The sequence below is a fragment of the Macaca mulatta genome, chromosome 8 (assembly GCF_049350105.2).
Source record: "Macaca mulatta isolate MMU2019108-1 chromosome 8, T2T-MMU8v2.0, whole genome shotgun sequence".
Lineage (NCBI taxonomy): Eukaryota > Metazoa > Chordata > Mammalia > Primates > Cercopithecidae > Macaca > Macaca mulatta.
The window spans coordinates 24,780,651-24,852,739 of NC_133413.1; the positions used below are offsets into that span (position 1 = coordinate 24,780,651).

The 72,089-nt window shown below is 45.0% G+C and overlaps 1 protein-coding gene and 1 pseudogene across 2 annotated transcripts in view; one reads left to right on the forward strand and one right to left on the reverse strand.

Moving 5' to 3' along the window:
• The first annotated feature begins 401 nt into the window (after nt 1-401).
• On the forward strand, nt 402-24,897 carry LOC100430035 (tumor necrosis factor receptor superfamily member 10D). The gene is given in 13 exon segments (XM_077942764.1): nt 402-428; nt 1,429-1,547; nt 3,918-3,944; nt 4,048-4,063; nt 4,161-4,284; nt 4,505-4,608; nt 4,842-5,039; nt 13,691-13,745; nt 13,748-13,795; nt 20,094-20,207; nt 20,945-21,074; nt 22,415-22,615; nt 23,231-24,897. Coding segments are annotated over 13 exon segments (1,182 nt in total). The 3' UTR covers nt 23,250-24,897.
• Nucleotides 24,898-67,174: 42,277 nt separating this feature from the next.
• The window catches only part of LOC106999707 (tumor necrosis factor receptor superfamily member 10D-like), a 24,911-nt pseudogene continuing 19,996 nt past the window's right edge, over nt 67,175-72,089 (reverse strand). The window contains exons 8-9 of the transcript XR_013396863.1: nt 67,882-67,958; nt 67,175-67,698 (exon numbers count right to left, since the gene is read on the reverse strand). The product of XR_013396863.1 is annotated as a tumor necrosis factor receptor superfamily member 10D-like (transcript). The remainder of the gene's footprint in view (nt 67,699-67,881; nt 67,959-72,089) is intronic.

The following is a 72,089-nucleotide window of genomic DNA, read 5'->3' on the forward strand; positions in this document are numbered from 1 at the left end:
CACGGAGCTCCCCCCTCCCAGATATCTGGATAATTGAGCTAAGAGACAATGTCATCTCCTTCTCAGTATTACTGTAATATAAGATTTCCCTCATTACATAAACCTTGTATTCATTCCTTTACTCTCAGCAACTCCTCCTCCTGGTTTTCATTTCTACTCAAACTTTTCTACTTTGGAAATAACTGTGATGAGTTGGCAGCAATACTAGTGTAACAAGCGTGTCCCCTCAGTGCACATCCATTCATACAGGGCAGGGTTACACAGGTGCAGAACTAGTGGGCTATTTTACCAATAGGCAATACATTAGTCCATTGTGTGTTGCTATAAAGGAATATCTGAGGCTGGGTCATCTGTAAAGAAAAGAGGTTTATTTGGCTCACGGTCCTGCAGGCTGCATGAGCATGGCACCTGCATCTGTGCAGCTTCTGGTGAGGGCCTCAGGGAGCTTCCAATCATGGAAGAAGGCAAAGGGGGAGCCAGCACATCACGTGGTGAGAGGGAGCAAGAGAGAGAGGTGAGAGGTCCCAGACTCCTTTAAACAACCAGCTCTCCAGTGAACTAACAGAGTGAGAACTCACTCATTACGGTGGAAAGGGCAGTGAGCCATTCGTGAGGTTCTTCCCCCATGACGCAAACACCTTCACCAGGCCCATACCAACCTCAGGGATCACGTTTCAATATGGCATTCGGAGGGGACACACATCCAAACTATATCAGGCTATGTAGCTGCATTTACTATTAGCCCCAATTTTGCAGGACTGGGGTCCCATCAGGTCCATAAGAAAATTGACAGAAAAGTCTAAACACACAGTCTGTTCCTGGCTTAGGAGTTGTCACTGCTTCCAGCATTTATAGTTGTAGCCCTGGCCCTGTGGCCAATGTACCAGGTGGCGGATGGGGAGAAGGGGAATGTTGAGGTTACACAGAGAAGAAACACAAAAATGACAGTCAGTCACTGGCCGGGCATGGTGGCTCACACCTGTAATCTTAGCACTTGTGGGAGGCCAAGGCAGGTAGATCACCTGAGGTCAGGAGTTTGAGACCACCCTGACCAACTTGTTGGAACCCCATCTCCGCTAAAAATATAAAAATTAGCTGGGCGTGATGGCGGGAGGCTAAGGCAGGGGAATCACTTGAACCTGGGAGGTGGAGTTTGCAGTGAGCCAAGATGGTGCCATTGCACTCCAGCCTGGGCAACAGAGCGAGACTGTGTCTCAAAAAAAAACCACCACCACCACCACCAACAACAACAACAAAATGCCAGTCATTATACTAGCACCCTCCCTACCCCCTCATCCCCAGATCCACTGGAAAAATGGAGGAAAGTCTGGTGGGGACACTCCTTTAGCCCACTCGTGTGGAGTAGCGGCACACACCGGTGAAGGCGTTGAAGCCAGCCCTTCATGCCTTTATCTCCCCCCATTTTAGACAATCAATGTTTCAGTTGACTGTTCCGCTTCCCTATCAAATTGTTACTCTAAGGAGGATATCTCGCTGCCCATTGCAAAACATTATGCGCTGAACGGCATGTTTCTTGGTCCAAGGAAGTGAGGCTTAGTGGTCCAAGCTAGAATAATACCTTATTTCAGTTCTTTTATATTAATAGCACTCTGGGCATTTGCAGCCTCCACCAGGTAAGCAAAAGACAATCCACAGTCAGTTTCTGTTCCCGTGGAGACTCACCTGTACCCCCCAGGACCCTGCCCTCAGTCTCACTTTCCAAGAATGTTCAGGGCCTCCCCATCAGGGAATCTGCCTCATAACCATAGGCAGTCTGTGTCTCTCCCGCTGGCAGACAGAACAGCGCTTATTGGCGTTATGCTCTGAGAGACAGCAAGAGAAATGTGTTTCGATTCAGCCCATCTCTGCATCGCTGTGGTTCCCCCATATCCACTCATTTTATTTAATGGCCTCTCATGACCACCTCAGGGGAGTACATGGTGGTATCTCTTGCTGATTGCAATGACTTTCCAATCCTGAGGCAGGGTCTACTGAGCAGTATGGATGTGTCCTACTTTAACGCACTCCTCAAGTCCCCCTAGAGATTGCCATAGGGTCGGGGCTCATATGGACATCCCTTCAATAGGCCAGTTTTCCATTACTCTTAGAAACAATGGAGAATGTAGAGACAAATATCCAAAATTAATACACTTTATTTGGAAAGCAAGAATTGCAATGCTTGGCATACACAAAGACCAACTTGTCTTGGGTATGTCTAAAGACCAAAAGAAGTTTAGAGGTTTTTTTTTAAAGGAGAAGTTCTGGCCGGGCGCGGGGGCTCACGCCTGTAATCCCAACACTTTGGGAGGCTGAGGCAAGTGGATCACGAGGTCAGGAGATCAAGACCATCCTGGCTAACACGGTGAAACCCCATCTCTACTAAAAATACAAAAAAATTAGCCAGGCGTGGTGGCAGGCGCCTGTAGCCCCAGCTACTTGGGAGGCTGAGGCAGGAGAATGGCATCAACCCAGGAGGCAGAGCTTGCAGTGAGCCGAGATCGTGCCACTCCACTCCAGCCTGGGCGACAGAGCGAGACTCCATCTCAAAAAAAAAAAAAAAAAGAGAAATACTAATACTGGTCTTAGAGCAGCAGCAGGTTGTGTCAATAGATATTAGATAGAACTACTAATAGTTTCAGGTTACGGCTACCAGGCTTACAGAAAATTGCAGTTTGGGGGTAATACAGTGATTTTTTTTTTCCCCATGACCTCTTGACTCTGTTTTACTTGACATTTAGAATGACCCAATTTGTGCGATCAACTTTCACATTCTCCTTCCCAACTCTATGACCAGGACGTTGACGACTGTCCATGAGCCAGAAAAAAATCCAAGTACAGGGGCTTTTGCTGCTGTTCAAATCTTCCATCAACACTAGGAAAACAGCATGCAATCCAACCCACCTAGCCGATTTGCCTTTGCCTTCCTCAATCAGAAGGGTGGCCTTCCAAATAGGATGTTGTCCATTCACCTAGGAACGACAGTCTATAAACTAAGTAGCTCTTGGTCAGTCAGTAAAGAGCTGTGTATAGGGAAGTGTCCAAGTGACCCTAGAATCCAGCAGCTCCTCATCCAGTTCTAGAGTCAGTCTGAGAGGAACAGAGGCTCCCTGCTCATGAGTGTCTCCTCTTTGCCTTCCTCAGGCACAGGATGCCATATAAACGATTTCCATTTTGTAATAGAACTCTTCTGGGACTGCCCTCCCCGTTACAGCTTTTCCAAGATCACTGAAGACATCACGAGTTTTTCAGGTTTCAAGATTATTTTATGTCCTTCAGTCACGGGGGAGCTTCAGTTAGTGTTCCATCGCAAGCTAGTAAGAGCCTCTCAAATGGAAACTTTATAGTCTAAAGGCCCAGTTCCCGGGAGGTGCTCACAGCCTTTTGCCATTAGCCCTAGTCAGTGTCCCACATAGGGCACAGAGAATGTGTCGTTACCTGCAGTCTGGTTTCTAGTCTACACTGTGTGGTCCACCCTCCAGGAGCAAGGGGCCTGAGGTGCGCTAAAGACTTTCCTGCAGGCTTTGGTGGCTCTATGTTAATGCTGTCAGTCTTCCTGAAGTCCCTGTCCTCTCACCTCCTGCCTGGATCTGCACCCAGCACACATTCCTGACCCCACGCATTTCTCAGTGCCTGGGACCTGGCACACATTTCTGACCCTAACTCAGTGCCTGGGGCCTGGCAGGTGCCCAGGGTGCTCCATCGCTCAAATCCAAGCCTGTGGAGAGGATGACATTTCATTCCCAGGTTTCTGATGAACAGAAAAAATCTTGTTTCTATAGTGCTATCCTCTTCTATCCACCATGTGAGGGGTCAGGAGCCAACTGACCCCAAGGGTCTAGGAGTCGTGCCATTGACCTGAGTGCCTAGGCTCACCAGCTGGCACCCTTCAATACCACACATTGGGTCTGTCCTCACAGCGGCAGTGTGCTTAACTGGATGGGGAGGTAAGTGGCCCAAGGTCAGACAGTTGGACCTGGGTAGACACTAGACTTGGGGACAGGCTTTGGAAGACACTCCCCTGGACCTCCTCTCTCCATGGGGCCTCAGTACTAGAGCCCTCAAGGTTGGTCAGGGAGTGTCTGTGTCTCGACCATGCAAAGGGTGCCAGGCTGTGGCTAGGGATGCCCCCGGGATTCCTCTCCCTCCTACCTGCTCCTCAGCCTCTGTATGTGCCTATCATGGCCCCTGTGTCCTTCATTCTGTCCACTCATATGTTCGCTGGGCCCCTCCTTGGTGCCAGGCACCCGCTACTGAGGGGTGCCAAGACCCTGCCAGAGAAGCTTGGTGCTGGGTCACAGCAGCAAAGGGACTGGAGGCAGTGGCATAAGTGTAGTGGTCAGTGAGGCCACTGTGGGAGGAGGGAGTGGGAGCGGAAGCTAAGAGTGGACTGAAGTGCTTAGGCCAGGAGGTAGTTCAGGGTTTAAGAAGAGGAGAGACAGGCTTCGCTGGGAGGGAGGAGGCTCAGGAGGGGCCTCCAGTACCTCCTCTGAACCTCACTACCCAGACTACAGCAGGGCAGTGGGCAGCGCCTCTGCTCCTTCCCCTTTTGCTGGCCACAGCCTGGACAGGACCCAGAATCAAACCACAGGCCCAGGGTCACCGCTGCCAGTAAGAACTAGTTCCTGTCCGTCCACGCAGCCACCCCCACAACTGGGGCCTTCCTGGAGGTGCTAGGGGAGGCCATGGCCCTTTTCTGAGTGCTTGGAAGTGACTCCTGGAAGTGACAAGTGACCACGCCTTTTTCCCGCGGGTATAAAAGCAGAGGCGCACTCCGATTCTGGCAGTGCAGCTGTGGGAACCTCTCCAGGCACACGAACCCTGTGAACGATTTCTGATCGATTTTGGGGCATTTGACCAGAGGTGCAGGGGATGAGGAGCGCTTCCTACCGCTAGGGGACTTTGGGGGCAGAGCGCCCCGGCCGCCTGAAGGCCGGGGCAAGGTGCGACCCAGGACCCAGGACGGCGTCGGGAACCAGACCGTGGCCCGGATCCCCAAGACCCTAAAGTTCGTCGTCGTCATCGTCGCGGTCCTGCCGCCGGTGAGTCCCCGCCGCGGTCCCTGGCAGGAGAAGAGCGCACCTGGAGAGGGGTATGGGAGACAGGGGAACACGATGGGGCAGGGAGACAGGGGAACACGGAGCGGGTGCCTGGCTCTGGTCACCTGCGGCCGGGCATGTCCAGGCAGGACGAACCCGTCTTCGGAGTCAGGGGAAGAACTGGGTCCCCGGGCCGGGCAGGAGGGAGCAGAGAGCGCGCTCTCCCTGGCTGTCCGGTGCCCGCGAATGGAGGGAAGTTGCAGAATGGAGAGAGGGAGGGAGTCAAGGTGGAAACTATGGAGTGAACCTCCGGAAGACACAGAGCGGTTGCCTCTCTCATTAATTAATTAGTTAGTTAATAGAATTAACCCCATGTTTACATTCTTAAACGTGTTCCTTGGAGACGGGTTTAACCAACAGCCAGTGAAAAAACTTTCCAACACTGTCTTTTACAATTTTCATTTCCTCTGCCCTGAAAGTGGAAGGAAGCAGTTAACGAACGTGCTTGCAGTTAGTATCTTGCACTGTCACCCGTGTGTCCCCTCTGCATCCCACAGGCAGGACCGGGGGCTCGCGCTTTCCTTCAGCGGTCCTGCCACTGGTGAGTCCTCGCCGCGGTGTAAAGTTCTCATTGTGAGTTGACTTTGTAAACTGAGATTGGTAGTAGTGTGAGCGCAAGGACATATGTATAAAATGTGCAGACTTCTAGGTCTCTTTCAGATTGATTGAGGTTTTTGCTAACAGCCCTTTTTAGGATTCCTTATATTATTTAAAAAAAAAAAAAATGCCAAAGCAAGATTACAGGAACTATGAGAGTTTGCATGTTGTCTTTCTACAAATTAATGCTAAATTTAGAAAAGCAGTAATATTTTGACCTCTCAAAAATTACACAACTGACTTTTAAAATAGTTTACAGTGGATGAACTTACCTGAGACAACTAAAAGAATGGCTGTGTCAGGACAGTGGCCCTGAAGAGAGAATGTGTGGATGACCAGTGTAGACAAGGCCAGCAACATGAATTTCACAGTTTTGGGAATGTGAACTCTATATGTCCCAAAGGAGACTTTGATCCTTCAGTCTTGCCTTAATTAAATGCATTTCAATGCACAATTGCTTTTTAAAATTTTGGAGCTAACACAAAGCACATTAAATGTTTTATGGCAGTACATTCAGATTGATCTTCTTTTAAACAAGGGTATTATATTTTACTGCATGGGTGAGCCACATTTTAATTCACTGTTGCTGCCTAGGGGCAGCTGGTTAGATCCCATCCTGACTTTGCCTTTGCTAATTCCAACAGCGTTGTACTAAATACCCTTGTATGTATCGTGTGTCCACGTATCTATGCGAACCAGCTTATTGGGCAACTCCTTACAAGTTGAATTCTACTTCTCTACTTCTCCTTCTGTGGGATAAATGACTTCAGAAGTTTCTTTAAATGTTCACAAATTTTCCTCCAAAGAAACCATTGAACCCAGCTTACGGTCACACGTAGTCCACAGATGTGCCTGTGCCCCTACACCCTTGCTACACTTAGCTTTCATTCGTTATTAGTCTAAGATGTAAAACATGACACATCACATTGCTATGTATTTTTGTTTCTTCATGGTATTAGGAATTTTCAAGGATACAGGAGTTTTTGGTACTGGGAGTAGATGACCAGGGGATCCAGATGAGACAGTAGGGGAGGGCGGCAGGGAGGACTGAATTCACAGCTGTGCACCTGGAAAACCATGGTCAGCTGGGGCTAGTCCCTGCCACCCACCATACCTGTGAATGGAGGTAAGGTCTCCGTCCTCAGGCTGTCAGGGTGACTTCAGATGAGCCTGGAGCTGAGCTCAGTTCCTGACACCAGGTCCTGACTCTGTCAGTGCTGGGCTGGTCCAGTCACCTGGCGTGCCAGGTCCTTCCACGCCATTCCTCTCTCTATCAAAGTAGGAATTGAGAAGTTCTGACGGCTCAGAATTCCGGACTCTCAGGATGTGAAGGACTCCTGAGATTGAAGGCTGTGAATGGCTGGGCCCTGCCTTGCTCCCCCTCTGGCTCTGTGTCTCTGGTGTGGCCCCAGCTCCTACCTGTAAAGTGAAGAGGAGATAAAAATCTTCAGCAACCCTGTGTAAACCTCAGAGGGCTGTGTTAGCAGGTGTGGGAGGACAGATCACATCCTCAGGGCTGGTGTCAGTCACTCTGGACTGGATCCCCGAGGCACCTGTCCTCCACCCAGCAGAGGGTGCACCTGCTCCTACTTGCACCTCGTTACTGGCTCCCTGAGCTTCTGGCAGAAGCTTCTAAAGACTAGGGTGGAGCACCATGGGGAGGGGCCATGGAAGAACAGAGGAGCCAGACCTCAAGTGAGGACAGCGATGACACTGCAGGACCACAGCCTGGTTTAACTGTCATGCTTGCAGTTGTCCTTCTGGTAGGCACATGGCCTGGGTTGCAGTTTGAAGAGTGAGCAGGAAATGTCTCTATCCAGGTGGCTGCAGACGGCTACTCACCCAGCCCCTACTGAGAGGCCACAGTTCCAGTTCTGGTCCCCTGTCCTGTATCCAGGAGTGGCAGGGCAGTGAGGCTCTAGCTTCTAGGTCAGGGATGGGGACAGTGGGGACAGTGCCATGCCCCACGCCTGTGCTGTTGGGCAGCTAGTGTCCTGCTCCCAGCCAGTGACTGCACATCTTCGTCTAATGGATTTTCCTAACAACCCGGGGAGATGAGGGTAGGTTGTTTTCCCTGTTTCACAAGTGGCAAAATGAGATGCAGGGCTAGAGTTCTCTGAGCAGCTGCTTCTCTGATCTCTGTCCTGCCCTTGGCCTCTGGGAGCTCCTGTGGGCCCTCAGCAGAGTCCGCAGGGCTCTTGGAGCCTGTCCTTCGGCCATGAGCTGAGGCCGCCACTGTGCTCACTTCATAGGCTTGGGGGGAAAGTGATTCATCCAGGAAGTAGACAGTGAGCTCTTTACTCTGGGAATACCAGTGCCTGGAGTCTGCTGAAGACAGGGAGGACAAATGAACCCCATGTGAATCCTGCTCCCCGGAGCCCACAGTGTGGTGGGAGAGGTGACACCAGGGATTATATAACTAATAGGAGGTAGCATGAGGGAGGCCTGAGATCTCACCACCCTTTGCTCCCCCTCCTCCAGAGAGACTGTGCTGGAGGGAAATCATGTCCTTGCAAGGCCATAGGATGTGGTATTGTTGGCCTGGAAGATGTGGTTTGATTATAGTCACCATTGAGGGTCATGGAGGGAAGCTAAGCTCTCCTTTAGACTTTATTTATTTATTTATTTATTCCCTGGCTGGGCCAGAGAATTAAATTGACATAAGACAGCTCCAGTGGAGACAAGCACACACATTTATTTAATGCAAGTTTTACCTGGCACGGAAGAACCAGTGAGAGTCAGTTACTTATTTACTGAATTAGACCAAGTAACTCGTGAAGAAGCAAGTAATTATGTGGGGAGCTAAAAAGATGATAGTGGATCCATTCTAACATGGTCTGCGCAGTACCCTCTTGGCCTCGACTTTTCATCCTTCAAAATAAGGAGATCGTCAGCCAGGCGCGGTGGCTCATGCCTGTAATCCCAACACTTTGGGAGTCCAAGGCAGGCAGATCACGAGGTCAGGAGATCAAGACCATCCTGGCTAACACGGTGAAACCCCGGTGAAACCCCGTCTCGACTGAAAATACAAAAAAAATTAGCAGAGTGTGGTGGTGGGCGCCTACAGTCCCAGTTACTGGGGAGGCTGAGGCAGGAGAATGGCAATAACCCAGGAGGCGAAGTTTGCAGTGAGCTGAGATCGCGCCACTCCACTCCAGCCTGGGAGACAGAGCGAGACTCCGTCTCAAAAAAAAAAAAAAAAAAGGAGATCGTCCTATGTTTTCCAGGGGACTTTCATCCCCTGCTTTTAGGAAACACAAAAGAGGTCAAAGGATCTTCTTGCACCTGTTGTTTTTCAGTAGCCTTTAATTCATAATAGTCAATGGACCAGGGTGGGCAGGGTGTGATGGCTCACACCTGTAGTCCTCCCAAGACAGGCAGATCACCTGAGCCCAGGAGTTCAAGACCAGCCAGGGCAACATAACAAAACCCTGTCTCTACAAACAAAACAAAACAAAACAAAAACAAAAACAAAAAACAGAAAAACACAGAAAATTATGTCATGTGAAAGAATCCACACAGAATGCTTACCATCTGATTCCATTTCTTATTACAATTCAATCTATTCTGACAAAAAACAGAGGAATTATTACTGGAGACATAGGAGCAAAGCAGAAGAGAGGATTACACTGAAGAATGAAGACATTCTGGGGGATGGTGGACATGACATTTTCTTATCATGGTGATAGTTTCTCAGTGTATATACACGTGTCAATTTACCAAACTGCATGCTTTAAAAATGTATACTTTGTGGCCGGGTTCGGTGACTCACGCCTGTAATCCCAGCACTTTGGGAGGCCGAGGGGGGTGGATCACGAGGTCAGGAGATCGAGACCATCCTGGCTAACATGGTGAAACCCCACCTCTACTAAAAAATACAAAAACATTAGCCGGGCGTGATGGCAGGCACCTGTAGTCCCGGCTACTCGGGAGGCTGAGGCAGGAGAATGGCGTGAACGCAGGAGGCGAAGCTTGCAGTGAGCCGAGATCCAGCCACTGCACTCCAGCCTGGGCCACAGAGCAAGACTCTGTCTCAAAAAAAAAAAAAAAAAAAAAAAAATTACACTTTGTTTCATATCCATTATACCTCAATAAATCTATTTTTAAAAACCTTCAACAGAATATAAACACTTGAGTGTATACTGTATTCCCTATAGCACTTGCACATAGATCATGGAACTATGTTGCATAAAAAGTCAGTATCCAATCAAAATGGAATTCTAAAAAGTAATTAACATTAAAATGTGCAAGGGAAAGAGGAGCAAAAAAATTAGACTAGACAATCGTAGCTTAAATGGTAAACTTATAGGTCTGTTTCAACTATATCAATTATTGCACTACCTGTAAATCCACTGAGCGCTACAGTGCAATGGTAGAAATGGTTGGAAGGGCAGAAAAAGCAAGCCTCAACTATATGTTGTCTATATGAGATGGGCCTTAAAAGGAAGACACAGATGCTGTCTGTTGAAAGTAAATAGATGGAAAAAGATACACCATGCAGAGTGTAAGGCCAAGAAAACTGCCGTGGCTATCTCAGTATCAGATGAAGCTGATTTTGTTAGCGGTGGACGAGATCCGAGTTACCCTACATTGAAGGCGGCGAATCCGTAGGGGTCCACAGCACCTTCAGCTCTTCCCCTCCTGAGAAGAAAGAATTGGAGTGAGGGGCGTGAGGCAGAAGGAGAGATGGAGGCAAGTTTCACAGCAGGAGTGAAAGTTCATTAAAAAGCTTTAGAACAGGAAGGTAAGGAAGGAAGGGAAAGAAAAGAAGGGAAGTACTTGGAAGATGGCCAAGCAGATGACTTGAGAAACAGCGCACAGCCGGCCCGCCTGAGTCAGGGTTTTATAGGTTGGCATACTTCTGGGATCTTGCCTTACTTCTCCCCACTCCTGAAATCTTATTGGGAAGCTGCTGATCAGTTTCAGGTGTTTTCTATGTATTAGGAGACTCTTTTTCTGGCATCGGCTGTAACCAGTTACTACTTTAGAGACACGGTTATCAACCACCTGATGGTCGCCTAACACTGCTGGTGTCAGAAGTGGGGAGCCCTCTCCTGCCCTGCTCATACCTGTCTAGCTACCTACTGTAACAATTTTAGGACACAGAATATTATGGGAGATCAAATATCTCCCATATTTGTATGGGACCTTTGTAGTTAAAAAGGTTAACTCTTCAAGGAGTGTAATAATAACAACAAGTTGTATATGCCTAGTAATACAGCTTCAAAACACATGACGCAAAAATAGAATTAAAAAGAGATTAAATCAGCTGTTTCTCTGCACTTGGTAGCACGATCAGATGAAAACGCCAGTAAAGTGGCAAGCGACCTGCACACTGTGAACCACCTTGATTTAACTGACATTTAAAGAGCAAGATGGAACATCCACTGAACACTCATTCCTTTCTATGATCATGATACTTTCACCAAGATAGACCACGTTCTGGGCTATAAAACACATGATATGATCTCTAAACTTAATGAAACTAAACTGGAAATCAGTAACAATATTCATACAGAATTCTAAAATTTTGAAATTGAACAACACACTTCTAAAAATCTGTGGTTCAGAGAAGAAATCAAAAGGGAAGGTAAGATATTTATTTCAAAGTAAATAATAATGACAATATAATACATCAAAACTGGTAGGAAATGGCTAACAGTGCTCAGGGTGAAATATACAGCTTTCAATGTTTCTATTAAAAAATTGGGGGCTGGGGAAGTGAGTTACAGAGGAAGGGCATGCAGTTCCTTTGTGGAGTGATAAAAATATTCTAAAATTGATTATAGTGATGATTGCATAGCTATGAGTATATTAAAAACTATTGAAATATAGACTTTAAATGGGTGAATTATATGAATCATCATAATTATTAACTATGGAAATTGTGTCTCACTAAAGCTGTCAAAAAAAGAAAAAACATGAAAATTATGGCCTGAGGAGCTACGTTAATCAATCATAAAATATAAGTGTAAATTTAAACCAAATAAAGTAACAGGAAGGAACATAAATTAAGGAAATAGAATACAAACCACAAAAAGAATTGACCAATTCTGTGTGTGGTGGCTTACGCCTGTAATCCCAGTACTTTGGGAGGCGCAGGCAGGCAGAACACTTGAGCTCAGGAGTTAGACCACTCTGGGCAACAAGGCGAAACCCTAGCTCTACAAAATATGCAAAAATTAGATAGGCATTGTGGCACACGCCTGTCTGTGGGGACTGAGGTGGCAGGACCACTGGAGCCCGGGAGGCAGAGGAGGCAAAGGTTGAAGTGAACCGAGATTACACCACTGCACTCCAACATGGAGGTCAGAGGGAGACCCTGTCTCCAAATAAATAAATAAATAAATAAATAAATAAATAAAAAGACAAAATGAAAAGTTGGTCTTCTGAAAGGATTTTAAAAAACACTCATAAACCCCTCATTAGATGAGAGGGAGTAAGAGTGTGAGAGCAGAGAAAGGAGACGCAGACATTGCCTGAACCTAGAGGGACTCCAGCCTGGGAAGGAAGGATTTGGGAAACATGGGTTAGCTTCACTGTCACCAACTACGGGACAGGCTTTGATGTGGAAGAAGGCTACGTTTTATCTTGTTTAGATGGAGGCAGTTGAATTGAGCCCAACATAAACAGCTTTCATTGTAATCATTTTGGTTTTGCTTAAATTAATTTCTTACTTTTAAACACTCACAACTTAAAGCAAAGTTACAAAAACTGTACAATAAAAACATTTGAAAAAATAGCTGTTGATGTGATGAAAGCTGTTATTGAATTAGTGTGTACTTTCTACAAACAAGGAAATTAACATCAACACGTTACCACTATCTAATACCCAGACTGTATTCCGATTTCTCCAGTTGTCTTCCAGTTGTCATTTATAACACAGAGATCACGGCCAGAATCCCTGAATTGCTGTTTCATCTTTTTTTGTCACTCTTTGATATTTAGTGGGAACAGCTTGTCAAGGTCCTTTGTAAAGCAGTAATTAATTACTTCATGTTTGATGCTATATCCTGACTTTCTGTAAGGTTATATATATTATAACCCTCGTTTGTAAAACTGAGTATGTTTATGTGTGTGTCTGTGTGTATTTGTGTGCGTGTGAAGGAGAGAGACAGAATTCACCTATTGGTCAATTAAACACTTGGTGAAACGAAATATGTTAAATGCTATTTCTGCATGAAGGGCTCATAAGTGTTTTTAAAAAATTCTTATAAAATCTTTTCTTTCCAACCACAATGGTGTGTGCCTGTTATCCACATTTCTTGGGAGACTGAGGCAGGAGGATCACTTCAGGCCAGGAGTTCGAGCCTATAGTAAGATATGATCACACCTGTGAATAGCCACTGCATTCCAGCCTGGGCAACATAGCAAGACTCTGTATCAAAAAAACAAAAATAACTCTTCTTGCTCACATTTTCTGGGATAAATGTATTTTATGTTTTAATATGAGAAAAGGATACAGAGGTGTTTTCCTTTGTCTTTTCATTTTGTTTTTTTTGTTTTTTTTTTTTTTGAGACGGAATCTCGCTCTGTCACCAGGCTGGAGTGCAATGGCGTGATCTCGGCTCACTGCAATCTCTGCCTCTCAGGGTCAAGCTATTCTTCTGCCTCAGCCTCCCGAATACCTAGAATTACAGGTGTGCACCACCATGCCCAGCTAATTTTTGTATTTTTAGTAGAGACAGGGTTTCACCGTGTTGGCCAGGATGGTCTCAATCTCTTGACCTCATGATCCACTCACCTTGGCCTCCCAAATTGCTGGGATTACAGGCGTGAGCCATCACACCTGCCCATTTTTTTTTTTTTAATAGAAAATAGCTGGCCCTAACAGGCCAAGGGATAAACATGGATATGAAAGAATGAAAGTTTGGAGCTGGAAAAAATGTTCAAGCGCTGATGGATTTTGTCACTTGGGGTGAAGGGAATGTGAGATGGAGCCTGGGAGGGGTGAGGTCTGGAAGCCACTCACGCCCATCTCTCCTTTGTCCCCACAGGTCCTAGCTTACTCTGCCACCACTGCCCGGCAGGAGGAAGTTTCCCAGCAGACAGTGGCCCACAGCAACAGTGGCACAGCTTCCAAGAGGAGAAGTGTCCAGCAGGTGCACTCTTATTTTTAAAAATCAGTTTATTTTTAATTGACAGATAAACATTGTATATATTTATGATGTACATCATGAGGTTTTGAAATATGCATGCGTTGTGGAATGGCTAAATGAAGCTAATTCACATACTTATCATGTATTCGTGGTAAGAACACTTAAAAATCTTCTCAGCAATTTTCAGCTGTATGGATACAGAGCCCTGGCATAAGCCCTCTTTGCCCTTTTTATGTGGGGGTTCTGTAGCCTTCCTTATCTATGGGTTCTACATCCATGGTTGCAACAAACCACATATCAAAAATATGCGGAAAAAATAAAAATGATAATATGTCAATAAAAGTAGATAAAAGCAATGCAATATAGCACTTATTTACATATCATGTCTATTGCATTAGGTAGTACAAGTATTCTAGAGAAGATTTAAAACATATATGCCTGGGTTTTATGCAATACTATCCCAATTTATATCAAGGACTTGAGTATGTGCCGAGTTTGTTCCATGGAATATATTCCCTGTGGATAGAAGGAAGGACTGTACAACACATTGTTTTAATAACTGTAGTCACCATGTTCCACAATACATCTCTTGAATTTATTCTCCCTAACTGAAATTTTGTATCCTTTGACTAACATCTCCCCAATCCACCATCCAACTCAAGCCCTGATAATCACCATTCGACTCTCCACCTCTATGAGATCAACTTTTTCTGATTCCACATATGTGAGATCGTGAAGTGTTTGTCTTTCTGTGCCTGGCTTATTTCACTTAGCATAGTACCCTCCAGGTTCATCCATGCTGTCACAAGTGACAGAATTTCCTTCTTTTTAAAGGCTAAATAATATTCCATTGTGTCTGTGTGTCACATTTTCTTTAACTTTTCATCCATCCATGGACACGTAGGTTGATTCCATGTCTTGACCATTGTAAATGCTCCACTGCATGTGGGAGGGAAGATACCTCTTCAACATACTGATGTCATTTCCTTTGGATGTACGCCCAATAGGGGGATTGCTAGATTATATAGTTGTTCTATTTTTTGTTTTCTGAGGAACCTCCATACTGCTTTCCATAATGGCTGTACTAATTTCCATTCCCACCAACAGTGTACCAGCGTTCCTTTTTCTCCCTATCATCATCAACACTTGTTATCTTTTGTCTTTTTGGTAATAGCCATTCTTATAGGTGTGAAGTGATATTTGATTGTGGTTTTAATTTGCACTTCCCTGATGGTTAGTGATGCTGAGCATTTTTTTTCATATACTTGTTGGCCACTTCTGTGTCTCCTTTTGAGAAGTGTCTATTCAGGTCCCATGCCCATGTATCCATTTTACTTGGATTATTTGATTGCATGCTATTGAGATGTTTGAGTTCCTGTGTATTTTTGATTTTAACCAAAATCTTGGATCTTTTGGATATTGACCTTCATTCTGTAGGTTGTCTCTTCACTCTGTTCATTGTTTCCTTTGTCATGCAGAACCTTTTTAGTCTAATGTAACCTCATTTGTCTGTTTTTCCTTTTGTTGCCTGTGCTTTTGGGGTCATAGTCAAGAAATCATTGCCTGGACCAACATCATGAAAAATTTCCTCTATGTTTTCTTGTGGGTTTTACCATTCTAGGTCTTATGTTTTAATCTTTAGTCCATTTTGAATTAATTTTTACATATAATGTGAGATAAAGTTCTTATATCATTCTTCTGCATGTCGATATCTACTTTTCTCAATACCATTTATTGAAGAGACTATCCTTTCCCCATTTTGTGTTCTTGGTATCTTTCTCACAATCAATCGACTGTAAATGCATTGATTTATACCTGGGTTCACTATTTTGTTCCATCAGTTTATTTATCATTGTTATGCCATTACCATTCAGTTTTGATTACTATACTTTCGTAATATATTTTAAAATCAGGTCATATGATGCCTCCATCTTTGTTCTTTTGTTTGTTTTGCTTAAGATCACTTTGGCTATTTGAAGTCTTTTTTAGTTCCATACAAATTTTAGAATTGTTTTCTCTATTTTGGCGAAAAATGTCATTGGAATTTTAGTAGGCATTGCATTGAATCTATAGATCACTTTGGGTAGTATGGACGATTAAACAATATTGAGTTTTCTAATCCATGAATGTGTACTGTCTTTCCGTTTATTTTTGTTACTTTCCATTTCTTCATCAATGTTTTACAGTTTTCAGATCTTTCACCTCTGTCATAAATTTATTTAAAAGAGTTGCTGCCTTGACATCCATTTGTAGGTCTGATATAAGTTGTTTAAAACCCAATCATACCACAGCATCGTTTGCCCAGTTAGTAATTCCTTTCCCTGTTCAAATGTTTTTGATATAGCACATTTGTTCTTCATCTCCCTGACCCCAAACCCAATACATCCCACAGCAGCTCACTACAATGAAACCTAGTGGTTCGGCAGGGCATGGTGGCTCATGCCTGTAATGCCAGCACTTCGGGAGGCCAAGGCAGGAGGATCACCTGAAGTCGGGAGTTTGAGACCAGCCTGTCTAACATGGAGAAACCCCGTATCTACTAAAAAAAAAAAAAAAAAAAAAAATTAGTGGAGCATGGTGGTGGATGCCTGTAATCCCACCTACTTGGGAGACTGAGGCAGAAGAATCGCTTGAATCTGGGAGGCAGAGGTTGTGGTGAGCCAAGATCGCGCCATTGCACTCCAGCCTAGGCAACGAGAACAAAACTCTGTCTCAAAAAAAAAAAAAAAAAAAAAAAGAAAGAAAAGAAACTTAACGGTTCACACCAGAGTTGTGTAAATAAGCATAAAGAAGTTTCTTGTGAACATCTTGGGAAATCTCCTGGATCCCCATCAGGGCAAGGCTAGATTTTATAGCCACTCTACAGAGAGAAATGTCAAGACCAAATCAGAAGAAAATACAGCTACCTACTTGGCTAAATTTATTCCTAAGTTATTTATTTATTTATTTGTAGCTATTGTAAGTGGGATTTTTCAGATAGTTTCTCTCTCTCTCTCTCTCTCTTTCTTTCTTTCTTTTTTTTTTTTTTTTTTTTTGAGACTGAGTTTCACTCTTGCTGCCCAGACTGGAGTGCAATGGCACAATCTTGGCTCATTGCAACCTCTGCCTCTTGGGTTCAAGAGACTCTCCTGCCTCAGCCTCCCAAGTAGCTGGGATTACAGGCACCTGCCACTACACCCAGTTAATTTTTGTACTTTTAGTAGAAACAGGGTTTCACCATGTTAGCCAGGCTGGTCTCTAACTCCTGACCTCAGGTGATCCACCCACCCTGGTCTCCCAAAGTACTGGGATTACAGGCGTGAGCCACTGCTTCCAGCCCAGATAGTTTCTTTTTAGTGTATAGAAACACTTCTGAATTTGTTAGTTTATTTCATGTCCAACTTTATTTTACACTGATAACCACTTATCTTTGCTCTTATAAAAATCTCGACACTTTTCCTCCCCCTGCCTTATTTTGTTTTTGACATCATTATTTATATCTTTTTTTTTTTTGGCAACTCTAGCTCTGTTGCCCAGGCTGGAGTGCACTGGCATGATATTGGCTCACTGCAACCTCTGCCTACTGGGTTTAAGTGATTCTCCTGCCTCAGCCTCCTGAGTATCTGGGATTACAGGCGCCTGCCACCATGCCCAGCTAATTTTTGTATTTTTAGTAGAGTCGGGATTTCACCATGTCAGCCAGACTGGTCTTGAACTCCTGACCTCAGAAGCTCCACCTGCCTTGGCCTCCCAAAGTGCTGGGATTACAGGCGTGAGCCATTGAACCAGCCCTATTTACATCTTTTTATGTTGTGTACTCCTTAACAAATGGCATTAACTATCACTTAAAACAAAATTTTTGACATTTATACTGATGCAAGTGATTTATACACTACCATGATTGTATTAGAATATTCTGAACTTGGCCAGGCACGGTGGCTCGGCTTACTGTAAGCTCTGCCTCCCGGGTTCATGCCATTTTCCCGCCTCAGCCTCCCTAGTAGCTGGGACTACAGGTGCTCACCACCATGCCTGGCTGATTTTTTTTTTATTTCTTAGTAGAGACGGGATTTCACCATGTTAGCTAGGGTGGTCTTGATCTCCTGACCTCGTGATCCGCCCGCCTCGGCCTCCCAAAGTGCTGGGATTATAGGCGTGAGCCACCACGCCCAGCCTGTAATTATACTTTCTGCACCTTTCTCTTTCTCTGATGCTCCTTGGACCATGATAATACCTATATTGTTTTGCTTCATGGTAACCCATCAGTACTGTTGGTTTTCTTCTCTCTTTTTCATTCTTTTTTTTCTTTTTGTTCCTGTGATTTGGAGATTTCAAATGATCTGTCTTCAAGCTCACTGATCCTTTCTTCTGCTTAATCAACTCTGCTGTTGAAGCTCTCTATTGGATTTTTTATTTCATATATTGTGTTGTTCAATTCCAGAATTTCTGTTTGGTCCTTTATTATGGTGTCTGTATGTTTATTAAACTTCTCATTTTGTTAATGTATTGTCTTTCTGACTTCACTTACTTGTCTATCTGTATTTTTTTTGTAGCTGACTAAGCTTCTTTAAAATGAGTATTTTCAGTTCTTTGTCAGGCTGTTGTAAATCTCCATTTGTTTAGAGTGGACTACTTGTGTTTTATTTTGTTGCTTTGGTGCTATCATGTTTCCCTGATTGCTCATGAGCCTGTGGCAATGTGCTGGAATGTGCGCTTTAAAGAAGCAGGGACTTATTCCAATATTTACAGACTGGCTTTGTCAGGGAACACCCTTCACCAGTCAGCCTGTACACAGATTTTGGTCAGGCCATGTGGTGTGGTTCAAACCACATGGCCTGTTGCTGGTGTCCTCAGGCAAGCCGGTTTGGTATCCAGGCATGTGTGGGTAGGCCGAGAGCCTATATCCAGAAAGGTGACCTAAAGCCTCAGTCCATGGGTCCTAAACTGGCACTGGCATGGGTCTTGAGTTTGGGTCTGCAGATGTCAGCCAGGTGATGGCATGGGCCTCATCCCTAGGTCCACAGGGAAGGGCCTGGATCCTGAGTTCATGGGGACTTACCTGGCACTGGGGCAGACCTGGAAGCTGAGTCTGTGGGGGTAGGCCAGGATTCTGGGTCTGTAGTCTAGCCTTGAGGACCCCATTGAAGACTGACCTCTCATCCTTATCATATTCTTGTCTCTATGTGCTTCTAGATTTCTCTTTCCTGCACTTTCTGGCTCTTTTTCCACAGAGATGCATTGGATGATTTCTGTCAGTCAGGCACCATGCTAACGGGGGTTAAGAGGCCCTGCCCTCATGGAGCTTTCTTTCCGGGATGGTATCAAGACATACAAATAGGCTGGGTGCAGTGGCTCACACTGGTAATCCTAGCACTTTGGGAGGCCAAAGCAGGCGGATCACGAGGTCAGGAGATCAAGACTATCCTGGCCAATATGGTGAAACCCTGTCTCTACTAAAAATATAAAAATTAGCTGTGCATGGTGGTGCGTGCCTGTAATCCCAGCTACTTGGGAGGCTGAGGCAGGAAAATCACTTGAACTAGGGAGTTGGAGGTTGCAGTGAGCCGAGATGGTGCCACTGCACTCCAGCTGGGTGACAGAGCAAGACTCTGTCTAAAAAAAAAAAAAAGAAAAGAAAATACACACAAATACACATAACAGTCAGGATGTCCTGATGGGAACCATGAAGAATAATTAAGTGATAGGTGAAACAGACAAGGTTGGTGGGGCCTCTCAGGGATGGTGATTTGGGCTGATATTTCAAGTTGGACAGGGCCAGTCTTGCAGAGAGCCAGGAAGAGTGCTCTTGAGAAGGCCTTGCAGGAATGAGAGCCCCAGGTTTCAGGGGCTTGGGGAGACTAACAGGGAGAAGACAGGGAGCCACTGTGGTGAGTGGACAGCAAACAGATCAGGTGGACCAGCATGGGCAGATCACATGTACAGGAGGTTGGATGTTATTTTGTGATTGAGGGTGTAAAAATAAAATATATCAGTGATGTGTATTGATTACATGTTGAAATGTAGTATTTTAGATATTTTAAGTTAAAATTATATTGTTAAAATTAATTTGGCCTCATCCTTTTTACGATTTTAATACGGCTGTCATAGAATTTGAATGTTGCGTGTGGTTTGTATTATATTTCTGTCAGCAGTGCCCATCAAAGGTATGTAATAGATGCTGAATTCATGACAAGACCAAGCCTGGAAGAGTGGATTTCTCTGTCTGGATTCCACTAAGAGCGAAAAGAGAAGTTTTTCAGCCACTGTCAGCCTCTGGGAATTCTGTGGCAACTCATTCATTGGCTTTTCTCTCCCTTCCCAGGATCTCATAGATCAGAACATACTGGAGACTGTAACCCATGCACAGAGGGTGTGGATTACACCAACACTTCCAACAATTTGTTTTCTTGCCTCCCATTTACAGTTTGTAAATCAGGTACAGACTGTGTGCACCTCTTGTCCAGAGGCGGAGTGTGGGACAATGAGGTGGGAGTTGTAGCCGATGTGAGTCAGGGAACCAAGTTCCAGCCCAACTTGGTCTTCATCACCCTGTTTCATGATTATATATTTGACAGACTAAAAAAAATAGAAAGAAATCTTTTCTGTAATGCATGCCACCTGGCTGGGAAATCTTCTAAACTGTCAGCTGCAAGAGGGTAGGGGGATCATTAAAGCACAGAGAAGGCCTGATTCAGTGGACAGGGTTGGGTTTCAGCAGTGGGACGGGTCTGCTCCAGGGTCAGGCTCTCTCCCCCAGGCTCTGTGCTTCTGGCAGGTGCTGGACCTCACTCAGCCTTCAGGTTCTCAGGCCCCTTCCTCCTCCCCAGCAGGCCCAGGCTTTAGGGAAGTCCCCTAAGGGCTCCTCTCCTTGCAGAGTCTCTCAGGTGATGCCCTTGCACCTCCTTTGCTATTGACTATGCCATCTAAACAATGCTTTTCCCCTAATCTGATGTAATAAATCATGAATCATGCTCCCTTTTATGACTCCTCTGAGTATTGGTGACAGCTGAAGGGTGGGTGTCCTGTATGAGCCCTGGGTATGCAGGTGCAGAAACTGGCCCTCAGAACTCCTCGGTGAACTTGGCTGAGCTGAGTAGAAGGGGGTGGGTGATAAGGAAGGTTGAGGGATACATCAGGGAAACACATTCCCAAAACCTTATGCTCTGTTGTCAGGTCAAACAAATACAAGCTCCTGCACCATGACCGGAGACCCAGTGTGTCAGTGTGAGGAAGTCACCTTCTGTGAGGAAGGCACCTTCTGGGATAGGAACTCCCCTGAGATGTGCCGGAAGTACAGCATAGGGTGAGACAGCAGCCACGGGCTCCCGGCAGCTTTCAGGAACCCAAGAAGACCTGAGTCACCTGGTACCCCTATTTCTCCGCTGACCCCATGGAGCCTCCAGACCCATGGGGTGTCCCTGAGCCTGTGGGGTCTCTTGGGTCTGCAGTGGCCCCTCCTGGTCCATCTGCCTGTCCCCACCCCTGCCCCCTGCAGCAGCCCCTTCCCACCCCTCCCCAGCATGAGTCCCCTTGGCCAGACCGACTTGTTCACTGGGCACAAGAGGCAACTTTCTAGATCCCTTGACCCTTTTCATCAAACCTAGGAAATGCAATTTCCTTTTGAAATGAGAAGAAAGCTGGGCGCGGTGGCTCACATCTGTAATCCCAGCACTTTGGGAGGCAGAGGAGAGCGGATCACTTGAGGTCAGGAGATCGAGACCAGCCTGGCCAACATGGTGAATCCCCGTCTCTACTAAAAATACAAAAATTAGCCGGGCTGGTGGCGGTCACCTGTAGTCCCAGCTACTCGGGAGGCTGAGGCAAGAGAATTGCTTTAACCCAGGAAGCGGAGCTTGCAGTGAGCCGAGATCGTGCCACTGCACTCCAGCCTGGGCGACAGAGCGAGACTCCGTCTCAAAACAAACAAACAAAAAAAGAAATGAGAAGAAAACACTTGAATCCAGTCTGGGTTGTGTTTGTTGCTATACCAAACTGTTTTTAAAAATGTTATTTTTAATACTTTTTATGCAGGCAGGACCCATAAAGACAAAAGTGGCCACTACCGACAAAAGTCATAAGAAAGCTGTGGGTGGAGCTCCTTCAAGTTCCCATGAAGGCCTGAGCCAATCCAGCCGGCCTCACCCCTGGCCCCAATCCCTTAATAAGTCCTGTCTTTTCCCTATTTGGGCTTTAAGGGGCAAGAGTAATTTGTCCTTCTCTGGCCCTCTAATGTTTGCTGTGATTGGGAGGAACCAGCAGACAGGTCGGGGTGAGAGCTCACTTGTACTGTGGGTTGACTGGAGGACAGGGCTCAGCTTGTGGCCACAAGGACTTGTGACCTTCTCCTGGCGTGTGGCTCCTCCTAATGCAGGCCTCCTCTGCAGCCCAGGGAAGCTCAGCGTGTGTCCAACACAGAAGGCTCCTGTGACCCCAGAGCAGGGAGGCTGAGGGGCTGAAATGCGCATGCTCAGACTCTTCTTCAGCCTCAACAAGGGAGCTTGGGGGACCCCCTTCAGACACAAGGAGGCTATCCTTCCCATGACTCCTTCTCAGGGACATTGGAGACGGAGGGTGGCTCCCCTTTCATCCCACCTGGCCAGCTTTCCCTCAAGAGTCCTCACGTCCCTCTCTGTGTGTACCCAGGTGCCCTAGTGAGGAAGTCCAGGTCAGTAATTGTACGTCCTGGAGTGATAGCCAGTGTGTTGAAGAATTTGGCGCCAGTGCCATTGTGGAAACCTCAGCTGCTGAAGAGACAACGACCACCAGCCCAGGGACTCCTGCCTCTGCTGGTTACCTCTTATGCATCATCGTAGGGATTGTAGTTCTAATTGTGTTTCTGATTGTGTAAGTTTGCACTTTGGAAGAAATTCCTTCCTTACCTGAAGGAAGGTGGTGACTGAGGGCAGGGGCGCGGGACATTCTCTGCCCTGCCTCCTTCTGCTCTGTTCCCCCAGACAGAAATGCTCACCCCTACCCCAAGTCCTGGTGTCTCCAGCCTGGCTCTATTTCCCTCCTTGTGATCGCCCCATCCCCACATCCGGTGCACCCCCCTGGACCCTGGTCTCATCAGTTCCTGGAGCTGGGGGTCCCCACATCTCCCAGCCAAGTCTGGGAGATAGCAGGGCCAGTTCTTCCCATCTTCAGGCCCAGCCAGGCGTGGGGCAGTCAGCTCCTCAACTGGGTGACAAGGGTGAGGATGAGAAGTGGTCACGGGATTTATTCAGCCTTGGTCAGAGCACAACACAGAGATTTTCCACGTGTTGGTTTTACTCTAGTTCCCCTTCTCATCCCCCTTCCTCAGGGTGTCTCTGAATTGGAAGGCCCCCTTCTTGTCCCCAGCCCCAGGGCTCCTTGTCCAGTGTCCCTGCCCCCAGCCCACCCCTGCGCCCCACTGTCCTCTGGGAGAGAGGTGCTGCATGGGCCCCTCCCCGCCTGCTAAGGAGACTCCTCCTTTTCCAGGTGGTTGAACAGGCCCTGAACGTGTGGACAGAATGACTTGGTTTCTCCAGAAACTGGAAGCCTCATGGGCTGAGGAACTGCCTCCCACCCACAGCAGAACCCGGTGGACATAATCCTTTCTCCTCATGGCTGCCCTGACTCTCTGAAGTGGCTTGGGACTCTGGGCTGACTGTGGGGGACACATGGCCATCTTGAGCATCACACAGACTGGCGGGCCGTGCTGCAACCCTGTCCTTCCTGCAGTCCTGGTGACAACCTCACTCCACCGCCTGCACCCTGAGGATGGGATGTCCGCCTGAGCACAGCATCAGGGGCCTGGCCCCAGCAGCAGGTCCTGGATGTGCTGAGACTGGGCTGCCTGGGGTGACCTCATTGGGAGGAGGTGGGGATGGCAGGTCCAGCTGCATACTGGGGACCCTGCAGCAAGCCCTGGATGTGGACTCCTGAGTCAGTTCTTTGCCTTCCTGAGGCCTTTTTCCAGCACTCACGTCCCCCACCAAGGCCTGGGGTGAGAACAATGCCCACAAGGAGACCCTGAGTAACAGGGACTCGCAGCCCATCCAAGTCTCTGAGCAGGAAATTGAAGGAATCATGACATTTTACAGAGGAGGAGACTGCAGCTCAGAGTGGGGGAAGCGTGTGCACCAGGCCACAGGCAAGTCTGTCCAGAGCACTAGTAGGAATGGGGGACACTAGGAATGACCACTTTAAGAAGTTAGATGAGAAGAATTTCAAAGTTAAGTCATTGGAGTTTGTTGGTAATATATTGGTATGGCTTAGGTCATGTTAAGTGCATCACACGCTCACCCCCATGTCTGCTGTTGGTCTCAGCACTGGGTGGAGGGAGCGGGGAACAGTCCTGGTGAAGAGGAGAGGGGAGCAGCACCGGCTGGGGTGGGTCCTCTGCCGCTACCTCCTCCTGCTGTGGTTTCTCAGGGCTTAGGCGGCCCCTCACACCTGGCTTGTCTGGGGGGAGAAGATCTTTGTTCTCTGGCTGCTTTTAAGACTTTCTCCTTAACAGTGGTTTCGGCAATTCGATTGTGGTAAAAAGGAGCTGCAGAAGCCATGGCTCTAGCATTTTCGCCCTCCCCTTCTGTATAATAGCAGCCATGTTTCGGCCTCTGCAGGGCTAAGGTCCTCCGAGCAGCTGCTTCTCCACATCTCTGCCCTGCGCTTGGCCTCTGGGAGCTCCTGGTGTTCCTTAGCAGAGTCCACAGGGCTCTTTGGGGTCCCATCCCTGTGCTGGAGCCTGGAGCCTGTGACCTGAGGTGGTGAACTGAGGCCACCACTGGGCTCACCTCATGGGCTTGGAGGAAAAGTCATTCACCCAGGAAGTAGATGATGAGCCCTTTACTCTGAGAATGTCTGCGCCTGGTGCCGGTGGGAGGACAAACGAGCCCTGCCTGTGTCAATCCTGCTCCCTGAAGCCCAGAGTCTGGTGCAGGAGGTGTCACCAGGGACCTAAATGGCGATCAGGAAGCATGGGGGCCACCTCCCCCACCCCCCACCTCCAGAGAGGCTGTGCCGGCTCCAGGGACGCCATCCCTCCCTACTTGGCTCTGGCAGAGGGAGGCTGTGCGGTTGCAAGGCCCCAGCTCATGGTATTGTTGGCGTGGAGGATGTGGTTTCATTAAAATCAACATTGAGAGTAATGATTGTACTAACAACAGCATGTGCTGTGCGAAACTCTGTTCTCAGCACTTTATATACATATGAACACACTTAATCCTCATACAACCAGACTGTACAGGAACCCTCATTGTCCTTGTTTTAGACGAGCAGCATGAGACGCAGAACATTCGTTCAGTGGAGGGACTGGACAGGAGGATGAGCGACCCTCGGGGACAGCAGCAGTGATTGGGTCACTGGGTTCTGCTGACCTTTCCCAGGGGAGTATTTGGTGCTTGTTCATGAGGCCTGCATTTGCCTAGCACTGGGTCACAGCTGGGGATCCCTGAGAAGTCATTTAAAGCCATCTCTCATTTCCAGAATGATAAACGTGTTTAGAGAAGAAGTGGTTTACCCCAGACCATGAGGCTGGCCCGAGACTACAAGACAGATGGCTTGCTTCTTAACCCAGGGGTCTTTTTATACCAAAAGAACAAAGACAGAAAAAAGCCACAAAAACTCAAAGGAAGCAGATTTCCAACCACAGCCAACCTCAGAACAATTCTGAGTTGCTCATTTTAAGATCAACAAGGCATTTTTTAGGGTGTCTATGCCTGAAGGAGGAAATCACAGTGTGAATATCAAACTTGCCTCTAAAACAGCCTAACACAATACGGGTCCAGGAAGAACAAGGCAAGGAAACCCCCTGGTGAATGACTCATCTCAGGAAGAGGCAGCGTCAGGAGAGTCTATGGAGAAGACCTGGAACAAGACCTCTCTCTCCTGCTCTCTCACACACACCCTCACACCCCCATGAGCCCAAATCTGTGAACTGAGAACCTCACTTCTCTGACTCACCTTCCATCTCCCTCAATCAGAGACGCCCACAAACCTCAGAGCTGCGTCTCAGCATCGCTTGTTTTGACTCCCCTCCCCCGCTGCCTTGACTTCCTTTCTGCCTGGGAACCTGTCTGTGTGGACTTTTCCCTCTATGTCTACCGGTGTCCTGCCACCAATGGCATTTGTCACCTCTGCCAGGGTAGCCCCTCATGACTCGGGGTATTGATGGCTGTGCCTCATCTCCTTGTGAACGGGAACTGTCCTAAGGAAAGGGAGGGTCGTTCCTTGTTCCTGATGCTCCACGATTCCTTGCACAGTGTGGTCACCAGGTGCTGATGTGCCCTCCTTGGATGAATGAGTAATGTGGGTTCTAGGAAGCCTGCACTAACGCGGATGTGACGTCCTCAGCCTTTCATAGACTATGTTTCCTATGAGAGGTGGGAAGAACAGCTGAACAGAAGGCTGGGGACTGCCCAGGTCCAGAGTCACCAAGAGCTTGTTGGCAGGTTTTCACTTGCTATTAGCAGAGGTTTTTTTTTTTTTTTTTTTTTTTTTTAAGGCACTATTTTTAGTGTTAAAAGTGAGTTCAGGCCAGGCGCAGTGGCTCACACCTGTAATTCCAGCACTTTGGGAGGCTGAGGCGGGCAGATCACAAGGTCTAGAGATAGAGACCATCCTGGCCAACTTGGTGAAACCCCATCTCTACTAAAAATACAAAAATTAGCTGGGTGTGGTGACGTGCGCCTGTAATCCTAGCTACTAGGGAGGCTGAGGCAGGAGAATCCCTTGAACCAGGGATTCGGAGGTTGCAGTGAGTCGAGATTGTGCCACTGCACTCCAGCCTGGCGACAGAGCCAGACTCCGTCTCAAAAAAGGAAAACAAACAAACAAACAAAAAGAATTCATCAGAAGGCATAATGATCATAAATGTGTGTATAAAGCTTTAAAATACATGAAGCAACGCTCAAAAGGATTAAAGGGAGATCATGTCACCCCCTTCTTAGCAATTGATAGAATGATCAGATGAAAACAGTAAAATATCAGATCTGAACATTTTCAACCACCTTGACTTAATTGACATTTATAGAGCACACATGCAACATCTATGGGAGATACCTTCTTTTCTATGAACATGGTACTTCACCAAGATAGACCATGTTATGAACTATCAAACAAATCTAAAAACATTTAAAACGAAGGAAATTATATAAAATGTGTTCTCTAATCTTAATGAAGTTAAAGTGTTAAGCAATAACAAAATCTAGAAAGACTCCCAAAATGTGAATATTAAGCAACATATTTATAAATAACTCATAGTTCATGGATGAAATCAAAAGAGGATTCAAAGCATTTCTTTTCTTTTTCTTTTTTTTTTTTTTTTGAGATGATGTCTCATTCTGTCGCCCAGGCTGGAGTGTAGTGGCATGATCCTGGCTCACTGCAGCCTCTGCCTGCTGGGTTCAAGCGATTCTCCTGCCTCAGCCTCCCGAGTAACTGGGACTACAGGCGCCTGCCACTACACCTGGCTCGTTTTTGTATTTTTAGTAGAGATGAGGTTTTACCATGTTGACCAGGCTGGTCTTGAACTCCTGACCTCATGATCCACCTACCTCAGCCTCCCAAAGTGCTGGGATTACAGGCGTAAGTCGCTGTGCCTGGCCTGGAGTTTCTTTTTGGGGTGATGATGAAAATGTTCAAAAATTGATTTTATTGATGGTTATACACTTCTGTAAATATATTTAAAGAATTATATGATACATAAAGTATATCTCAGTAAAGTTCTTAAGGATTAAAAGAAGAATGGCATCAAAATCAATGACTCAGAGGTCTGCATTACTCACCTGTAAAGTAAGTATAAATTAAACTCAAAGGTAGTACCAAGATGACAAGGAAATAATAAGACTGAAATCAATGAAATAGAATTCAAACAATAAAAGGAATCAACAAGCCAAGAGTTGGTTCTCCTAAATGATCAACAAAATTAATAAAAGTAATAAACTGGTTGGGGGAGGTGGCTCATCTCTGTAATCCCAGCACTTTGGGAGGCCGAGGCGGGCAGATCACCTGAGGTCTGGAGTTTGAGACCAGCCTGACCAACATGGAGAAACCCTGTCTCTACTAAAAATAAAAAATTAGCCAGGCGTGCTGGTGCATGCCTGTAATCCCAGATACTTGAAAGGCTGAGGCAGGAGAATCGCTTGAACCTAGGAGGCAGAGGTTGCAGTGAGCCAAGATTGCACCACTGCACTCCAGCCTGGGCAACAAGAGTGAAACTCCATCTCAGAAAAAAAAAAAGTAATAAACCAAACTTTAAAAGAAAAAAAGAACAACAGCACAAAATACCAATATCAAGAATTAATGATGGGATATTATTACAAGCTCTACAGCCATTAAAAGGATAATAGTGGGATCTTACGAATAACTATGCCGATCAATTTGACAACTTAGATTAAATAGACAAATTTCTTAAAAAACACTACTTAGCAAAATAGCCATAAGAAGTAAAGATAATTTAAATATTCCTAAAGTTGTCTATGAATTGCAATTCATTGTTTGTTTGTTTATTTATTTATGTTATTTTTTGAGTTGGAGTCTTGCTCTGTCACGCAGGCGGGAGTGCAGTGGTGTAATCTTGGCTCACTGGAAACTTTGCCTCCTGGGTTCAAGCGATTCTTCTGCCTCAGCTTCCTGAGAAGCTGGGATTACAGGCACCCACCACCATGCTCAGCTAATTTTTTTGTATTTTTGGTAGAGGTGGGATTTCACCATGTTGGCGAGGCTGGTCTTGAACTCCTGACCTCAGGTGATCTGCCCATCTTGGCCTCCCAAACTGCTGAGATTACAGGCGTGAGCCACCCTCCCTGGCGAAATTCATTGTTTAAATGCTCACATGATGAAAACTAGGCCCATGTCATTTCACTGAATTCTATAAATATTTTTGGAAGAAACACCAACAGTTGACAAATTGTTTCAGAACATAAAGAAGGAGGAAAAACTTCTTTACTGTTTTAAAAGGCAAACATCATTCTGATACCAGAATCTGACAGAAGTTACAAAAAAAGAAAAATACTGATCAATATCTATTATAGATACAGATGTAAAAATCCTTAATTCAACAATAGCCAATTGAATTCTCCAAGAAGATAATACACTGTAAGAAAGTAGGGTTTATTCCAGGAATACAGTTAGATTAAGATCTGAAAATTAATGTTACTCATGATATTAACAGCATGAAGGAGAAAAGCTATATAAACACATCAATGGAAGCAGAAAGAACATTTGACAAACTTTGACTTCCATTTATGATTTAATAATTCTCTTTAGAAACAGAAGAGAACTTCCTTAAAACTGATTAAATGCATGTATAAAAGCTATGGCTAACATCTGTTAAAATAGTAGAATATTGAATGCGTTCATTCCATGATTAGGACCAATTCCAAGCATGTTCCTGTAGATCACATCCATTTGGCATTGAATTCAGGGTCCTAGCCAATGCAGTATGGCAGGAGAGAAAGACAGAATAATTGGGAAGGAAGGAATGGGACTACTTTCATTTGCAGAGAACTACTAGAACTAACAGGTGGCTCTAGCAGGTCACAAGATACAAGCCAGGTACTACACAAGGAAATAGGACTGTGAGAGCAGAAAAGAGAAACAGTTTGAGGAACAGACACTAATGTAGCTGTCGCCAAATACTAGAGAGACTTTTATGTAGAAAGGGGTTGCATTTGATCTCTTTTAAATCCTGGCAGCAGTCAAACTAAGCTCAGCCTAAGCTATATTTAACAGCCTCGTCCTTCTCGTCCTCCATCTTCTCCTGCTCCTTCTCCCCCTTCCCTTCCCTTCCCTCCCCTCCTCTCCCCTCCCCTCCCCTCCCCTGGCCTCCCCTCCCTTCCCCTGGCCTCCCCTCCCCTCCCCTGGCCTTCCCTTCCCTTCCCTGGCCTTCCCTGGCCTGGCCCGGCCTGCCCTTCCGTTGTTCCCTGGCCTGGCCCGGCCTGCCTTCCGTTGTTCCCTGGCCTGGCCCGGCCTGCCTTCCGTTGTTCCCTGGCCTGGCCCGGCCTGCCTTCCGTTGTTCCCTGGCCTGGCCCGGCCTGCCCTTCCGTTGTTCCCTGGCCTGGCCCGGCCTGCCCTTCCGTTGTTCCCTGGCCTGGCCCGGCCTGCCCTTCCGTTGTTCCCTGGCCTGGCCCGGCCTGCCTTCCGTTGTTCCCTGGCCTGGCCCGGCCTGCCTTCCGTTGTTCCCTGGCCTGGCCCGGCCTGCCCTTCCGTTGTTCCCTGGCCTGGCCTGGCCTGGCCCGGCCTGCCCTTCCGTTGTTCCCTGGCCTGGCCCGGCCTGCCCTTCCGTTGTTCCCTGGCCTGGCCCGGCCTGCCTTCCGTTGTTCCCTGGCCTGGCCCGGCCTGCCTTCCGTTGTTCCCTGGCCTGGCCCGGCCTGCCCTTCCGTTGTTCCCTGGCCTGGCCTGGCCTGGCCCGGCCTGCCCTTCCGTTGTTCCCTGGCCTGGCCCGGCCTGCCCTTCCGTTGTTCCCTGGCCTGGCCCGGCCTGCCGTTCCGTTGTTCCCTGGCCTGGCCCGGCCAGCCCTTCCGTTCTTCCCTGGCCTGGCCCGGCCTGCCTTCCGTTGTTCCCTGGCCTGGCCCGGCTTGTTCCCTGGCCTGGCCCGGCCTGCCCTTCCGTTGTTCCCTGGCCTGGCCCGGCCTGCCTTCCGTTGTTCCCTGGCCTGGCCCGGCCTGCCCTCCGTTGTTCCCTGGCCTGGCCCGGCCTGCCCTTCCGTTGTTCCCTGGCCTGGCCCGGCCTGCCCTTCCGTTGTTCCCTGGCCTGGCCCGGCCTGCCTTCCGTTGTTCCCTGGCCTGGCCCGGCCTGCCCTTCCGTTGTTCCCTGGCCTGGCCCGGCCTGCCTTCCGTTGTTCCCTGGCCTGGCCCGGCCTGCCCTTCCGTTGTTCCCTGGCCTGGCCCGGCCTGCCTTCCGTTGTTCCCTGGCCTGGCCCGGCCTGCCTTCCGTTGTTCCCTGGCCTGGCCCGGCCTGCCCTTCCGTTGTTCCCTGGCCTGGCCCGGCCTGCCCTTCCGTTGTTCCCTGGCCTGGCCCGGCCTGCCCTTCCGTTGTTCCCTGGCCTGGCCCGGCCTGCCCTTCCGTTGTTCCCTGGCCTGGCCCGGCCTGCCCTTCCGTTGTTCCCTGGCCTGGCCCGGCCTGCCCTTCCGTTGTTCCCTGGCCTGGCCCGGCCTGCCCTTCCGTTGTTCCCTGGCCTGGCCCGGACTGCCCTTCCCTGCCCTACCTGGCCTGGCCTGGCCGCCCTCGCCTGGCCTGGCCTGGCCTTCCCTCCCTCCCCTGGCCTGGCCTGGCCTGCCTTCCCTCCCCTGGCCTGGCCTGGCCTGGCCTGCCTTCCCCTCCCCTGGCCTGGCCTGGCCTGGCCTGCCTTCCCCTCCCCTGGCCTGGCCTGGCCTGGCCTGGCCTGCCTTCCCCTCCCCTGGCCTGGCCTGGCCTGGCCTGGCCTGCCTTCCCCTCCCCTGGCCTGGCCTGGCCTGGCCTGGCCTGCCTTCCCCTCCCCTGGCCTGGCCTGGCCTGGCCTGGCCTTCCCTCCCTTCCCTGGCCTGGCCTAGCCTTCCCTCCCTTCCCTGGCCTGGCCTGGCCTGGCCTGGCCTTTCCGACGGAGTTTCGCTCTTGTTGTCCAGGCTGGAGTGTAGTAGCACGACCTCAACTCCTTGCAGCCTCCGCCTCCTGAATTTAAGCGATTCTCCTGCCTCAGCCTCCGGAGTGGCTGGGATTACAGGTGCCGCCACCACGCCCAGCATATTTTTAGTAGAGATGGGGTTTCACCATGTTGGCCAGGCTAGTCTTGAACTCCTGACCTCAGGTGATCGCCCGCCTCGGCCTCCCAAAGTGCTGGGATTACAGGTGTGAGCCACCGCACCTGGCCTCCCTGCTCCTCCTTTTCTAATTGAACTTTGTAATTAAAAGAATCTCCCAGTTACAGAAAAGATGCAAAAATTATACTATACGCTTTGCTTTGAACCACCTGAGAGCAAGCCACCCACAGAATGCACATCACCCTTTAACACTTGAGTGGGTATTTCCAACGAATAAGAACATTCTCCCGCATAACCACAATACAACCCTCAATATCAGACAGTAAGCATCAGTACATTACTACCAGCTAATCCTCAGACCCCAATGGTTTTCACTTGTCTTTATGATGTAATTTATTGTACAGAAATCCTGTCCTGAATAACTATACTGCTCTTTCATCTTTTTCTGACTCTAGTATTTCATGGGACATTGACAGACTCTTTTGGGGTTCAGGTTGTAAGGTGCCTTTTAAAAATTGAAGTTCATTATTTAATATTTGATTCAGTATCCTGCTTTTTAAAAAATGTACACATCATATAACCCTCATTAGTAAAAGTGTGTGTGTGTCTGTGTGTATGTGAACACCGCCCAATCACAGGAGAATATCCATTTTTCTCAAGGGTACATGAAACATTCTCCAGAACACACGATATGTTAGGCCACAAAACAAGCCTTAATACAATTTTAAAAATTGAAATAATATGGAGTATCTTTTCCAATCACAATAAAAGAAATTATAAATCAATAGCAGAAGGAAAACTGAAGAATCTGAAAATATGTGAAAATTAAAAATCTAAAACAACCAATGGATAAAAAAAAAATCAAAAAGGAAATTAGAAAATATCTTGAGAGGCTGAGCTCTGTAGCTCACGCCTTTAATCCCAGCAGTTTGGGATGCCAAGGTGGGCAGATCTCGGGAGGCCCCACCCCCCAAAAAAAGAAAATATCTTGAGACAGATGACAGGCACATTAAAATCTCAGAAATCGCCACTAAAGAACTTATCCATGTAACAAAAACAAAAAAAAACAAAAAAAAACAGTTGTACCCTCAAACCTACGGAAATTTAAAAAATGTTTCAAAGGAAAGTATCTTGAGACAAACGAAAACAATATACCAAAACTTACAGGATATATGAAAGCAGTGCTAAAATGAAAAATGACAGCTGTAAATACATTTTAAAAAATAGCTCAAATCAACAATCTACCTTTACATAATGAAGTAGAAAATGAAGAGCAAACGGCCGGGCATGGTGGCTGACGCCCGTAATCCCAGCACTTTGGGAGGCCGAGGTGGGCGGATCACAAGGTCAGGAGATAGAGACCATCCTGGCTAACACAGTGAAACCCCGTCTCTACTAAAAATACAAAAACAGCTGGGTGTGGTGGCGGGCACCTGTAGTCCCAGCTACTCATGAGGCTGAGGCAGGAGAATGGCGTGAACCCAGGAAGCGGAGCTTGCAGTGAGCCAAGATCACGCCACTGCACTCCAGCGTGGGCAACAGAGCGAGACTCTGTCTCAAAAAAAAAAAAAAAAAAGAAAGAAAGAAAATAAAAGAAAGGAAAGAAAATGAAGAGCAAACTAAGCCCAAAATCAGGAAAAAAAGAGTAAGTAATAAAGATTAGGTCAGAGATAACAGAAATAGAGAATAGAAAAACTACAGAGAAACTCAAAGAAACTGAAAGTTGGCTCTTTGGAGAGATCCATAAAATGTACAAACCTTTACCTAGATGGACTAAGAAAAAAGACAGAAAACACAAATAATCAAAATCAGAAATGAAAGAGGGGACATTTCAAACAAATTTACAGAAATCCAAAGGATTATAAAAAATACTATGAATAATTGCATGTCAACAAAGTAGATCACATTGATAAAACTGGTAAATTATTAAACACACACTACCCACCAATATTGAATCATTAAGAAATAGAGATTTTGAACACAGTTATAGTGAGGAGATAGAATCCATAATTCAAAACTTCCCAGCAAAGAAAAGCCCAGGACCAGTTGGCTTCAATGATGACGTCCATCAAACATTTAAAGAGCTAACATGAATTCTCCTCAAACTCTTCCAAGAAACTGAGTTGGAGGGAACACTTTCTAACTCTGTAGGCCCCGCATTACTCTGATACTATAGAAGTGATAAAAGGAGGTCTCCACGTCTTGTTCCTGATCTTGGAGAAAAAACTTTTAGTCTTTCACTATTGAGTAGGATGGTAACTATTGACTTTTCATATGCAGCCTCTAAGTCTAAGATCTACAAGAATTATACAACTCTTGTAATAAAACTGCAATTTTACCTTGGGGCATATATCCAAAAGAATTGAAAGAAGGGGCTCAAAGAGATTTTGTGAACCCATGTTCATAGCAGCGTTATTCACAATAGCCAAGATGTGAACACAAACCAAGTGCTCATGGATAGATGAATGGATAAACAAAATATGATATATATACACACAATGGAAAGGAAGGAAATTCCAATGCATGGTACCACATGGATGGATCGTGATGATATTATGCTAATTGAAATATGACAGCCACAAGAAAAACATAAGGCACTGTATGTTACCATTTATATGAAGTATGTACAGTAGTCAAATTCATAGAAACAGACAGTAGAATGGTAGTTGCCAAGGGCTGGGCAGGGGTGGGGACAAAGAGACAAATTTGAGTACAAACAAATGGTTGAGTTTCATAACTGGGAGAAAGATGCAAGTTCTGTCTAATTTTGGAGGGTTGGGGGAATGGAATGTAAGATTGATCTTGTAATGGGTAAGATCTGGAAGCCACTCATGCCAGTCCTTGCTTTGTCCCCATAGGTCGTACCTGGCTCAGCTGCAATCATCAAAGTTCATGATCAATCAGTCGGCACACAGCAATGGGAACACAGTCCTTTGGGAGAGTTGTGTCCACCAGGTACATTCTAAGACTGATCTCTAATCCTTGACACCTCTCTTTTCCTTACCATATACCATATACAAAAATCATCTCAAAATTCATCAATAACATTCTTTTTCCATGTTCTTCAAGTTTTGTGTTTTCTACAGTTTCTGGTTTTTCTGTTCAACAGATACTTATTGATCCTTTGCCAAATCCAAGGTTACGAATCTTTATTCCCATGTTTTCTCCTAAGAGTTTTGTAGCTTAACTCTTGATGCATTTTCAATTAATTTTTGTAAATGGCATCAGATAAGATTCCAGCTACATTCTTTTGCATGTGGCTATCCAGTTGCCATTCACTGAAATGATGATTTTTTCCATTAAATAGTCTTGGCATCCTTGTCAAAAACCAATTGACCGTAAAGGTATGGGTGTATTTTTGGACTCTCAATTCTTTTCCATTGATCTATATCTGTCCTTTTTCCAGTGCCACACTGTCTTGTAGCAAGTTTTGACACCAGGAAGTATGAATCTTCCTTTTGTTGTTTTCCTTTTCCAGAATTATTTTGTTAATGCTGGGCTTTTTGAAATTCCATATTAATTTTAGGATCAGCTTGCCAATTTCTAAAATCAACTGAGTTTCTCACAGGGATTGTGTTGCACCTGTCGCTCAGTTTAGAGGTTATTGACATCTTAACAATGAGAAGGCTTTTGATCCAAAAGCATAAGTTTTTAAAAATTTATTTAGATCACCTCTAATTTTTACAAACAATGTTTTGTAGTTTGCAGACTATAAATTTTGGGTTGATTTTGTTAAACTTATTTCTAGATATTTAATACTTTTTTATACTATTGTGGATAAAACCTTTTCTTAATTTCATTTTAGGATTCATCTTGAGTGTATGCAAATATAATTGATTTTCATACATTGATCTTGTATTCTATAACCTTGCAGAACTTGCTTATTATTATTAATGCTTTTATAGTGGCTTCCTTAGGATTTTCTCTATATAAGATCATATAATTTGCAAATAGAGAAAGTTTTACCTTTTCCTTTCCGATCTGGACGCTTTTTATTTCTTTTTCTTACCTAATTGTCCTGGCTAGAGCCTCCAGTATGATAATGAATAAAAGCAGTGAAAACAGATATCTTTTTTGGAGAAAATCTTTCAGTTGTTCACCATTACAATGTTAGCTGTGGGTTTTTGTAGATATTCTTTATCAGGTTGAGGAAGTTCACTTTTTTTTTTTTTTGAGATGGGGTCTTGCTGTGTTGCCCAGGCTGGAGTGCAGTTGTGCGATCTTGGCTCACTGCAAGCTCTGCTTCCCAGGTTCATGCCATTCTTCTGCCTTAGCCTCCTGAGTAGCTGGGACTACCTGCCACCACACCTGGCTAATTTTTTGTATTTTTTTTAGTAGAGACGGGGTTTCACCGTGTTAGCCAGATGGTCTCGATCTCCTAACCTCGTGATCTTCCTGCCTCAACTTCCCAAAGCTGGGATTACAGGCATGAGCCGCCACGCCTGACCTAGGAAGTTCACTTTTATTCTTATTTTGTGATTTTAATCATAAAAGGGTGTTGGAGTTAGTAAAATGCTTTCTCTGTGTTTTTGAGATAATCATCTGACCTTTGGTTTTTATTCTATTGATGTAATTTGTTACATCAATTTATTTTGGGATGTTGAACCTATCTTGCATTCCTAGGATAAAACTTATTTGATCCTGGTATATAATTCTTTTTGTATGCTTTTGGATTCAACTTGCTAGTATTTTGTTGCAGATTTTTGCAACCATATTCATAAGAATCATTAGTCTGTAGTTTTCTTTCTTTGTGAGGTCCTTTTCTGGTCTTAATATTAAGCTAATTGTATTAATCCGTTTATGTGGTGCTGATGAAGACATACCCAAGGCTGGCAATTTACAAAAGAAGGAGGTTTAATTGGACTTATAGTTCATGTGGCTGGGGAAGCCTCACAATCATGGCAGAAGGCAAGGAGGAGCAAGTCACATCTTACATAGATGGCAGCAAGCAAAGAGCTTGTGCAGGAAAACTCTGCCTTATAATAACCATCAGATGCCATGAGACTTACTCATTGTAATGAGAACAGCATGGGAAAGACCTGCCCCTGTGATTCAATTACTTCCCACCAGGTCCCGCCCACAACATGTGGGAATTCAAGATGAAATTTGTGTGAGAATACATCCAAACCATATCATTCCACCTCTGGCCCCTCCCAAATCTCATGTCCTTACATTTCAAAACCAATCATGCCTTCCCAACAGTCCCCCAAAGTCTTATTTCAGCATTAACTCAGAAGTTCGCCATCCAAAGTTTCATCTGAGACAAAGCAAGTCCCTTTTGCCTATAAGCCTATAAAATCTAAAGCAAGTTAGTTACTTCCTAGATACAATGGGGGTACAGGCATTGGGTAAATACAGCCATTCCAAATGGGTGACATTTTCCAAAACAAAGGGGTTACAGGCCCCATGCAAGTTTGAAATCCAGCAGGGCAGTCAAATCTTAAAGCTCCAAATGATCTCATTAGACTCCATGTCTTACATCCAGGTCACACTGATGCCAAGAGGCAGGTTCCCATGGTCTTGGGCAGCTCCACCCTTGTGGCAATGCAAGGTATAGCACCCCTCCTGACTGCTTTCATGTGCTGGTGTTGAGCGTCTGCAGCTTTTCTAGGCACCCGGTGTAAGTGATCTGCAATTCTACCATTCTGGGGTCTAAAGTACGATGGCCCTCTTTTCACAGCTCCACTAAGCAGTGCCCCAGTAGGGACTCCGCCACATTTCCCTCCCACACTACCCTAGCAGAGGGTCTCCATGAGGGCCTTGCCCCTGCAGCAAACTTTTGCCTGGGCATCCAGGCATTTCCATACATCTTCTGAAATTTACGTGGAGGTTCCCAAACCTCAGTTCTTGACTTATGTGCACCTGCAGGCTTAACACCATGTGGGAGCTGCCAAATCTTGGGGCTTACGCCCTCTGAAGCAACAACCCAGGCTGTACCTTGGCCCCTTTTAGTCACAGCTGGAGTGGCTGGAATGTAGGGCACAAAGTCCCTAGACTGCACACAGCAGAAGACCCTGGGCTCCTACCACGAAACTATTTTCTCTTCGGCCCTCAGGCTTGTGATGGGAGGGGCTGCCATGAAGACCTCTGACACGCCCTGGAGACGTTTCCCCATTGTCTTGGGGATTAACATTCAGTTCCTCCTTACTTATGCAGATTTCTGCAGCCAGCTTGAATTTCTCCTCAGAAAATAGGTTTTCTTTTCTGTCACATAGTCAGGTTGCAAATTTTCCAAACTTTAATGCTCTTGTTCCCTTATAAAACTGAATGCCTTTTACAGCACCCAGGTCACCCCTTGAATGATTTGCTGCCTAGAAATTTATTCTGCCAGATATCGCAAATCATCTCTTCCCAGTTCAAAGCTCCACAGATCTCTAGGGAAGGGACAAAATGTCACCTCTCTTTGCTTTCTTTGCTTAAACATAACAAGAATCACCTTTGCTCCAGTTCCCAACAAGTTCCCCATCTCCATCTGAGACCACCTCAGCCTGGACTTTATTGTCCATATCACTATTCGGCTTTTGGTTAAAGCCATTCAACAAGTCTGTAGGAAGTTCCACACTTTCCCACATTTTCCTGTCTTCTTCTGAGCCCTCCAAACTGTTCCAACTTCTGCCTATTACCTAGTTCCAAAGTTGCTTCCACATTTTCAGGTATCTTTTCAGCTGTTCCCTACTCTACTGGTACCAATTTACTGTATTAGTTTTTTTGTTTGTTTGTTTGTTTGTTTTGTTTTTTTTTCATGCTGCTGATAAAGACATACCCAAGACTGGGCAATTTACAAAGAAAGAGGTTTAATTGGACTTACAGTTCTACGTGGCTGGGGAAGCCTCACAATAATGGCAGAAGGCAAGGAGGAGCAAGTCATGTCTTAAATGGATGGCAGCAAGCAAACAGCTTGTGCAGGAAAATTCCCCCTTATGATAACCATCAGATCTTGTGAGACTTACTCATTATCATGAGAACTGCAAGGGAAAGACCTGCCCCACATGATTCAATTACCTCCCATTGGATCCCTCCCACAACATATGGGAATTCAAGATGAGATTTGGGTGGGGACACAGTCAAACCATATCAGTAATATTGTCCTTATACAATGAATTGGAAAGTGCTGCCTCCTCCACTGTCTTTAAAAAGGGTTTGTGAATAATTGGTATGAATTCTTCTTGAAATGGTTGCTATAATTCAATGGTAAAGGCAACTGGGCCTTGACCTTTTTTTTTTCTGGTGAAAACATACACATATATTTAGAATTAGCCAACTGGATTCAGTTTAGATGATCCCAGTTTTGTTGGCAAAATCCAAGGCATGGTAATCAGGAGCCAGTCAAACATATGCCGCCTTCTCTCCATCAGGCATAATCAGGGTGTTGAACCTTGGCCACATCAATGTTATAGAGCTTCTTCACAGCCTGTTTGATCTGGTGCTTGTTGGTTTTAACATCCACAATGAACACAAGTGTGTTGTTGTCTTCTATCTACTTCATGGCATACTCAGTGGTCATTGGAAGCTTGATGACAGCATAGTGGTCAAGCTTGTTTCTCCTGGGGGTGCTCTCCAGAGTCTCAGTAGCTTGGACCACTAGAAGGTGGATGACGTATGGATATTCTTTTTTTCATGGCTCTGGACATCTTTCTACACTGCCTTCTTGGCCTTCAAAGGCTTTGCATTGCTTCAGCTTTAGGAGGAGCAGGAGCTTCCTTCTTTGCTTTCAGTGCCATCTTGTGAAAAATGACTTTTCTTTAGGAGTAGTTTTTGATTACTGAGTCAAAATCTTTACTTGCTGTTTGTCTATGCAAATTGTCTATTTCATCTTGATTCACTTTCAGTAGTTTGTGTCTTTCTAGAAATTTGTCCCTTTCATCTAAGGTACCTAATTTTTTATTGTACAGGTTTCATAGCATTCTTTCATAATTTTTAAATTTCTGTATAATCTGTAGTAATGTGCTGTCTCTCATTTCTGATTCTAATACAGTCATTGCCTCAGTTGGTGATGGGAACACATTCTGAGAAGTGCATCATTGTGCAAACATCATAGAGTGTACTTCCACAAACCTAGATGATATAGCCTATTGCTCTTAGATTACAAACCTGTACTGGTAGGCAATTGTAACACAATGATAAGTATTTGAGTTCCTAAACATATGTGAACATAGAAAAGGCCCAATAAAAATATAGTATAAAAAGTTTAAAAAAATGGTGCGGTTGTCTAGGGCACTTACAATGAATGGAGCTTTCAGGACTGGATCTTGTCTGGGTGAGTCAGTGAATGGTGAGTGAATGTGAAGGCCTGGGACATTCCTGTACACTGCTATGGACTTTATAAACACTGTACATTTAAGCTATACCAAATCTGTAAAATTTTTTTTTCTTTCTTCCTTCAATATTAACTTTAGTGTAACTGTTTTACTTTATAAAGTTTTTAATTTTTAAAACTTTTTCACTCGTTTTAACAACACTTAGCTTAAAAAACAAACACATTGTACAACTGTACAAAAATATGTTCTTTATATTCTCATTCTATAGGCATTTTTATATTTTTAACTTAAAATTTTTTTTTACTTAAAATTTTTTTTTGTTAAAAACTAAGACAGAAACACACCCATTGGCTGGGCGCGGTGGCTCACACCTGTAATCCCAGCACTTTGGGAGGCCAAGGCAGGCAGATCACGAGGTCAGGAGATTGAAACCATCCCAGCTAACATGGTGAAATGCTGTCTCTACTAAAAATACAAAAAATTAGCCAGGCATGGTGACAGGCACCTGTAGTCCCAGCTACTCGGGAGGCTGAGGCAGGAGAATCGCTTGAACCTGGGAGGCAGAGGTTGCAGTGAGCTGAGATCGTGCCACTGTAGGCGACAGAGTGAGACTTCGTCTCAAAAAAAAAAAAAAAAAAAAAAAAGAAAGAAAGAAAGAAACACACACATTAACCTTCGCCTACACAAGGAGAGGTTCAGCAACATCACTGTCCTTCACCTCCACATCTTGTCGCATTGGAGGATCTTCAGGGGCAGACACACGTGGAGCTGTCATCTCCTATCTCCTCTGATAACAATACCTTCTTCTGGAAAACTGCATGAGGCAGTTTTACAGTTACCTTTTTCATTTGTAAGTAGGAGTACACTCTAAAATAACAATACACTGCATAGTATCAAAAACACATAAATCAGTAAGTCATTTATTATCAGTATCAAATATTACATATAGAAATTCATTATATGTGCTATACTTTTAAACAACTGGCAGTGGAGTAGGTTTGTTTACATCAGCATTGCCACAAACACCTGAGTAATGCATTGACTTATGACATTACTAAGCGATAGGAATTTTTCTGCTCCATCATAATATTATGGGACCACCGTCACATATGTGGTTCATTGTTGACCAAAACGTCATCATGCAGTGTGTGACTATAATTTGAGTCTTATTTTTTCCCTGTGTTAATTTTTGTAATACCATTAGTTGTGCCAATATATCAATCAATTCAAAGAACTAGATTTTGAGTTCATTAATTTACTCTGTTGTTTTTCTATTCTCCGTCTCATTAATTTCTGCTCTAATCTGTATTATTTTCTTCCTTCTGCTTGCTTTATGTATAGTTTGCTCTTCTTTTTCCAGTGTCTTAGAGTGGATTATTAGGTTATAGATTGAGATATTTCTTCTTCCTTAATAGACATTTAGGAAGGATATTTCTTGTTCCTTAATAGACAATTTCTCTGTAAACTTCAGTTATGTGAGCTGTATCCCATAGGTTTTCATATGTTGTGTCTTCATTTTCATTCGTCGTATTTTCTGATTTCTCTTTTTATTTCTTCTTAGACAAGTTGGTTGTTTAGGAGTGTGCTATTTAATTTTTATATAGCTGTGAGGTTCCCCAGTTTCTTCCTGCTATTGATTTCTAATTTTATTCCATTGTGGTAGGAGAGTGTACTTTGTATTATTTCTATCCTTTTAAGTGTATTAAGGTTTATCTTATGGCCGAGCATATGGTCTCTTTTGGAGAATGTTCTATGTGCACTTTAAAAGAATGTATATCTTGTTTTGATTGAGTAGAGTGTTTTATAGACATCTGTCTGGTCTAGTTGTTAGTTGTGTTGTTCAAGTCTGCTACTTTCTTGTTGATGTTCTTTCTAGATTTTTTGGTATGAATTCCTATAGGTTAAGGAAACTGTGCTTTTAAGTGTGGTTTTCATTGCAAATATTTTCTCCTAGTTTGTTTTCATGTTAGTCATGATTTCTTCCATGCAGTTTTCTTCCTAATTTTTATATAATTAACTTTACGCAACTTTTTAGTTTCTCGTGAGACTGAGAAGGTCCTTTCTCTCTCCCAACTTGAAAGAAAAATTTCTCATGCAGTACTTGTGTGGTTTCATACTTTACAGTTGACACCTTGATAGAACTAGTCTCTATTTCTTTATAGGAAGAGCATAAGCAAGAAGCTTTATTATTTTTCAGCAGTAACCTTAGTTGCCCCAGCACTACTACTGAATGATCACATTTTTATCATTGGTAGTGTCATCATCATAACACATCATCAAGGAAGTTGTTTTTCACAGTTTGGGTTTTTTGGCTGAGCTCCACGATTCCTTGCACAGTGTGGTCACCAGGTGCTGATGTGCCCTCCTTGGATGAATGAGTAATGTGGGTTCTAGGAAGCCTGCATTAACGCGGATGTGACGTCCTCAGCCTTTCATAGACTATGTTTCATGTGAGAGGTGGGAAGAACAGCTGAACAGAAGGCTGGGGACTGCCCAGATCCAGAGGCACCAAGAGCTTTTTATCAGGTTTTCACTTGCTATTTGCAGAGATTTTTTTTTAAGGCGCTATTGGTAGTGTTAAAAGGGTAAATTCATCAGAAGGCATAATAATCATAAATGTGTATATGCCTAATGATAGAACTTTAAAATGCATGAAGCAACACTCAAAAGGATTAAAGGGAGATCATATCACCCCCTTCTTACCAATCGATAGAATGATCTGATGAAAACAGTAAAATAACAGATCTGAACACCGTCAACCATCTTGACAAATGTTTATGCCTAATATTCCATTATTGGAATGCTAAACATGTGGAATTATTTATATCCTACTGCTCAAGGTCATAGCCAAGGTCTAATTGTAAAATTTCAAAAAATTGCAACCTCAGGCATAAACGGGTTAATTGACATTTATAGCGCATACATGCAACCTGTACCGCAGATTCCTTCTTTTCTATGAACATGGTACTTCCACCAAGATAGACCACATTGTGAACTATGAAACAAATCTAAAAACATTTGAAATGAAGGAAATTATATAAAATATATTCTCTGATCTCAGTGAAATTAATAACTATATCTAGAAAGAATCCCAATATGTGAATATTAAGCAACTTACTTATAAATAATTCACAGTTCATGGATGAAATCAAAAGAGAATTCAAAATATTTCAAAATAAATGATGATGATTATATAACATGTGGAAATGTGTGGGACGCCACTACACCAGTGCTTAGAGTGAAATGCACAGCTTTCAAGGCTTCTGTTAAGAGTTGGGAATTTGGGGAAACAAGGAGTGACTGCTAATGGGTATGGAGTCTTTTTGGGGTGATGATGAAAATGTTCAAAAATTGATTTTATTGGTGGTTATACATGTCTATAAATATATTCAAATGGAAGAATTCTATGGTTATATATGTGATATATAAAGTATATCTCAGCGAAGTTGTTAAGGATTAAAAGAAGAATGGTATCAAAATCAGTGACTCAGAGGTCTGCATTACTCACCCGTAAAATAAGTGTAAATTAAACTCGGAGGCAGTAGCAGGGAGGGAAAGAAATAATAGAGTACAAATTAATGAAATAGAATACAAAGAATAAAAGAAATCAACAAGCCAAGAGTTGGGTCTCAGAAGTGATCAACACAATTAATAAAATTAATAAACCAAACCTCAAAAGAAAAAGAACAATGGCCTGAAACACCAACATCAAGAATTAATGATGGGATATTATTACAAACTCTACAGCTATTAAAAGGATAATAGTGGGATCTCATGAATAACTTTATGTGAAAAAAATTCTACAACTTAGATGAAATAGAGAAATTTCTTGAAAAACCTTACTTAGCAAAATAGTCACAAGAGGTATAGATCACTTAAATATTTCTACAGCTGTGTAAGAATTGGAATTTATTGGCTGGGTGCGGTGGCTCAAGCCTGTAATCCCAGCACTTTGGGAGGCCGAGATGGGTGGATCACGAGGTCAGGAGATCGAGACCTTCCTGGCTAATACGGTGAAACCCCGTCTCTACTAAAAAATACAAAAAAAAAAACTAGCCGGGCGAGGTGGCGGGCACCTGTAGTCCCAGCTGCTCGGGAGGCTGAGGCAGGAGAATGGAGTAAAATGTAAAACCCGGAAGGTGGAGCTTGCAGTGAGCCGAGATCCGGCCACTGCACTCCAGCCTGGGCGACAGAGCGAGACTCTGTCTCAAAAAGAAAAAAAAAAAAAGCTATCGCTAACATCAGTGAAAATAGTAAAATATTGAATCCATTCCTTCCATGATTGGGACCAATTCCAAGCATGTTTCTGCGATCACATCTACTCAGCATTGAACTCAAAGTCCTAGCCAGTGCGGTATGGTTGGGGAGGAAGGATAATTGAAAAGGAAGGACTGGAACCACTTTAATTTGCAGAGAACAATTACTGGAAGTAACTGGTGAATCTGGCAGGTCACAGGATACAAGCCAAGTAATACACGGCTGTGAGAGCAGAAAAAGGAAACACACACAGGGTTTCCTACACACATTAGTGTAGCTGTCACAGATATTTAAACACTTATGCAGAAGTGTGTTGCATTTGATCTTCTTTCAATCTAATCAGCTGTCAAACCGAGCTCAGCATAAACTGTTTTTATTTTAACAACTTTCTCCTCTTCCTCCTCCTGCTCTTTCTCCTTCTTTTCTAATTTAACTTTCTAATTTAAAATATTCTCCAATTACAGAAAAGACTATACTCTAAATCAAAAACTATACTATAACACTTTGCTCTGAACCATCTGAGAGCAAACTACCCATAGAATACACATCACCCCCGGCTGGGTGCAGTGGCTCACGCCTGTAATCCCAGCACTTTGAGAGGCCAGGGTGGGTGGATCACGAGGTCAAGGATCGAGGCCATCCTGGCTAACACACTGAAACCTTGATTCTACTAAAAATACAAAAAATTAGCCGGGCGTGGTGGTGGGCACCTGTAGTCCCAGCTACTTGGGAGGCTGAGGTGGGAGAATGGTATGAACCCGGGAGGCGGAGCCTGCAGTGAGCCAAGATTGAGCCACTGCATTCCAGCCTGGGCAACAGAGCGAGACTCCATCTCAAAAAAAAGAAAAAAAGAGTACACATCACCCCTACATACTTGACTGGATATTTCCAATAAATAAAGACATTCTCCTGCATAACCACAATACAACCCTCAGTATCAGACAGTAAGCATCAGTACATTACTATCTCAGACTAATCCTCAGACCCCAGTGGTTTTCACTTGTCTTTATGATGTAATTTATTGCACAGAAATCCCGCCCTGAATAACTACACTGCTCTTTCATCTTTTTCTGTGACTCTTTAGTATTCAGTGGGACACTGACAGGCTGTTTTGGGGGACAGTTTGTAAAGTGCCCTTTAAAACCTGTAGTTGTGGCCAGGCGCGGTGGCTCATGCCTGTAATCCCAACATTTTGGGAAGCCGAGGTGGGCAGATCACGAGGTCAGGAGATCGAGGCCAGCCTGGCTAACATGGTGAAACCCCGTCTCTACTAAAAATACAACGAATTAGGCAGGCGCCTGTAGTCTCAGCTACTCGGGAGGCTGAGGCAGGAAAATCGCTTGAAACCGGGAGGTGGAGCTTGCAGTGAGCCAAGATGATGCCCCTGCACTCCAGCCTGGGTGACAAGAGCCGGACTTCATATAAAAAACAAAAAACAAAAAACACCCTTGAAGTTCATTATTTGATATTTAATTCAATATCCTGATTTTTAAAAATTTCATACATCATATAACCCTCGTTAGTAAAAGTGTATGTGTCTGTGCATATGTGAACACTGCCCAACCACAGCAGAATACCCATTTTTCTCATTTTTCTCAAGGGTACGAGAAACATTAGGGCACACTATATGTTATGCCACAAAACAAATCTTAATAAATTTTTTAAAATTGAAATAGTACAAAGTATCCTTTCTAATCACAATAAAAGGAAATGATATATCAACAGCAGAAGGAAAACTGAGAAATCCACAAATATGTAAAAATTAAACAACACGTTTTTAAACAGCCAATGGGTTAAAAAAAAAAAATCAAAAGGGATATTAGAAAATATCTTGAGAGGCAAGGTGCCGTGGCTCACGCCTGTAATTTCAGTACTTTGGGAGGCCTACGCGAGCAGATCACTTAAGGCCACGAGTTCGAGACCAGCCTGGGCAACATAGCAAAACGTCTCTACAAAAAGTTAGCCAGGTGTGGTGGCGTGTGTCTGTAGTCCCAGCTACTTGGGAGGCTGAGGTAGGAGAATCACCTGAGCCCAGTGAGTTGAGGCTTCAGTGAGCTGTGATGGTGCCACTGCACTTTAGCCTGGGTGACAAAAAAGACACCCCATCATCACCCCCAAAAAAGAAAGGAAATATCTTGAGACAGATGACAGGTGCACTAAAATCTCAGAAATCACCGCTAAAGAACTTGTCCATGCAACCAAAAACCACACGTGTCCCAAAACCTATAGAAATAAAAAAAGTTTAAGAAAATATCTTAAGACAAATGAAAACACCATGTACCAAAACTTATGAGACATGAAAGCAGTGCTAAAATGGAAAGTGATAGCTGTAAATGTTCACATTAAAAAAAGAAAGTTCTCAAATCAACAATCTACCTTTACACCGTAACGAACTAGAAAACGAACAGCAAACTAAGCCCAAAACTAGCAAAGGGAGTAAATAATAAAGATGGGAGCAGAGATAACAGAAATAGAGGATAGAAAAAAATAGAGAAAATCAAAGAAGTCTCAAGTTGACTCTCAGGAGAGATCCCTAACATGTACATACCAAGAAAGAGAGAAAACTACAATCAGAAATGAAAGAGAGGACATTTCAAACAAATTTGCAGAAATCAAAATGATTGGCCGGGCATGGTGGCTCACGCCCATAATCTCAGCACTCTGGGAGGCTGAGGCGGGTGGATCACCTGAGGTCAGGAGTTCAAGACCAGCCTGGCCATGATGAAACCCTGTCTCTACTAAAAATACAAAAAATTAGCAGGGCATGGTGGTGCGTGCCTGTAATCCCAACTACTTGGGAGGCTGAGGCAGGAGAATCGCTTGAACCTGGGAGGCTGAGCCGAGATTGTGCCATTGCACTCCAGCGTGGGCAACAAGAGCAAAACTCCATCTCAAAAAAAAAAAAAAAAAAAATCAAAAGGATTATAAAAAATACTGCGAGTAATTTTATGTCAACAAACTAGATCACATAGATAAAACTGATACATTCTAGAAACACACTACCTACCAAGACTGAATAACGAAGAAATCAGGATTTTGAACAGAACTATAGCAAGGATATAGAATCCATAATCCAAAACTTCCCAACAAAGGAAAGTCCAGGACCAGTTGGTTTCAATGATGACGTCTACCAAACATTTAAAGAACCAACACTAATTTTCCTCGAACTCTTCCAAGAAATTGAGGAGGGAACATTTCATGACTCTTTCTGTGGGCCCTGCATTATCCTGATACTATAGAATTGTTGAAAAGAGGCCTCCATTCCTTGTTCCTGATCTTGGAGGAAAAACCTTTAGTCTTTCACCATTGAGTAGGATGGTAGCTGTTGGCTTTTCATATGTGGCCTAAGTGTAAGATCTATAAGAATTGGCCAGGCACGGTGGCTCAAGCCTGTAATTCCAGCACTTTGGGAGGCCGAGACGGGTGGATCACGAGGTCGGGAGATCGAGACCATCCTGGCTAACACGGTGAAACCCCATTTCTACTAAAAAGAATACAAAAAACTAGCCGGGCGAGGTGGCGGGCGCCTGTAGTCCCAGCTACTAGGGAGGCTGAGGCAGGAGAATGGCGTGAACCCGGGAGGCGGAGCTTGCAGTGAGCCCAGATCGCGCCACTGCACTCCAGCCTGGGCGACAGAGAGAGACTCCGTCTCAAAAAAAAAAAAAAAAAGATCTATAAGAATTATGCAACGCTTGGAAGAAAACATAGCAATTTTACTTCTGGATATACATCCAAAAGAAATCTAAAGCAGGGTCTCACCCATGTACATAGGACAGCCATGTACATAGGAGCATTATTCACAATAGCCAAAATGTGAACACAACCCAAGTGTCCATCGACAGATGAATAGATAAACAAAATGTGCTATCTATAACACACAATGGAAAGAAAGGAGATTCCAATGCATGGTACCAAGTGGATGGATCGTGATGACATTATGCTAGGTGAAATATGCCAGCCACAAGAAAAAAATAAATACTGCATAGTTCCATTTATATGAGGTACCTAGAGTAGTCAAATTCATAAAAACAGACAGTAGGATGGTAGTTGCCAAGGGCTGGGCGGGGGTAGGGGCAAAGAGACAAATATAAGTACAAACAAATGGTTGAGTTTTAGAACCGGGAGAAAGACGTGAGTTCTGTCTAGTTTTGGAGGCTTGGGGAATGGAATGTGAAATTGATCTTGTGACGGAGGAGATCTGGAAGCCACTCATGCCAACCCCTGCTTTGCTGCCACATGTCATACCTGGCTCAGCCACAACCATCAGAGTTCATGATCAGTCACCTGCCTCACAGCAGTGGAAACATAGCCCTTTGGGAGAATCGTGTCCAGCAGGTATATTCTAAGACTGCTCTCCAATCCTTTACACCACCCTTTTCTTTACAATACACCATATACAAAAATTATCTCAAAATTCATCAATAATATTCCTTTTCCTTATAATACACCATATACAAAAATTATCTCAGAATTCATCAATAACATTCCTTTTCCATGTTCTTCCTGTTTTCTGCAGTTTCTGGTTCTTCTATTCAACAGGTATTTATTGATTCTTGCCAAATCCAAGGTCATGAAGCCTTATCCCCGTGTTTTCTCCTAAGAGTTTTGTAGTTTAGCTCTTGATCCATTTTCAATTAATTTTTGTATACGGTGTCAGATAAGAGTCCAGCTTTATTCTTTTGCATGTAGCTATCCAGTTGTCATTTGTTGAAAAGACGATTTTTCCCATGAAATGGTCTTGGCATCCTTGTCAAAAAACAATTGACCATAAAGGTATGGGTTTACTTTTGGACTCTCAATTCTTTTCTAGTGATTTGTATCTGTCCTTTTGCCAGTGCTACACTGTATTATGAGATTACAGCAATTTAGTCACATCTTCAGGTTCCCCCTTTTTTTTTTTTTTTGAGACTGAGTCTGGCTCTGTCGCCCAGGCTGCAGTGCAGTGGCATGATCTCAACTCACTGTAAACTCCGCCTCCTGGGTTCATGTCATTCTCCTGCCTCAGCCTCCTAAGTAGCTGGGACTACAGGTGCCCACCAGCATGCCCGGCTAATTTTTTGTATTTTTAGTAGAGATGGGGTTTCACCATGTTAGCCAGGATGGTCTCGATCTCCTGACCTCGTGATCCACCCGCTTCGGCCTCCCAAAGTGCTGGCATTACAGGCATGAGCCATCGTGCCCAGCCCAGGTTTCCCTTCTAGTTCTCTTGCTATGTCCACCACATCTGTGGTTACTTCCAGCCCTAAAGTCTTGAACTCCTCAAAGTTATCTCTACGGATGGGCAAACAGCTTTACCCCTCCTAAATACAATGGAATCCAGAAAAAAGAATGTGACCAAGCTATGATTACACAGTGGAAATACTTTATTTTATAAATGAGTAATTCAAGATCTATTTTATCTTCACGATTCTCTGAATAGCAACAGGGCCTGGATTCTATAATCTGGGGAGACCATTCAGGTTGGGACAACGGTCCCCAGGCTCAGAAACACATGACCAATTTACCCTGGTGAGACTGCCCCATGTCTCTTGCCTGTCAGGACCAAATCAGTACCAGTCCTGTTCATCCCACCCCTCGGAGCTCCCTGTATCTTTCTCTGCTTTCCATTTCATCTGCCAATGTCTCAACTGGGCCTGGATATTTGTGGGATATTCCCACATGTCCCAAGCTTCCCGTGTCCCACCCGCTCCCCCATCCTCCTCATGCAGAGCAAGACCATGAGAGGCAGCCAGTTCAGTGACAGAAATGGACACAGCAGACGACCCTTGGAGGAAAAGGTGGGATCTGCCACTGACGGGGTCTGCAGTGCTGGGCTTTGAATCTCACGGAGATTGAGGATTTTATGATTCACTGTATGTGCAAATATTTTGTTTAAAAAGTTCTCTCAATTTTTTTTTTTTTTTTTTTTTTGAGATGCGGTCTCACTCTCACTCTGTCACCCAGGCTGGAGTGCAGTGGCTCAGTCTCGGCTCACTGCAAACTCCCCCTCCTGGGTTCAAGTGATTCTCCTGCCTCAGCCTCCCGGGTAGCTGGGATTGCAGGGACGTGCCCCCAAGTCCTAGCTAATTTTTGTATTTTTAGTAGAGACTGGGTTTCACTATGTTGGCCAGGTTGGTCTCAAACTCCTGAGCTCAGGTCATCCACCCACCTCGGCCTCCCAAAGTGCTGGGATTACAGGCATGAGCCACCGTGCTTGGCCTAAAAAGGCTCTCTCAAGAGTCTGTTATGGTATATTTCAGATTTGAGGATGCAAACTAAAAAGAGCGATGAAAGAACTTTTATTATGAAACCCTTCTCCATTGAAAGGGAAAATCTACTAGCAGATGAGCCTGGTTCATGAGCAGGATTGTGGGTGCTGGGCAGTGAGCCTCAACCAGTGTCACACTAAATGGGTGGGTCTGGCATCCTGTGTGCTGGACAGGCAGGCATGGGTTCAACACTGAAGGAGGGGAAGAGCTGTCCGATGGCAGACCTTTACAGTGATTCTGCAGGGAGAGAGTGAGGCAAGCCTGTAGGGCTGGAGGATAAGGAGGAAAACTGAGCAACAGGCTCATGTTGAGAGATGGTAAAACCCAAATCAGAGAAGTCAAAGAAAAGGGCAAAGATGACTTTGCATGTTGGTCACCTTCAGGACTGGGGTGGGCGAAATGTCACTTCCAGCAGTCTATTCAGAAAATGCACTAAAAGACCACTAATTGTCCAAACTCAGAATATTGGGGGTTGTCAATAAAACTAAAGGAAATTTTAAACATTTGATGACATTCCATATGGTGGGCATTTTACATGCAGGTAGTGAAGTGGTGGGCACCACTGCTGTCTTCTTTACTACCTGGGACAGAATTCTGGCCTACCTGTTCCTCAGTTTTCCTATGATAAAATGGACATGATAAAATATTTCAGGCATGCTTCATGTTTTAGAATGAGTTCAGGAGCAGCCCCTGGCAGGAATGAAATACTAGGCTGTCAAAGGTTCTGTCTTTTCTAATGCTGTGCCCACATTCCCGGGGGAGACCTCACAGGCATCATCCCATAGCCTCGCCTTGTCCTTCACATGGTTTATTGCAGGAGCACCAAGAGGTCCATTGAGGCAGTAATCACATAGGTCCAGATCCCTATCAGAATAAAAGGTGGATTCTGAGATATCCTGTGAACTGTCTACACAATAGGGTGGCTGTCCATCTTTCTTCCTCCCTGCTTTCCATTTCCTTTTCCCTTTCCTTCCCTTTCTGCTTTCCTTTTCCCTTTATCATTTTCTTTCCTTTCTCCCCTCCTCTCCTCTCCTTTTCTTCCCCCTCCTTCTCTTTCTCCTTTTCTTGTTTTCTATTTTTCTTGTTCAAGTGTAAATTTTTTAGATGTACCACAAGGTATGGACCATCATACAAGGTACTTTAATGTTTTCTCATCTTGCTCAAGAAATAAAATAATTAAAAACGCAGGTGGAAACCCCACAAATGTGTCAATCACCTCTCCCTCCCTGCAGCAAATGCTTGCCTAGTGATTACATCTCTAATTTCAGGAGAATTACAAGAATGGTTTCTTGATCCAAGATAGCAACAAATGGAAGGACAGTGTAAAACTCCGAAGTGCGTTACCCCTTTCTAACATATTATGAGTGCTTATGTGATGATGCAGTAAAGCCTGCACTTCCTGGACTGACATTTAGGACCCTTTGTGGTTTGACCTCTCCCGTATGACATGGTCTTCCAGTCTCTCTGACCAGATGCTTTACTTTTCTTTTACTTGAAGACTTTCTCCCCAACAGACAATCAAGCTAGTCCAGCTGTTGTTTACAGCTCATTCTATGGACATCTGCTTGTTGTCAAATTCCTTAGGACTCAGGTCTCACTCTAAAGTGACCAACCCCTTTTGTCTTCACTTTCCTTATTACAATTACCTTAGCCTACATTCCCTCTTCCATTTCATCCAAAAGGTTTCTCCTTCCTCAGAAATACAGCAGCTATTCTCTTTACTCCTCACTTGACACAAACATTCCTTACCTTTTATTGTCATTTTCCTTTCGCTGACTGCATAAATTCTGTTGAAGTAATAAGCTACTTGTTTTCCTTTTTTAAAACATCAGGCATCTCTTTGTTTTCCACATTGTGTCTTATATACATTGTCTAACACAAAGAGTTTGCTCAATAATGGTTTGTAGATCTTGATCTGATGGAGAAATGAGTTTAGCCCAATCAATTTTTTCCTTTCCTGGGACTATTTGACCGTCCCAAATGGCCGTGTGATTTCTTACTGTTGAGGTCTTGGTGAATGTGGGCTGGGTGCTGGTGGTGAAGCAGAGGAGAGGTAGGGGCTAGCTCTTCCTAGAATCAACCAGAATCATTGTCTTCTGATTTGTGACTATTCCCTTCCTTCCTCTGGTTCACTTTTAGGCTGTCTGAATGGTAGCCATGCAAAAAGTGAGGGTGGGTAGACCCTGGCACTTATTTCCAATATTCTTTAACTTTTCTCCTTCTGTCTTTGATCATTTCCTGACTAACTTTGAATCTACCTGTTTCCAGGTAACTTGGTGGCCCAAAGGAGGGCTAAAGAGATCTACCTAGGGCTGGCCGGGCGTGGTGGCTCACACCTGTAATCTCTGCACTTTGGGAGGCTGAGGTGGGCAGATCACGAGGTCAGGAGATCAAGACCATCCTGGCTAACACGGTGAAACCCTGTCTCTACTAAAAATTCAAACAATTAGCCAGGCGTGGTGGCCGCCACCTGTAGTCCTAACTACTTGGGAGGTTGAGGCAGGAGAATGGCGTGAACCCGGGAGGCGGAGCTTGCAGTGAGCCAAGATCACACCACTGCACTCCAGCCTCCAGCCTGGGCGACGGAGCGAAAAAAAAAAAAAAAGGAGATCTACCTAGGGTCTTCCCTGTCAGCCACACCTGACTTGAATCTAGTGGAAATCCTTTTCATCCTCAATCTTGTACATGGAAATGATGATAATGGTAATGCCACAAAGGAATTGAGGGCTTTAGAAAGTCCAGAGTTGGCTTTGGTATTGCACCTTCCTGATCTGTGACCTGACATAGATGACCACAGCCTGAGGACCTGCTGTCAGACATCTGTGTATAGAAGACAGCTCCATCCTCACAGTCAAAGGGAACTGTCAATGGACAGAGCCCAGAACCCCCCGCAGTGCCGTGGGTGTGTTCCTTAGGAATGTGCACACTGCTAATGCCTAAAGCACGAAGGCAGAGATCATTTGAGGCCAGGAGTTCAAGACCAGCTTGGCCAACATGGCGAAACCCTGGCTCTACCAAAAATACAAAAATTATGCGGGCATGATGGCACATGTCTGTAATCCCAGCTACTCGGCTGGCTGAGGCGGTAGAATTGCTTGAGCCTGGGAGGTGGAGGTTGCAGTGAGCCAAGGTCGTGCCACTCCACTCCAGCCTAAGCAACAGAGTGAGACTCTGTCTAACTAAAAATATCTATATCACAGACATAAGGGATCCAGCTTTTGTTGGGCTCCTAATATTTGCAGACAGTGAATTAACTGCTTTATATACATTGCCTTCTTTAATTAATACAGTAGTTCTGTGAGGAGGTATTAGCAGCCCATTATTGCAGATGAGGAAAGCTGAGACCCAGAAAGACAATTCAATATGTTCAGGAAAGGTCCCTGCCTTTAACCAATGCAGCTGCACCTGGAACCTCTCTTGTCTGATTCCCAATTCTGCTTTTCTTGTCTACTTGATAATTCACCAAAAAGCTTGCCCGGATGATGTAACCCAGGCTACACATATTATGTAGGACACTGTCACCTCCATGTGGGAGGTGCCCCATCTTGTTTTATCACCTTATATGCCACGAGAACCTTGAGCAGTGCCTGGCTCAAAGCAGGTGTTGGTAGATGTTTACTGCACAAGTGCGTGAAGGAAGGGCAGATGGATTGTGCCGTTCAGAAGGCACAAGAGAATAGACATGCCATCCATGTTGTGCATCATGGACTTCTTGGGCACGCCTACAGAATCCCCTCATGAAACTTCTAACTACTGTGGTGCCACCTGCCTCTAGAGGGACAACATATGTCATCTTCAATTCAGATTAACGAGAATAAGGGCCATTTGTAAAACTGTACCAATGAGGAGCAATTTCCTTACCAAAAAACTGATCATAAGAGGCTGGGTTAAGTGGCTCATGCTGTAATCACAGCACTTTGGGAAGCCCCAGAGGGAGGATCACTGGGGCCAGGAGTTCGAGACCAACCTAGTGAGACAAGAACTATTTATATACTTAAAAATAAACACTTAAAAAAGATAGAATTAAGATCTCTTCAGTACTTTTCTTATCATAGAACATGCTTCAATTCAAGTATTTTCTTATAACTCAATTAAGTCTTGTGATTTTCTTCAGACAAATTATTCCTTTTTTTTTCTCACTCTCACCTAGGCTGGAGTGGAGTTGCATGATCTTAGCTCACTGCAACCTCTGCCGCCTAGGCTCGAGCAATTCTCCTTCCTCAGCCACCTGAGTAGCTGGAATTACAGGTGTGTGTCATCATGCCCGGATAATTTTCGTATTTTTAGTAGAGCCAGGATTTTGCCATGCTGGTCAAGCTGGTCTCGAACTCCTGACCTCAGGTGATCTGCCCACCTCGGCTTCCCAAAGTGCTGGGATTACAGGTGTGAGCCACTGCGCCCGGCCGGCTCCTGTTTTTCTGCAAAAATTCTTACCATTGTGAATTGTCCTCCTATTCTGTTCTAAGAACAAGAATAGGTGAATAATTCTGCTAAATGGCTTTTCAGCCTCCATTGAGACTACATGATGCTTACTTATTGATACTATTGATACAGTACATTATTTTTGAACATATTCACATTCTCTGAATGAGCTTTTACGTTAGATTTTCCAAAGTACCCTCATATATATGGAAGTCATTAGTCTCCTAAAAGCCAGGGAGGAGGTAGCTGTGTCTTGTTGGGGTGGTGAAAATTGCCTAAATGGGGCAGAAAGGGACTTTCTGGGAATGGTGGAAATTCTCTGTCTTGACTGCATAATGGTTACATGTGAGTATATAGTTATCATAAAGGAAATGAAACACTCAAGAAATGAACAGCTGAGGCTGGGGACCGGTGGCTCATGCCTGTAATCCCAGCACTTTGGGAGGCAGAGGTGGGCAAATCATTTGAGTCCAGGAGTTCCAGACCAGCCTGGGCAACATGATGAAACCCCGTCTCTACTAAAAATACAAAAATTAGCCAGGCGTGGTGGTGTGCACCTAGTCCGAGCTACTCAAGGGGCTGAGGTGGGAAGATTGCTTGAGTCCAGCAGACTGAGGTTGCAGTGAGCTGAGATTGCGGCACTACATTCCAGCCAGGGTGACAGAGTAAGACCCTGTTTTTTGTTTGTTTGTTTGCTTGTTAAGTGAATAGTTTACTGCATGAACTTACATCTCAGTGACCAAAGAGGGGCAGAGAATCTGTAAGCTCTTCAAGATAAGAGGTTTATCATCATTTTCATGGAGACCAAAGAGGGGAGGTGACATGCACCAGGTCCCACAGCTGGTGGCTTCTCAGAATCACTGTTGGAATCCACAATTCCGGACTCTGATCAAGGGGGTTCTCCATTTTTTTTTTTTTTTTGGCAGTCTCGCTCTGTCATCAGGCTGGAGTGCAGTGGCACTCGATCTCGGCTCATTGCAACCTCCAACTCCCTAGTTCAACCGATTGTCCTGCCTCAGTCTCCCTAGTAGCTGGGATTACAGGCACATGCCACCATGCCCGGCTAATTTTTGTATTTTTAGTAGAGATGGGGTTTCACTGTGTTGGCCAGAATGGTCTCAATCTCCTGACCTCGTGATCCACCTGCCTTGGCCTCCCAAAGTGCTGAGATTACAGGAGTGAGCCACCGCGCCCGGCCCATTGTCTTTTATAGACACCTAAAAGCTGAAGGATCTCAGATGAAAAAGATGAATGAATATCAGTGAATGTCACTTGTTTCTTTTCATGTTCTTTAAATGAGGCTGTACAAAACATAACCTCGTATTCTTGGCCCTCTCTCTCTCTAAGGAAGGCGGTGTGCAGTGCGATGCACACACATTTTATTGAATCCCTTGTGAAAAAAACTAAATAAATCTTGGGACCATAAAATCACTAAGCCAAAGGGAGAAGTCAAGCTGTGAACTGTGTCAGGTAAACCTGCCTCCCATTTTATTCTTAAATAAGATAGTTATGAAGATTAAAAAGCTATATACCTCCCTCACAATTTGCCCATGAGAGAATTCTTTGTGGGCCTCAAGATCCTTACCCTAAAACAGTTCTGCTGAATTTCACTTTGGCAATGTACATTGATCAGCTACAAGATCAGCTACATTGATAGCTGATCTTCACAGGTGTGGGACAGAAAGTCATCCCTCTGCCCACCTGAGACAAAGACATATCTGACTGCTTCCTCCGCCCTGTTGTTTCTGAAAAATGCAGATTCACTGAGCCAGATAAGGCATGAGTGACTATTCCTCTCCCTCTACCCTTTTACATATAAGCTGTGTACTCAGTGAAAGGCTGATCAAAGATCCAAAAGAATGCAAGTTTTTGTCTCTTATCTACCTATGACCTGGAAGCCTCCACTTCCGGTTGTCCCGCCCTTCTGGACAGAACCAATGTACCTCTTACGCATATTGATTAATGTCCCATCTCTGCCTAAATATATAACAGAAAGCTGACTCCAACCATTTTGGGCATATGTCCTCAGGACCTCATGAGCCTGTGTCATGGGTGTGTCCTCAACCTTGGCAAAATAAACTTTTTACAAATTATTTATTTATTTATATATTTATTTTTGAGACAGGGTGTCACTTTGTCACCCAGCTTGGAATGCAGTGGCGAGATCTCCACTCACTGTAACCCCTGCTTCCCAGATTCAAGAGATTCTTGTGCCTCAGCCTCCTGAGTAGCTGGGACTACAGGCGTGCGCCACCACACCCAACTAATTTTTGTATTTTTAGTAGAGACAAGGTTTTGCCAAGTTGGCCAGGCTGGTCTCAAACCCCTGACCTCAAGTGATCCACCGGCCTTGGCCTTCCAAATTGCAGGGATTATAGGCAGGAGCCACTGCGCCTGGCCACAGAATAAACTTTCTAACTTGATTGAGACCTGTCTCATAATTTGGGTTCACATCCTCACATTCCCGAGATCTGGGTGGGGTTCTTCTCTCTTGGGGTTCACTTATTGCTCAGGATCTGTTTGCCCCCACCTACCTCTGCCCCAGCCTCAGGGAATGAGGCTAAGCTGGGTATAAACAGAGATCCCCTGCCCCAGGCCCTGTGCTTTCTGCAGATGCGGAAGTGGCCACCCTGGGACCTGCTCCCATGACAAGCGCAGCCCAGGCAACCTCTTCCCTCCTCTGAGCGCCCGCTGCAGCCACTGTCTCTCCCTCCCTCGGGCTCTCACCCACTTTACTTTCTGCCTCTGTACTGTCCATCCAACCTCACCAGGTGGGTTCTCAGCCCTGTGTGAGGGCTGATTCTCTGATGACCTTGACTCCCTGCAGCACCTTGGGTGCCAGGGAGGCCAGGCAGTGTGGGCACGCTCTCTGTGGATGGGAAGCGGGTGGAGCGGATGGGTGCTACAGCGGTAGGTTTGCCAGCACAGGGGACTCTCCAGGTTCCCCCCTTGGGTTCTGGGCCTCATGTGGGATCTTCTGTCCTTTCTGAACTGAGTCCCAGTTCACCTGGCTGTCTCGGTGGCTTTCTCCACCCAGCTCAGAGGCTTTGCTTCTACAACTTTGGATAGATCCTGCCCTTTAACTCCTGGAAACCGCTCATGAGGCAGCCGAGCCTCGTGGACAGTGAGATCCTCGTGGCCAGAGCTGATGCAGCGAGCCCAAGGGATGCCTTGTATGGATGCTGGTGAGATGCATCAGCAAAACCAGGTGGGGCTCCTTGGTCCACACCCTGCAGGATGCCTTGGAAACACTGGCAGAAAGATGTATTTACAGGCATAATTATTTTTTTAAAACTCTGAAGCTAGGCCAGGTGCAGTGGCTCACGCCTGTCATCCCAGCACTTTGGGAGGCTGAGGTGGACGGATCATGAGGTTAGGAGATTGAGACCATCCTGGCTAACATGGTGAAACCCCGTCTCTACTGAAAAATACAAAAAATTAGCCAAGCGTGGTGGTGGGTGCCTGTAGTCCCAGCTACTGGGGAGGCTGAGGCAGGAGAATGATGTGAACCTGGGAGGTGGAGTTTGCACTGAGCTGAGATCGCGCCACTGCACTCCAGTCTGGGCAACAGAGAGAGACTCTGCCAAAAAAAAAAAAAAAATATATATATATATATATATATATATATATATTATATTAAATGTTTTGGTCAATACATTCATTTGTCTCATGCTTTTAAACAAAAGCATTGTGTTTTCTTTCATAGTGGAACTATGGCTCATTCTACTGTTGCCTTCTGTGGATAGTTGCATTTGTTTTTGAAAATTCTAACAGCAATCATCTTATAGGTATCATATATCCAGATAGCCATGTGCACTACTTAAAAGCACAATTTGGAGTCAATGAGTTAATTATTTTTAAATTTTGTTTAGATTTTGACAAATTGTGCTCTGAAAGAAAATTATAACAAGTTTACTCTCACACCAAGAGTCCTACACCCTTGTTACTCTGAACTTTCATTCTTTCCTAGTCTAAGAAGTAAACAATGGTACATCTCACTGTTGTGTTTTTGTTTTTGTTGTGTTTTTGATTTCTCAACGTTATTAGAGGATTTTCCAGGGTCCAGGAGTTTTCTGACACTGAATGTAAATGATCTGCAGACCTCAGATTAGACAGCAGGGGAGTGTGGCAGGGAAGACTGAATTCCCAGCTGTGCACTTGGGAAACCGTGGTCAGCTGGGTCCAGTCCCTGCCACCTGCCACGCCTGTCCTCAAGCTGTCAGGATGACCTTAAATGAGCCTGGAGCTGAGCTTGGTTCCTGACCCCAGGTCCTGGCTCTGTCAATGCTGGACTGGTCCAATCTCTGTGCCAGGTCCTTCCACCCCGCCCCTCTCTCTATCAAAGTAGGAACTGAGAAATTCTGAAGGCTCAGAAGCTTAGACACTCAGGCTGTCAAAGAGCCCAGAGACTGGAGGCTGAAGACGGCCAGGGTTGGCCGTGCTCCTCTTCAGCTCTGTGACTCTGGTGTGGCCCAGCTCCTTCCTGTAAAATAAGAAAGAGATAAAAGTCTGCAGAGGCCCTGTATAAACTGCAGTGGACTGTGTTGGCAGTGGACTGTGTGAGGTTGTGTGGGAGGACAAACCACATCCTCAGGGCTGGTGTCAGTCACTCTGGATTGGATCCCCAGGGCATATGTCCTCCACCCAGCAGAGGCTGCACCTGCTCCTACCTGCACCTCAGTACCGGCTCCCTGAGCTTAGGACGGAAGCTTTTGAAGACTGGAGTGGAGCGCCATGCGGAGGGGCCATCGAGGAACAGAGGAGCTAGACCTCAAGTGAGGATAGCGATGGCACTGCAGGGCCACAGCCTGGTGTACCTGCCACATTTCCAGTTGTCCTTCTGGTAGGTGCCCAGCCCAGGTTGCAGTTTGAAGAGCGAGCAGGAAAGGTGTCTGTCGCTCCCACATCTAGGTAATATAAAAGCTAAACCCTCCAGGGGAACTGTAAAAGTTGGGGTACTATATGGGTGGCCTAAGCACTTGACTCCTCAGGGGAGAAGCTGGGAGTGGGGAGTTTTCTCCTGATCGCACTGCAGTGCGCACGAGGTGCTGTTTGTGTGTGAATGTGTCCCACCTTCTCCTGCCCATTTCGGTGTGGATGTTTTCTCAGTTCCCCATGTTAAGGAGTCTCTCCACTAGTTTCTGGCTTTCTCTCAGATAAAACTGATTCATGCGTAGATGTTTATTTGGTGCTTACACGAAGAGAGGAAAAGTGGAGAGCCTCCTGTAGAATTATCTTGCTGATGACACAAACTTGGTTTTAAACGTAACTTAGCTCTGCCACGGGGGCTGTGGCAGAGCTAGGAGGCGGCAGACACACTCTGAGGGATGATTTACCTTGTAGAATGGAGCAAACATCACCAGCTCAGGGACTACAAGGAGGATTAAATGAGATGTGTGTGAAATGTTCTACATACACTACCCAATGATATATAAGTTGAGTCTGGAATACAAACTTATATTTTCCGTTTTTTGTTTTTTTGGTTTTTTTTTTTAGACAAAGTCTCACTCCATCACCAGGCTAGAGTGCTAGAGTGCAGTGGCGCGATCTCAGCTCACTGCAACCTCCGCCTCCAAGGTTCAAGTGATTCTCCTGACTCAGCCTCCTGAGTAGCTGGGACTACAGGCATACACCACCATCCCCAGCTAATTTTTGTATTTTTAGTAGAGACGGGGTTTCACCATGTTGGCCAGGATGATCTTGATCTCTTGACCTTGTGATCCGCCTGCCTTGGCCTCCCAAAGTGCTGGGATTACAGGCATGAGCTACTGCACCAGGCCACAAATTTATATTTTCTAATATCTTCATGAAAAAAGTAAAAAGAAATACATGATATTAATGTTCATGACATTTTATTAAATGTAATATAGCCAACATTTTCTCATTTCAACATGTAATTAATGTACAATAAAGTATTAATGAAACATTTTACATTCTTTAGTACACTAAATTCTTCTTTTTTTTTTTTTTTTTTTTTGAGACACAGTCTCGCTCTGTCGCCCAGGCTGGAATGCAGTGGTGCGATCTCAGCTCATGGTAATCTCCACCTCCCGGGTTCTCGCCATTCTCCTGCCTCAGCCTCCCTAGTAGCTGGGACTACAGGCGCCTGCCTCCACGCCTGGCTAATTTTGTTTTCATATTTTTAGTAGAGATGGGTTTCACTGTGTTAGCCAGGATGGTCTTGATCTCCTGACCTCGTGATCCGCCTGCCTTGGCCTCCCAAAGTGCTGGGATAACAGGCTTGAGCCACTGCGCCTGGCCTACATTCTTTTGTTTTGTTTTGTTTTGTTTTGTTTTTGAGAGTTTTGCTTTTGTTGGCCAGGCTAGAGTGCAATGGCGCGTTCTCAGCTCACCGCAATCTCCTCCTCTGGAATTTAAGTGATGCTCCTACCTCAGCCTCCTGAGTAGCTGGGATTACAGGCATGCGCTATCACGCCTGGCTAATTTTGTATTTTTAGTAGAGACAGGGTTTGTCCATGTTGGTCAGGCTGGTCTCAAATTCCCAACCTCAGGTGATCTGCCTACCTCTGCCTCCCAAAGTGCTAGGATTACAGGTGTGAGCCACCATGCCCGGCCTAGTACACTAAATTCTTGAATTGCTCATCAAATTCAGGTTAGCCTCAGCTAGAGTGCTCAGGAGTCCCTGGGCCAGTGTCTGTCATGCAGGACTCCGCAGCCCTTCAGGAGGCCCTCTAGCTGACGTAGGCCCTGAACTACAGCCAGGAGGGAAGGTGAAAGAGGAAGGGAAAGACAGATCGGTGTAAGGTGGTGTTAGGGGACAAGGTCGGATACAGTAGGGGAAGGAGAAAAGGGTGGGAGAAGAAGATTTAGGATTCTATTGGTCTGATGAGAAATGGCATAACTATAAGACAATCCCATTCATGATGACTACAAAGAATAAAATAGAAAGATAAACCCTTGACAGAAGCAGGAAGCTTGAGCCCAGGAGGTCAAGGCTGCAGTGAGCCCTGTGCTCCAGCCTGGGTGACAGAGTGAAACTGTCTCAAAAAAAAAAAAAAAAATTACTGAAGAATTTTACATTGCCTTTTGTCCAGGAGGGGACTTTCATAAGATTATAATGAATGACAAAATAAATATATCAATAGCTTAAGTTTCTTAACATTAAAAATTCTGCACCTGAAAATATTTGACCAAATAAAATGGCAAACAAGAAAGTAGAAACCTATTATCTGCACTTGAGAAGGTGCATGGGCAGGGACGTGTATCTCAATAGGCAGGATAAAAGTTGTAAACGGTCAGTTTGAAAAGAGAATCAAACAGCTAATAAACATGTGAAATTTAAGTCCAAAAATAAATAAATGCATGTTTAAGTTAATTAATTTCTTCCTAGTTTGAGAAAACAAAAACGAAAGAACAAGCACATCAGCTCAAGACTAATGAAGTGCTGTTGGAACCAAAACCGTGCATGTGTATGTGGTGTGCACATGGGTGTGTGTGTGTGCAGGAAAAAATGCCTCTTAACACAGTAATTCTGTTTCTTTCAGGAAGCTACCTTATGAACTTGGTCAGAAAAGTTGTCCAAGATTTATTTTCAAACACAAACTTTTGGCTCTATGTCCATCTTGAGACCGTAGACTCCTATCCTCACCTTCAGAGGGGCATTCCATGGGTGCTCCTGGTGTGTGTTGGGAGTGGACCAGATTGGAGTCAAAGGTCAGGGAAAGGGGCACTGGCCTAGAGAATAGGAGTCTCTTGTAATGAAAGGCCAGAGGACACAGAGCCTTCTTGTGGAGTCCTAATTAGGGAAAGGGAGCCAGGCTGGTGGGAGCAGGGGAAAGCAAAAAGAGAAAGCAGGTAAGTATGAAACGAAAAGAAATCTTGTGGCCCCCAAATCTCTTAGCTAAAGGGAAAAGTCAAACTGAAAACTTCTTAGGGCAAACTTGCCTTTCCTTCTATTCAAAGTCACCCTCTGCTCACCGAGATAAATGCACATCTGATTGCCTCCTTTGAGGAGGCTAATCAGAAACTCAGAAGAATGTAACCATTTGTCTCTTATCTACCTATGACCTGGAAGTCCCCTCCCCGCTTGGAGTTGTCCTGCCTTTGCTTCCAGTTAACCCATCTATTCTGGACTGAACCAATGTTCATCTTACATATGTTGATTGATGTCTCAAGTCTCCCTAAAACGTATAAAACCAGCTGGGTGTGGTAGCTCACGCCTGCAATCCCAGCACTGTGGGAGGCCAAGGTGGGCGAATCACCCGAGGTCAGGAGTTTGAGACCAGCCTGGCCAATGTGGCAAACCACATCTCTACTAAAAGTACAAAAATTAGCCAGGCATAGTGGCTGGCGCCTATAATCCCAGCTACTCAGGAGGCTGAGGCAGAAGCTTGAACCCAGGAGGTGGAGGTTGCAGTAAGTTGAGATCATGCAACTGCATTCCAGCCTGGTGACAGAGCAAGACTCTGTCTCAAAAAACAAAACAAAACGCCGGGCGTGGTGGCTCAAGCCTGTAATCCCAGCACTTTGGGAGGCCGAGACAGGCGGATCACGAGGTCAGGAGATCAAGACCATCCTGGCTAACCCGGTGAAACCCCGTCTCTACTAAAAAATACAAAAAACTAGCCGGGCAAGGTGGTGTATGCCTGTAGTCCCAGCTACTCGGGAGGTTGAGGCAGGAGAATGGCGTGAACCCAAAAGGCGGAGCTTGCAGTGAGCTGAGATCTGGCCACTGCACTCCAGTTTGGGCCACAGAGCAAGACTCCGTCTCAAAAAAACAAAACAAAACAAAACAAAAAAAACAAAACAAAAACAAAACACCAAACTGTGCTCTGACCACCTGGGGCACATGTCCTCAAAACCTCCTGGGGCTATGTCAAGGGCATGCATCCTCAACCTTGACAAAATAAACTTTCTAAATTGACTGAAATCTGTCTCCGATTTTCACAGTTTGTGTAAGTCTGCCTTTCTTTGTGGTCCAGGACACAAAACCCTCCTGTGCAAATAACTCGAAATCTTCCCACACTCAGCTATCATCAGACACCTGCAAGCTGGCTCACTGCAACCTTGGCTTATCAGTACTGCACAAAGCCCTCTTCAACAGTCGTCATAAACACTAGCCTATAAAATCTCCAACAAGCCTTTGTCACTTTGCAGTCAGCTCCTCTTCTGCTGGCTTGCCCATTGCATCCTTGCTACACATTTTCCTACTTTCTCTAATAAATCTGCTTTTTTTTTTCTTACTTTTTTTTTTTTAAATGGAGTTTTGCTTGCATCACCCAGGCTGGAGTGCAATGGTGTGATCTCAGATCACTGCAACCTCCCCTTCTGGGTTCAAGCAATTCTGTCTCAGCCTCCTAAGTAGCTGGGATTACAGGCATGCGCCACCACTCCTGGCTAATTTTTATGTCTTTTGGTAGAGACAGGGTTTCACCATGTTGGCCAGGCTGGTCCTCAACTCCTGACCTTGGGAGGAGTTGCCCTCCCAACTTGCCCTCCCAAAGTGCTTGGATTGCAGGTGTGAGCCACCGTGCCTGGTCATAAATCTGCTTTTCTTTACCTACAACTGTCTTGGTAAAATCTTTACCTCTGCACCACTGGGCCAGATACTGATCTCTCCCCTGTGACATTTATTTACTGCTGGGTGGGATAAAGGGAAGAAGAGGGAGAATGGAGGAGGAGGAAAAGCAGGGTTGGTCCAGAGAGGAGGACGGGGCTGGAAGAATGTGGAGGATGGAAACAGTAGCTCCCAGCCACCAAGGGGCAAAAGCTGGGCCACAATTGCCCCTTTCTGTTTTCTAACCTGACCGAAATTTCACCACCCACATCCTTTATAGATGTAAAAGATGCAGTCCCATGGAGGAAGGGCAGAGCCAGGAGGCAGTGGAGCTGTGGGCTCAGAGCTCAGGCATCACCTCGCCTGAGAAAGATGTTCTAGCTGAGAGGGCCTGGGCAGTGCAGGAGGGAAGCAGGGGGTAGCCTGGAGGAGTCCCACCTACCCTCGGGGGAAGGAAGACAGCATGGGGGCACACCTGGGCCTCCTGGGAGCTGTGGGCGAGAAAGAGACAGAGAGACAGAGAGAGAGAGCGAGAGCGAGAGTGAGAGAGAGAGTCCTCCAGGGCAAGGGGAGTGGGAAATGGGTCTCCCAGGTGCCTGCAGGGCTGAGCAACCTGGGTCCACTGATGGGGATACAGGTAAGGGCTGCTGTCCCTCTCCCCAGGGGGAGGAGCAGACAGGAGAGAAACAGGGAGGAGGTGCATGTGAATTCCAGTGCCCAAGAACCTGGCCCTTTAAAATCCAGGGAGTCATAGGCAGGAACCTCCCCTGACACACCAAAGGCAGAGAGGGGACAAGTAAGGAGTCCCAGCAGGAACGAAACCCTGGCCTCCTGTCACTCAGAGCTGTCACAGGAGGGGAGGATGGAAATAAACGAACACCACACCTCTTTTTATATGAGGTTTCACATTTATTTTGATCATAAACATAGGAGCATTTCATACATAACCAGGTGTTATATGTTATTTGGCCTGAGTGTAAAGCAAAACCTAAACAAACCAACCAACACCAAAAAACGCCAACAATTTCACGTTCTCAGGAAGCTTACTTTAAAGGAATAAGCTTAAACACTGATGAGGCTGATAGGCCAGATACATCTCCAAGGAAGGCCTCTGAAGAAGGGACAAGTCTCCTGCACCGAAGGCCCAGCAAAGGCAAAGACCAGGAGGCAGCAGCACCCTGTGCCTTCCAGAAGTGCAGGGGACAACGCGTGGGACGCCAGATGGAAGTGGGAGAGGATGGAAGTGCGCAGACCAGAAAGGCCATCCCCTCCTAATACTCCACAGACACAACACTCTGCATGTGCGATCTTCAGGCAATTCTAACTTTGTCCCCACCAAACCAGTCCCGGAACAAAACACATAATGCCTTGAGATGGAAAAGACTGAAACTGCTAGAATGACTACATCTGTAATTTATCCTACCACGACTGGACTGCTGTGGAAAAGGGTTTGCTGGAAAGAGGCTACAATGATTACTGAGGTTCTTAAATAAAATAATGGAACGTGACACAAGGACAAATGTGTCACCCATTTTAGGTTTCGTTGTCGTAGTGTTTAAGAACTGATATTTCTGAGATGAGTCAGATGCTTACAGAGAAACCAAGCGACTCAAATAGGGAATCTGTACCCTAAAATGCAGCCCAGGGACTCAGGGTCACAGACCACCAGGGAGAGGGGCCCATCCACTCCTGAGTCAGCAAACATTTCACACCATTCCCAAGCACCATCCACTCCTCCCTCCTGATGCCATGGCAGATCCCGGGGCAGATAAACACCTGCTCTGCCCTGAGTCCAAAGGAGGCCCAAGATTCACTAATATTCAACGGTAATGGTGCTTGAAAGAGAAGCTCTTCACAGTCTCAGATCTAACTTAATTCTCACTGTCCTCATCTGCTGTGGACACGTAGGAAGATGCAGTCCCATGACGGTCCCAGCAGGACAAACCAGACACATGGCTTCCCAAAAATACCATGCTCTTCAAAATCCTGGGCATATGTCAACATCGATTTATAAATAAATATAAATAAATATTTATTTATAAATAAATACGGCTATATACCTCTAAAATCAAGTAAGACAGGCTGGCCCCCTGAGAAGTTGCCAGTCATCAAACCCTCGTCCAGTCTCAGGGCGTAGGAGGGAGAACTGGAACACAGTCAGTGCCTCCCACGGAGGGAGGATTTCTCCCTCCATCACTAGTTATATTTCCAGTGATTTTTCACTGCTGATTTGTATCCAGGCAACCTATGTAAATAACCTAAAAAGTGCATTTTCTAAAGTTCATCCATGCTTACATCATTACACAAAAATCGGAAAATAGAAAGATGTACATCATACAGTAATAAGCAATACAAATGTTTCTCTAATTAAGGTGGGGGTAAGCCCCAATAATCCCATCTTAACGCTCAAAACTCTAAGTCGAACCCTCATAAGTCCATATGCTCATGACTTAGCATAGGGCTATGTCTTGATAATCTCATCATTAACTCAAAAATATCCTAAACTGAAAATACAGCTAATAACTAGATAGATAAAACCAATCTAAAGTGAAAAAACTGTAAGATAAACCATTGTGGCTGTGCAGCATCTATAGTTAGATGTCATTAAATGCACATAGCAGTAGAGATGGAGCTTGCAATATAAGAAATTTAAAAAAGGACTTGTCTGGCTCACGCCTGTAATCCCAGCACTTTGGGAGGCCGAGGTGGGCGGATCACAAGGTCAGGAGATCGAGACCATGGTGAAACCCCGTCTCTACTAAAAATAGAAAAAATTAGCCGGGCGCAGGGGCGGGCGCCTGTAGTCCCAGCTACTCGGGAGGCTGAGGCAGGAGAATGGCGTGAACCCGGGAGGTGGAGCTTGCAGTGAGCCGAGATTGCGCCACTGCACTCCAGCCTGGGCGACAGAGCGAGACTCCGTCTCAAAAAAAAAAAAAAAAAAAAAGGACTTGTCGCATGATGAAGAACTGGAAAGAATGACATCCTAAAACTACTTTTTTTTCTTTTTAAATTGAGACGGAGTTTCACTGTGTTGACCAGGCTGGTCTCAAACTCCTAAACTCAAGTGATCCACCAGCCTCAGCCTCCCAAAGTGGTGGGATTACAGGCATGAGCACTTGGACGAAAACGACCCTTAATACACAATCGTATAACTCTATGCTGCCAAGAGTCTTACACAAATTTCCCCAGTTTCCTTATCACACACAGTATTTCATAAAAATTACTTCAAGTGTGTTGACAAAGTTCTAGGATCTTTGGTAAGCTACACCATATTGGATCGCAGAGTTAGTTGAGGCATGGTTCAAGTACTGGACTGTCTCTTCCAGGCTGCCTCCCCTTCTAGAAGAAAAGGTAAACGAGGAAAGCTCTAGTTTCCTGAAGAGATGCTTTCACAGGGACGACATAGCAAAGCCTGCGTCATCTTCTTCATAAAAGAGCTTCTCGGAGTCCACCATGTGGTCCTGAATTGTTTCCTTTGCATGTCCTTCATCCAGTGTTGCCGAGGCATCCAGCAAGGTGTTGACTGAGAAGAGAGAAGAGATTTAGGGTCTCGATGCTCCAAGGACAATCAGCACAGGATTGACATGGGACCCCCTGCTTCCAGCAGTGAATGCTCCAGAAGAGCCCTCTCGCTATAGGGACAGCAGGTAGGACACTGTCCCTATTCCCTGTCCTCCTGCTGCGTCTCAAGGCACAAAACGCTTACTCTTAGTGGGCTCAGCGTCATTCACTGGAACCAGCAGCGTCCTCCTCTGACACCCGCCGTTCAGCTACTGCCTGTTCCTGTAACACACAGTGGGGAATGCCCTGGTCAGAGTCAGGAGTCCTGCAGTCCAGTACTGACCCTGACCACCAGCCAGCAAGAGACCTGCAGCGCTTCCCATCTCGGGTCTCCATGGAGATGGAGACAAACCTCTGGTCCTGCATAGCTCTTGGGCTCTGTGTGCTGGTGACTCATTGAGACATAAGTGGCATGCAGTAAATGTTCACTTTGTAAGTGTTCTGCCCAACTTTGACTACTGTATACGCCTGGGTAATTATCCCCTGATCAAGACACAGAACATTGCCACCACCCCCAGAAAGTCCCCTTCTGCCCCATCTAATCAACTCCCACCCACCCTCACAGGAAAAGATCACTTCCTTACACAATTCTCACCAGCAGAAGTCTCGGCAGAAGAGTATATATGAGAGCACCCAGGAAAACCTAACAAAATGATTTATTCCAAGACTGTAAATGACCTTTGATCATTAATACTGTACCATATCCATAGTGTAATTAAATAACACAGCAGTCTCCATGGATCCTGGAGAGACATTTGATAAAATTAAACACCAATTCTGATCTTTTTCAGAACCTTTTAGAATAGTAGGTTGCGTTCTTGATTATGAGAATTTCTATATGAAACCAAAAGTGAACGGCATTCCTCAGGGTGACACTTTGGAGGTCTTCTCCAGAAATCAAATCAGGACCCAAACACCTGCCTTCCCTAAGCACAGCTGAACATGGTTCTGAAAGGTCTGGCCTAGGCAACAAGATGGAAAATTAAAATGAGGCGAGACTCTTGGAAGAGGGCAGACACAATAATCACTATTTTCAATGTCATTTAAAATCCCTAAGAATGAAACTACAATACTGAAATAGAAATGTATGTTTGGAGGAAAGTTAAAAACATAGCAGATGCAATAAATTAGCAAACAGAATTACAAGGCTATCCAACTCATGCTGGATACGAAACACTAAACAGCCATAAGCAACAGGAATAATTTATTTGAAGAGGAACACAAATCACAATTCAGTTACAATAAAATACTTCACACCAAATATTATCTCCTTTGATAAGGAAATACTGAATATCTATTTCTGAATAAATATGCTGAATATTATTATACAGAATAAATATTATACTGAATATTATAAATATTATAATTTTTATTTATTATAAATAAATATTATACTGAATATTATACTAAATATTATACTATTATAAAATAGTCAGTATTTCTAGATTAATTTTTTATTTTAAAGCGAATTGACAAAAATGCCACTGAGTTTTTTCAGGAGGGAAAGATGGAGGAAATCTTTTAACTGCAAATTTTATCTGGGTAAAATAATACATTTTGAAAAAGTATGGAAGAGGTGTTTGCTCTTTTGGATATTAAAAAACATTAGAAAGTTCCCATTGGAACATGCCTCACAATGGTAAGAGCCATCTATGACAAACCCACAGCCAACATCATACTGAATGAGCAAAAGCTGGAAGCATTCCCCTTGAGAACTGGAGCAAGACAAGGATGCTCACGCTCACCACTCCCATTCAACATAGTACTGGAAGTCCTAGCCAGAGCACTCAGGCAAGAGAAAGAAAGAAAAGGCATCCAGATATGGAATGAAGAAGTCAAAACTCTTCATGGACGATATGATTCTACACCTTGAAAACCCTGAAGACTCCACTAAAAGGCTCCTGGAACTAATAAACAGCTTCAACAAAATTTCAGGATACAAAATCAATGTATAAAAATCAGTAGCACGGGGCACCGTGGCTCACACCTGTAATCCCAGCACTTTGGGAGGCGAGGCAGGTGGATCACGATGTCAGGAGTTCAAGACCAGCATGACCAACATGGTGAAACCCTGTCTTTACTAAAGAATACAAAAATTAGCCAGGTGTAGCCAGGTGCAGCCAGGTGCAGTGGCTCACACCTGTAATCCCAGCACTTTGGGAGGCCAAGGCGGGCGGATCACAAGGTCAGGAGATCGAGACCATCCGGGCTAACACAGTGAAACCCCATCTCTACTAAAAATACAAAAAATTAGCTGGGCATGGCGGGGTGCACCTGTAGTCCCAGCTGCTCCTGTAGTCCCAGCTGCTCAGGAGGCTGAGGCAGGAGAATGGTGTGAACCTGGGAGGCGGAGCTTGCAGTGAGCTGAGATCCTGCCACTACACTCCAGCCTGGGCGACAGAGCGAGACTCTGTTTCAAAAAAAAAAAAAAAAAAATTAGCCGAGCGTGGTGGCACCTGCCTATAATCCCAGCCTCTCAGGAGGCTGAGGCCGGAGAATCGCTTGAACCCGGGAGGCAGAGGTTGCAGGGAGCCAAGATCGCACCACTGCACTCCAGCTTGGCAACAGAGCGAGACGCTATCTCAAAAAGAAAGAAAAATCAGTAGCATGTCTATATACCAATAATGTTCAGGCTGAGGACCAAATCAAGAACACAATCCCATTTACAACAGACATACACACACACACACACAATACCTAGAAATACCTCTACCCAAGGATATGAAAGATGTCTAGGAGAATTGCAAAATTCTGCTAAAAGAAATCATAGATAACGTGAACAAATGGAAAAACATTCCATGCTCATGGATTGGAAGAATTAAAATGGCTAAAATAGGCATACTGCCCAAATCAATCTACAGATTTAATACTATTCCTATCAAACAACCAATGTCATTTTCCACAGAAATGGAAAAAATTATTCTTACCTTCATATGGAATCATAAAAGAGCCTGAATAGTCAAAACAATCCAAAGATAAATGAACAAATCTAGAGGCATCATGTTACCCAATTTCAAGCTACACTCTAAGGCTACCATAACCCAAACAACATGATATTGGTACAAAAATAGACACATTGCCAATGGAACAGAATAGAGAACTTAAAGCTGCACAACCACAGCCATCTAATGTTTGACGAAGTGGACAAAAATAAGCAACGAGGAAAGGACTCCTGATACAGTTTGGCTGTATTCCGTCACAAATCTCATCTTGAATTGTAGCTCCTATAATCCCCACATATCATGGCAGGGAACTGGTGGGAAGTAACTGAATCATATGGACGAGTTGTTCCGGTTCTGCTCTTGTGATAGTGAGTAAGACTGACAAGAGCTGATGGATTTATAAAGAGCAGTCCCCTGCACACGCTCTCCTGCCTGTCTCCATGTAAGATGTGCCTTTGCTCATCCTTCACCTTAGGCCCTGATTGTGAGGCCTCCCCAGCCATGCGGAACTGTGAGTCCATTAAACCTCTTTTTCTTTATAAATTACCCAGTCTCAGGTATTTCTTCACAGCAGTATGAAAATGGACAAATACAACTCCCTAGTCAACAGAAGATGCTTCGGATATTTGGCTAGCCATATGCAGAAGAATGAAAACTAGACTCCTACTTTTCACCATATACACAAATTAACTCAAGGTGCATTAAAGGTTTAAAGGTAAAGCTTACCTTCAAAGTTCGTGGTTTAAAGGTTAACTATAAGAATCCTAGAATATAACCTAGAAAACACCCTTCTGGACATCAGCCATGGCAAAGAATTTATGATTAAGTCTTCAAAAGCAATGCAATAAAAACAAAAATTGTCAAGTGGCATCTAATTGAACCAAAGACCTTCTGCACAGCAGAAGAAACTATCAACAGGCCAGGCGTGGGGGCTCACACCTGTAATCCCAGCACTGAGAGGACGAGGCAGGCAGATCACCTGAGGTTAGGAGTTCAAGACCAGCCTGACCAACAAGACAAAACCTCTACCAGAAATACAAAAATTAGCTGGGCATGGTGGTGTGTGTACCTGCACTCCCAGCTAACTGGGGGCTGAGGCAGGAGAATCACTTGAACCTGGGAGGTGGAGGTTGCAGTGAGCTGAGATCATGCCACTGAACTCCAGCCGAGGTGACAGAGCGAGAGTTCATCTCAAAAAAAAAAAAAAAAAAAGTATCGACAGAGTAACAGACAACCTACAGAATGGGAGCAAGTATCTGCAAACTATGCATCTGACAAAGGTCTAATATTCAGGAGTTATATACAACTTAAATGAACACACAGAAAACAACCCCATTAAAAATAGGCAAAAGACATAAACAGGCATGTCTCAAAAGGAGACATATAAGTGGCCAAAAACATATGAAAAAAT